General features: G+C 48.4%; 1 protein-coding gene across 4 annotated transcripts; it reads right to left on the reverse strand.

Annotated features, from left to right (window-relative positions):
* Nucleotides 1–2,349: 2,349 nt before the first annotated feature.
* On the reverse strand, nt 2,350–23,409 carry CTPS1 (CTP synthase 1). 4 transcript variants are annotated; one of them, XM_074562819.1, is made up of 19 exons: nt 23,284–23,409; nt 22,783–22,956; nt 22,174–22,344; nt 21,317–21,417; nt 20,014–20,130; nt 18,520–18,603; nt 18,184–18,264; nt 15,508–15,659; nt 14,097–14,229; nt 12,536–12,624; nt 11,528–11,622; nt 10,898–10,960; nt 9,978–10,021; nt 8,954–9,050; nt 8,625–8,680; nt 8,444–8,540; nt 8,027–8,171; nt 5,599–5,689; nt 2,350–4,101 (listed from the first exon to the last, which is right to left on the reverse strand). In XM_074562819.1, the coding sequence occupies exons 2-18, from the start codon at nt 22,946–22,948 to the stop codon at nt 5,605–5,607; spliced, it is 1,776 nt and encodes a 591-aa protein (XP_074418920.1). In that variant the 5' UTR covers nt 22,949–22,956; nt 23,284–23,409; the 3' UTR covers nt 2,350–4,101; nt 5,599–5,604. The 4 variants fall into 4 exon arrangements, with proteins under 4 accessions (XP_074418920.1, XP_074418922.1, XP_074418921.1 ...); XM_074562821.1 differs by having other exon boundaries at nt 22,783–22,960; nt 23,284–23,400; XM_074562820.1 differs by lacking the exon at nt 20,014–20,130.
* Nucleotides 23,410–71,285: the final 47,876 nt, after the last annotated feature.

Raw genomic sequence — 71,285 nt, forward strand, 5'->3', positions numbered from 1 at the left:
TGAGAAGAGCCTGGCCCCATCCTCCTGACACCCACCCTTTCAGTATTTATAAGTTTTGATAAGGTCACCCCTCAGACGTCTTTTTTCCAGACTGAAGAGACCCAAATCCCTCAGCCTTTCCTCATAAGAGAGATGTTCCAGTCCCCTAATCATCTTTGTAGCCCTCTGCTGCACCCTTTCCAGCAGTTCCCTGTCATGACCATGGGCCCCACGTCTGGGCAGCTGTGGGTCAGCCAGGAGCTGCTGTGAGCTGCCGAGGGCAACTCCATCCACAGGGAGGGGGCTGGGGCATGGCCTGGCCCGGCCCCACACCCTGCTCGGGGCACCTGCAGCACCCACGGGGGTGCTCTGCGCCTTCCCCGTGCTCTGCAGGACCGGTCTCCAGTGGCACTACGAGGAGGGGGCGGTGATGCCGAGGTGGGTCTCACCTGGGGTTCGTGTCCTGGCTGGAGCTGCGCCTGGAGCCCCTCGTGACATCTCCTGAGGGCTGGTGGCGAAGGGAAGCAGCTGGCGGCTGGAGAGGGCAGCGGAGAGGCACCCAGTCCCCGGGGAGGGCAGCGAGGAGGGTGCTGCTGGGGAGAAGGGGTCTTGGCTGGTCCTGGAGGTCCAGCACCAGGTGGAGTGGGGCAGGAGGAGCAGCCCAGGTCTCTCCTGCAGCCTCGGGGCTCACTGGGCACCCCAGGACCTCTGTTCGGGTGCCTCTGGCCCAAACTGGTCCCTGGGACTGCGTGGCAGCAGCGTGGTGCTCCCGGCCCGGGCTGATGGGGACCCGCAGCTCCACCGTGCCAGCGCCCAGCCCTGTCCCCCCAGCCAGCGTCTCCTCCAGGGACAGCCGGGGAGAGAGCGCGTGTCCCTGCCCGCACCCCGCGGCAGCAGAGCCCGAGGGGCAGCTGGATCCATCCACCTTTTGGGGTGGAAGGGGCTGAGCTGCTGGGGCACGGTGGTGCCTTCGCCAGGTCCCACAGCGACCATTCTCCTGCCCCCGAGAGACAAGCCCTGCGGGGGTCCGTTTTATTTGTGAAATTTCACTGCGTCTTCCTTTCTTGAACTTTAAATGCCCATTTCTGTTGCAGCCCCAGCTACGGAGCTAAAAATCATAGAATCATTTTGGTTGGAAGAGAACTTTCGGATCATCGAGTCCAACCATTAACCCAGCGCTGCCAAGTCCACCACTGACCCGCGTCCCGCAGCACCGCGTCTGCCCGGCTTTTAAATCCCTCCAGGGATGGCGACTCCGCCACTGCCCCAGGCAGCCTCTTCCAATGCTTGAGAATCCTTTTGGTGAAGAAATTTTTCCTAATACCCATCCTAAACCTGCCCTGGTGCCGTTTCCTCTCATCCCATCACGCGGGAGAAGAGACCGACCCCCCCTGGCTGCCCCCTCCTTTCAGGGAGCTGTAGGGAGCAAGAAGGTCTCCCCTCAGCCTCCTCTTCTCCAGGCTGAACACCCCCAGCTCCCTCAGCCGCTCCAGACCCCTGCAGCAGCCCCAGCTGTGCTGCCCCAGCTCAGGCAGGGTGGACAGGCCACCCTGGGGCTGCCCCCTGCCCGCCCCCCCCCCAACGGGAGCCCAGCTGGGGGGATGGCTTCACCAGCACACCCACCATCAGGCTGGGGGCAGCCACGGCCTCCCTTAGGGCCAGAGGAGCGTGGGGCTGGTACCTGGTGCCCGGGAAAGGCTGCAGGGCTTGTGCCGGGGGGACCTGAGCCCTCCTCCCCCCGGGGCAGCTCCCCGCTCTCCCAGGGGACAGCCTCAGCCCAGGGCGCTCAGCTCTCCCTCGATGGCGGCGCTATTAACGCTACAGCAGAATACGCACGGTCCTCGGGCTCGGGGAGCACCCAGGTCCCGCAGTCAGGAGCCAGCCTGGCCCCCGCACTCCGGAGCAAGGCCAGATGAGGAGTGAGGGGAGAAAGCGCTCCTCCCGCCTCCCCAGAGCCCGAGGCTGCAGCTCAAGGGCAGCGGCCGGCAACCACAGGGTGCCCCGAGCCCAGGTGAAGGTGGCCCTGGAACACTTGTCCCCAGGGCAGCGAGCAGCAGCAGTGACAGCCCAGCACGGCCACGCAGCCCAAAGACACAGCCCTGGGCCACCAGGCAAGCGGCTCTCCCTCCTGTGGAGGAGGAGGGAGCAAACCCCCCAACAGGCAACTTCCAGCACAATTCAATTGAAAATCGTCATTTTTCCTGCCCTGCACGGGCTGCGGGCTCAGGCCGGAGTCCCCGGGTTTCCCCATCCATAATTTGGAAATACGTGTCTAAAAACCACTGCCAATGCAGTGCGATTCTTTAAAATTAGACAATCAGTACTTCAGTCCTCTCTCTCCCTCTGAGCTATGGAAGCAATACAGCAAGCCCTCGGCTAGTTATTCATTTTATTACAAATAAGCATTTAATGACCAAGTCAGTTGCACAGTTTTGGCCAAAACAAAAACATTTCAGGAGAAAGAAAACAAAGTTGTGCTACAGACAAGGATGATCTCACACTGCTAGAGGTCCGGCCGCGGCCCGGCCGGTGTTTGTTCGGAACAGAGCGCATCTCCACGGGGCTGATCGTTTCCCCAGCACCGTTGCAATTGGCACACAGGAAGAATGCTCAAAGCTTTCCGGGCTAAAAGCAGCTTTCCCGGGTATATGTAAAGTAATTGAGGAATAAAGCAAGAGGGGCTGTAGGAAAGATCACTTAAGATGAGACAGGGCAGTGTTTAATTAAGTTTGGCATCAGACACCACAGGAGTTAGGACTCAGCCAGGCTCCAGCCATGCAGCTTTCTCCAAACGTTAACCAACTGAAGAGTTCTGAACATACGACGCTTCGGACAACCGAGACGCTTTCTTCCTTTCTTCTAAATTACCAAAAGACCAAAAACGCAAAAGGCGGGGGGGGGAAATAAAAAAAAAGGATTGGAAAGCTGAGCTCGCCAGCGCAGGACAGCAAACATCTACACCTACACCTACGGCCGGGACTGAGTAATGGAGTAATGGCGTCGGCAAATCCCCACGGCCCTCCCCGTGGAGACAGCTCTTGGTATTGCATCAGGTGCGGGACACGCGGCTCCGCCAGACAGAAAAAGGCAACAGAAGGCTCCACTTGCAACCAACGAAAAGAAGCACCATGAACTGTTCAGTCCAAGGCCGATCCCGACGGGAGCGGTTAAAGGCAGCGTCTGGAAGTAGTTCACTTTCTTCTCTGTACCTCCCCTTGATGCAAGGAGTTGAGATTTCCCAGCCCAAGAAGCAGCACCAGCAAACACTGGCATGGAAAGGGCTGACAGTTCTGCCTCAGTTCAGGCAACGATGGGCTCTCCTGACAGTTTTGGGGGTTTTTTTGTTTTTTTTTTTTTTCCCCCTCCCCACTTTTTTTCTTCCCCCTGCCATGATCCAAGCTCATCACATCCCTGCAGAGTGACGTATCACAGTTAGAGCTGATCATGTTCCAGATTGACTCTATTCCAGGATGATTTTCCTGGTTAAAAGTTCATTGCCGGCAATGAATGCACCAAGACCCCCAGTGCCACAAGTTTTTAAATATTACTGAAAAAAACAAAACAGAAAATTCTCCCCCCCCCCCCAAAAAAAAAAAAAACCAAACCCAAAACACAATGACTGCATAAAGCTGAACAGGCCCATCCTCTGCAGCACAGCACAGCTCAACCACTGAGCGAGCCCCCAAAGTCGAGTGTCACCCCCATCGTTTCACCAATAAGCAATAAAGGCTGCTGCGGGAGCAGAAAGGGGGGAGAAAGCAACTCAACTGCCAGTGCCCAAGATCTAAACTCATGCCAGCGTTACCATGTGCTAGAAAGGAAGCGTGCAACTGGATTCTCCCCAACACATCAAATCCCAAACCCAAATTTGCTTTTTATCTCCAAGACGGTGCTAAATGGAAGAAAGTCTAGAGGCGTGATGAGCTCTCCCCCAGAAATAACCAGAGTCTACACAGAAAATAAACAAAGGGCAGAAGAGCTGAGGAAATAAAGGGACATGATTTCATAACGAAAATAATAAAACCATAACTTAAGAAAGCCCAAAGCTGACAGTGTTCGAGCTATTGCTGTAAGAGTGCCTGGAAAATCTAATGAAGACTCTTCTCTTCAGCGAAGACACATCTGGAGAAAGAGAAAGAAAAGGGGCAGGAGTTACTGACAGTGGAGAGCAAGAGGCTGGGATTGCGCAGCACACTGGAGCCTCTTACACACGTCACCCCGGACAAACACAACACGGGGGACCTGCCAACACTTCCCAGCACAAGAGATGTCTATTAGTTTTATAGGGGCACGGTGGCAACGTTAAGACCAGCGTATCACAGCCCTGAGAGGGCAAGCTCGTTCTAGAAGTCGGTGTTTAAATAAATGCTAGGGAGTGAGCACTGTTCAGCTGAGAGTTAACTACGTGCCCTCCCAGCACCGCCCATGGCTGGTACCAAAGGAAAATCTTCATTACGCTGTGGCTATTAAGAGAGTTGAGCTGAGACATGCACCAGCCGGCCGGCCAGGGGACACACCACGCGTGCCAGTGTCACTTTGCCTACGGCTTCATTTGGGGACAGCCCTTAAGCCTCACAGCACCCAGACTTGTCACATTAAGGAGCACAGCGGATACTGTCAGCGAGCCAAAGTTTCAGGATATCTTCAGGAGGATAAAAATTTACAGAGAGGCTTTTAGTTTGCTGCCGTACCAGCTCTGCAACAACCCAACGCCCAGTGACCCCAGCTGCCTTCAGCGCCGCAAAGGCCCAGTCCCGTAGCCAGGGATGGGCCAGTACTTCTGTGCCAGACTCGGGCTAACCCTCGTTTTCACCCTGCACTTAATTTTGGAAGCGTGTGTTACACGAAGGAAACGGGGAGGGAGGAAGGATCGGACATCCCTGGTCCCCTGGCATTCAGCAATAAACCCCTGCTCTCACTCGACATGTGTGTGCACAAACGCTGCTTAACTTCTCCAAAACCGCCACACAAAACCAGCCAGAGCAGCGGGAAAACGCCCTACATCCCCAATGACCTCCCGCACAAAGGGAGAGCTCACTGAAAAATTAAGTCTACCTTTTTTGCCGGTGGAGTTTGAACGCTAGGGTTTAGCGTCCCTGCCCCCAAACACTGGATTATACACAACCAATTTTGACATCCAAGCAACATCTGCAGCAGCTGCTGCAATTCAGAGCCCAAGTCCACTGGTTTGAGAGAGAAACTTGAAGTTTCGAGAAATGGGGGAGAATGGCTATTTCAAAAATGTTACTTGGCAAAGGAAAGAGAACGCTCCCAAAATACTAAACTTTCTAAATCCAGTACCCCCTTGCTCAGCTTTGCCTCCATTTTCAGGAACGTGTGCTATATTTGTGCTTTGTTTCTTTATTTGAATTTAATCTCAAACTCCTGCATCTGTTTTTATACTTTATTATGTGTCAATTTGCTGAGGAAATACCCGCCCACATCTGTTACACAGACACGAGGTACTGTGCATCCCTCAGCACAGCTGGAACACGTGCGTGAGCACCAGCACTTTTCATAGTGTGCCAGTTTCTACCAAGCGATGCGAAACATTCAGACGCCAGGAGGAAAGACCAGGCAAGAAATTTTTTCCACGAGGTTGAGGTTATTAAAAGTTACCAGGAATCAGTCATGATTTACTGATGGAAACTTCAGCTCCGTTATCTCCAAGTCGGGCGAGCTGCTGCCACTTCTATCGCTGTAGGTGTCCCTGCAGAATTCAGAAAGATTTTGGTTTATGGAGCTTTATTCGACCTAGATTTGCATCAGGAATTAGCGGGGTTTGGTAGTAAGTACTGCTAGCTGAGGCTGAAAAGCCGAGCACACAAAATTCCTTGCATAGCTGTCCCTTTGGAAATAGGGCTGAGTCATCATCAATTTTAAGGTTCATGATTTAAAAATATTACAGATATAATAGGCATTTTATAAGGCAAAGTTATTCTAAATGAAATTCATTAAACAGGGAACAGGAGACTGGTTAACCACCCATAAGCCATTCTAATTCAGCTTCCCAGTAACAGCTGATTGCCTTTAATCCATTAAACAGCTTTTTCAGCTTCACAGCACAATTCAGATCGGAAGGGAGCTCAGGACAGCTACAGCGCAGGGACAGCTATCAGGTCAGACACGGCTGCTCAGGCCTTTATCCAGTCGCATTCTGAAATCCTCCGAGGACAGAGACTGCGCAGCCTTTCTGGGGAACTTGCACCAATGCGTGACTGATCTAATGGTGAACAAGAATTTCCTTATATCCTGTCAGAACCTCTCTTATTTCAACTCATATCCATTGTGTCTCATCCTCCCACCATGCACTTCTGTAAAGATCCTGTTTTCACCTTCTTGCTAATGTTTGTGTAGGTGCTGGCAGGCTGCTCTTAGTCCCCCGTAAAACCCTCCCTTCTCCAGGCTGAACAAGCCCAGCTCCTTTGGCCTCTCCTCACCGGGCAAGTACTCCAACCTCCTGACCGCCTTAGTAGCCCTCAACTAAATTCTCTCCAATTTATTGGTGTTTTACTTGTACTGGGTGACCCCAAACCACACAGAATATTCTAGGTGCGGTCTAACAAATGTCAAAGTGAAGAGAGATAATCGCTTCTCTCCATCTCCCGTCTGTGCTTTTACTCATTCAGCCAAGGATGCTGCTCGTCCTTCCTTTGCTGCCAGCGCACACTGCTGGCTGATGTTCAGTTTGCTGTTTCCCAAGACCCCGTCAGCAGAGCTGATCCCCAGCTGCTCAGTCCCCAGCCTGCGTTACTGCAAGGGATTCCTCGATGCAGGACTCTGCGTTTGTCTTTGCGAAACCTCATCTGGTCCCTGCTGGCCCACTGCTCCAGCCCAGTCCCCCCAAACAGCGATCCCATCCTCAAGTGCGTAGTCCGTTCCCCGCTATTTGGTGGCACCTGCAAACCTCACGAGGGTGCAATGAGGAGACTTACCTGAAAACGTGATAAGAGTTACAAGGGCACAGGAATAAGCGGGAGTACAGGCTGGCCTGTAACTGCCACCAGTATTTTTAGATTATATGCTAACCATGAAACAATTTGTGACCACAATCACAGAAGACTCCAACAGCAGGTAATACTGACTTAAGATGCTGCAGTACAGAGGAAACTTCAGCTCCTCTGGTGTGAGAAGCCATTTCAAACTCAAGTGTACAAAAGCAGGAAATTAAAATATCCCTCAACACTTGGAAGCATTGAAAGGAGGCATCTCCACACAGAAACTCCCTTCAGAGCGGATCAGCCAGAGCACAAGTGACAGCCGTTGTCCAGACAGCAACACGAATTCCTGCAGTGCGGCTGCATTGCAGCTCGACCCAGAAAGGCCAATACTTCCCTTTTTGCATTGATTTAGTTTAATACATTCAGTGTTATTTCTCTTCTGCATTTAGTTTGGGGTTTTTTGTTTAGTGCATGTTAGCACTCCAGCTACACAAGCAAATCCTCTGTGTTCTCTTCTATAAGGAGGAAAATGGGTCACCACCAAAATGATGTTTACTTGTTGCGTATTCCCACATCTGCTGAGCAGAACTGCAGAGCATTAGGGAGCAGGAAGTAAACGTGCCATTAAGTCTACTCAAAACATAAGTTTCTTTGCAAGCTGAGAAAAAAGAAAGCTTAAGTCAGCAGAACAAAAAAACGAAGCTGCAACCACCAGGGCCCATTCCTTAAACCAGCAACACGAACAAGTTTCTTAAGGACCAGCCTGTACCTAGGACTTGTACAAGGATCACGGGGAATACCCCACGAGGTCTCCAATCACCCAAACGGGCAGGCCCAGCTGCAGTTTCCTCAAACACCTCTGACTGCCACAAGACTGCAGTTACGCTCCCTGAATTCGGGACCTCCCTGCAGGGCAGCTCTATGGGACTACAATCAGTCTGAAAATGTAAGACAAGAGGCTTCAAAGAAAGAGTGGAAAGAAGAAGTGCTGCAAACACCCCCTGGTTACCTCGCAGTAACTCTATGCCAGTAGGATTCTCCAGTTTATCCTGTAGCAAGAAGCACTGCCCCAGGAGAGTTCTGACCGGTGTCTTCCTTCAACCTACCTGGGTGAGAGCCTGCAGCCCTTTTGTAGATAATGTGTGAGTCTTCCTGCAGACGCCAAGAGGAGGCCGAAGTATGGGGGAGATGGCTTAATTGGTCTGGAGAGGAATTCAGGATGATACTGAACACCAACGAAGAAAGGATGCTCTAAGAGAAAGAACAGAAAATATTGATGAGAAGTCTCTGAAGCCTGCGGCTGAACTGCAGTTAAAGCACTGATCGCACTGAAGCCTGATGATGGGGAAGAGGTGTCGTTTCTATTCTGCCTTTTGTCCCTAACCGGACAGCCACACGGGATTCTTTTTTTAGTGTAATTCTGAGAGAGCCTGGCCTGGTCACACAAAAACCTCCTCAATTACCCTCCAAACACTTTCCCTTGTAAATACCTACACCCACAAACTAATTGCTTAAGTACTCACCTTCCAACTCAACCACTTCCATTCGCTCTCCCTCCTCATCCTGGCCTACAAACTTCAAACCTTGCTCTTCAAAACACTTTTTCAATTCTGGATTGACCTAGAAGACCAGAAGCAAGAAAACTCATGATCTCTTGTCTTTGGATTGCACAGAAAAGCTCGACACCTACAACAGCATTTTTACCTCAAATCTGTGTCTATGTCTCTCTTCCAAGAAATCATGATCTCCATACAGCTTCCCTGCACCAAAAGGAAGACATTTCTTGGAGCAAATGTCAAACAGTCCACACGAGTTTGGCAAGTTTTAACAAGTTCATATGAATAGCATCCATGAGAATCTGCCACTTCTCGGGGGACCAAATTCATTGATCTCCACTTCACTACCAGAACAAAGCCTGCAAATATTGACCATTCGAGGATGCTCTAACACTCCCAGGTCTCCCTTCCCCATACCCACTATACATGCACATCGTTCCCACGAAACACTTCCAAAAGAGGTAAGAAATGCCTTACTCATGATTGAATTCTTGGTTTGGAAGAGCGTTCTTCTCTTGCCAAGCCTCATGGTTCCGCCCATTTGCCCAGGATTATGTTCTGGCATGTCTATGACCTGCAGAAAGCATTCGGAGAGGGAGGAGAGGATGAGGGAGGAATAACAGCCCGGGGCAGACTCTGAAACGTTAAAGGGGGGAAAAAAACAACATCCATACAGAAAACAAGCAAATCACCCCACGGAACACTGGGGCTTGGCACGGTAGACCCAAAAGAATAGATTACTTCGCAGAGTCATTCTAGTAAAGGCTGTGCAGGACATACGGAATGTTTGCAGGTATTCAGGAAACTTTTGCATAGGAAATGGTCTCAGTCAAAGCCACACACTAATACTGTGCTATTTACTGAACTAAATGTTAAACAAATCAAATTTACAGAAAAAAAAACAAATCAGAATCACTTCTACTTTGATACATAACTTCATAAGCTGGTTTTTTTTGAAACTCTTCCCTTTTGAGTAGCACTTTAAATTATAGCAGAAGCCAATCATTACAGTGGACCCTGGACAAGGCACATGGAGCCTGCAGTATGAGAAACGCAGGTTCAGAATTCCGTCCACAATGTTTCAAGGAATCCATGCCTGTCTATGTTAATTTCTGAGATCATAACCAAATAGTTATGCAGTGGAACTTGGATACCACCAAATCTTTAACACTTACTCTGTGAAATCAGTTAAGCTTTCAAACCGCCCTTTAAGAACGTTTTACCTCTTAGAAAACACCTTGCTTTATGAAAAAGTGTGATTAAAAATGAAAATATAAAAATATTAGTCTTCAACTATATAGTACGCACTGCAATCTTCTAGGAAGCAGCAACTGCCATACATTAACTAGGCAAAGACATTTGCTTTTCACATTAGTAAATGATGGAAGACAGGCTTAAAAGCCACAAGACATAATAATTAAAACTATTAAATGTACTAACAGGCATGTGCGGAGAAGCCTAGCACAGTAAGGATATTAGAAGCAAGTCACAATAAACTCACCACTGGATGAGCGGTTTTGGGGTCAAATTCTGTCGAGTTCGCATCTGCAACGTTAGGTTCATCAATTAGAAACACAAAGTTCCTCACAGCATGACATGCATTTACAGGATCTCCCCCAGGCACAGCTGCGCCTCGTCCCCGCGCTTCTGGCGAGCGGCAACCTCAGGCGTGCCGAGCCACTCGCACAGAGCTGCCAGCTCAGCCCCCGGCAGCAGAAACAGGACTCTGCCAGCTTTGCTTGATTCGAATTTCTGAGGCTGCCTGGAGGTTGCAATCTTAGGGCAACCAGTCTAGTGCAATGAGTGGTGAAAGCGAGGATCATTCAAGAAAAGCACACATTCGACAGCTTAGAATAAATAAATAAAGCCAAGGAGGGGGAAGGGAGCAGAAGTACTCTGAGAAACACGTTTTCCCCTACCTTCGCTACTAGCGAGACTTGGAATCAGGCTGAGAAACTAAATTTAGCACTCTGTAAAGGGAGTTTTGACAACAGGGACCTCGTCAATACAAGCAGTGGAGCCCAGAAAGCAATTCAACCCACTGAAGTAGGTGCAACGGCATGGGCGCTGCATTGCTTTCTGGTCTTTATTCCTACTGGCTATAATGGGAATTTAGGATGTCCAGCACACATAGGCACAGCTCCACTTAGGTGTTTTCTTCAGGAGCTGAACCTCACTCTAAGCCACAGAAAGTTTTCTGTCATTACATGCATGTCTTACTCCATTGATTTTTATTTGAATAGGATAAGGGAATTGTTCTTTTTCCTTTGAATTAGCAAAGGGAATTCTACACACCTAGAAAAAAAAATGAAATCTACCTACCAATGAAAAATTAAAAGTTACAGGTATTTAGAAAGTCATAGGTATTACTCAAGCAATCAAAGAAATGACCAAAACCCAGGAAGGGTTTTGTGCAATTACCTTGCCAACCAAGAACACTGCGCGCAAACTCCACAACTGCTAACTGCATTCCCAAACAAACTCCTGCAGAAGGAAAGGCAGAACACAGATGTCAGGATATGACATGAGCCCACAGGACAACTGAGCCCATATCACAAAGCGCACACACCTTCACAGTGCCATCCCAAGTCAGAGGAAAACCTGCATGAGACAGACCTTTGACTTGGATTTAGGGCTCTGTTCACTCTGCACCAAGTAGTTCTGACAAGTTTTACTCCACACCTCCCCTCCCCATCCACTCTGCCCACACATTTCCAGTCTCTCACCACGTCCGTTTCATTTAAATGCAGTCACATATTTCTTCATGCCAAGACCACCACAGTCTCCTCTGAAACTTCCTCTGAGACTGCTATCCCCTCATTATAGAGATGTCATCACATCCCAGCCAACCCTGACCACTTCAGAGCTAACCACAGATGACAGCTGTGTTACCCAGTTAAGCTGAGCATAGATCATTGTCTTTCTCAGCCAATTCTCTTCAAAATTGTACATTCCAGATACTAATGAGAATCACTAAAGCTCTCACTGCAGGCCAGTTTGGCTGTTATTCTTTTCTTTATTTCTTTTTATGGATGAAAACACGTTTCTCACCTAAGAAGGGTTTTTTCTGTTTTCTTGCCCAGGAAATAGCTTGAATTTTGCCTTCTGTCCCTCGAACACCAAATCCACCAGGAACCAGAACTCCACTGCATGAGGATGAAAAGATTCCATTCACACAGGGCTCACCAGCATGGTTTCCCCCCAAAAACACACCACCTCTCTCCCACAAAATCTTGAGCTTGCAAGACGTCGCTCCTGAAAAGGGCTTTAGAGTGCCCTATGTGGCAAGGCCTGTCTGCAGCACAGTTTCCATATAACTTCACATGAGCCGTCACATAAAATGTCACAGAATTTTCAGGGAAACATTTTATAAAAGCACATTTTACCTTCCCAAGAAATCCCAAATACAATGCAGGTTACAATACTAGAATCGTACACATCGCATGACCCGCATGCTCTGCAACAATCATGTTTGCAAATTTATCACCCAGCCAGGCCCGTGCTGAGGAAGCCGCTGGCTGCAGTGTCAGGTTCTCCAAACCACAGGCACAAGGACAGCAAATTCTGCAGGAGGTTCTTCATTCTCCTGGTACCAGCCAAAGCCTGCTTCCCCGAGGGCTAACAAGCCCCACTTGTTCTTGTTTCCTGGGCTAACTCTTGGCACTCTTCTGCATCCTAACACTTTTTCCCCTTCTCACACTTTCTTCCTGAAGAACTTTTACACCTTCCATCCTCTCTCTTTGGCTTTAATAGCCGTTGCCAGTACCTATCCTTTCCCCTTATTTCCTCTCACCCTGTTTCCCCACTAAGCCTGTGCACATCCTCATCTGCACGATCCTCTTCCCTATTGCTGCCTTTCACAATCTCCCTCACTTATTTAACAACTCTCCACTTTACATCTTATCCTGTTTCATGGAGAGATATTTGGGGCAATGTCAGGGTGTGCTACTACAGTGCTAAGAAAACAGTCTCCAGGGAGGCTCATAATTCCAAAACTGTCAACAGCAGCAAGTTTATCAGACATGCTCCAAAGACACGGCCAGAGTGTAAGTGTCTTACTCAGCACCACACAGCTTCTGCCATGCTTCATGGTATCGGACAGGTTCTTCCTGCAGAGTATCTGGCTCCAAGTCAGCAGAGTCAATATACTGTGAAGAAATCCAAAAAAGGATGATGAGATACTGCCACAAGAGTGTGCAGGGTCCGCATAATTCTCATTAAATGAAAATATCATCATTCCTCCTGGATAGCTCTGGAATTGCTTCCTACTGGATATGCTTCTGTTTTTTCTGGGCTGATTTCCTGTCTGCTAGTCAGCAAAACTGCTTTCCCCCACCATCATACTACAGATTCACAAACAGAACCCATGTTTTTCCTATGTTCCCCTCTCTGCAGCTTTGCTGTGACATACGTGAAGTCCACGAGACCCAAACTCATTAAATGGGAATGAAGTCTTACTGGAGCACAGCAAGATGGGAACACAAGGCTATGCAGAAACAACGACCCACACAGCAAGAAAAAACTGAATCCCTTTCTCATCAAATATGCACCACTTAACCTTCAAGACGGACTGAAGAACAAACGGGATATGGTGACACACAGGCTATTGTAATTAAAGGATGTTATGACCAATGCTACATATGGAAAAAACCTGCAAATTTTCCAGTTTCTCATCTCCAGTATCCTGGTATCTCTGAACTTCGGAATGTTCTGGCAGTTTGCTAACCCTTCGGAACAACCATTTTTGTCTTTTTATTTTTTTTCCCCCAAGCTTGGAATACTGCTAAACAGTTTTTTAACCCAACATAAGATCTCCATGCACAGCGCTCACAGAACCCGTTCCCCTTCTGAACCATACAAATACAGCTGTATCAGGAACTACCCATCGATGCATGAGCAGGGTTTACCCTTCACCAGTCTTACTTGTTTTTCTTCTTTTCTCTCCACTGATTTTGTGAGTTGAAAGGTAACCCAAACGTAGAACAGTGCTGTTGTAAACCAAGCACCTACTTCCATGACTCACTGACATCATGAAACCACTGGACATTTAAAAAGTATACTTAAACGTAAGTAAAATTTCTGACAACTTATAGATATTTCACACAGTCAGAGCATCTAGCTACCACCAAGACCCTTAACAGCCCCTTTGTAGCCAAACCAGCATTAAAACCTTAATAAAGCCTGATGCAGAAACATCATAAAACCTGTGAGTACCACAAGGATAACAGCAACAACCCGAAAAAAAGGATCACGTCCAACAACTGTCAGAGAAGTTAAAGCAAACCGTGCCTTCTTCAAATATATCTAAGGCTCTACCACAGTTCAGCACGCAACACTGAGCACTGAAGAGTTCCCATCAATTATACAGACACCTTGTATATCTTACAGGATGAAAGGCTGGTTTGCTTTGAAGCTGTTTTATGCCTGACAACAGATGTTTTGATGCTATAATCCAAGGACAATTTTAAAGTTCACTGGCTGAATCAACTCTCCCTTACTGTCTATGCGTTTGTGCAAAACTTAATTAAGATGGGTAGCGCTGTAAGTGGAAGGAGTCGGGGGGGGATTTTTTTTTTAATTTCCCCCCCCCCCCCCCCCCCCCCCACGCACTCACCCCTACCTTAATGTCAAGTTTGTGGTTGATAGCCAGTGCAGAATGCTCCAGTGCTTTAATGACAGATGCGTAGGAATCTGAAAACTTGGTGTATTTGCCAACAAGCGCGATGGAACATGTTTCAAGGAGACGGTCATACCTAAACAAAAACAAAACACAAAAGGCTTATTTCATCATTAACAGGAAATGGGGGCAAGAATCACTTACATTCTATTTGGTTTTTCAAGTAACGTAAACAGTTGGGCTCTTGAAAGTCAGAGAGATGATGACTTTGGAGGAGACAACCTTTTATAATAATTAGGACTTTAAACATCAAAGCAAGATTAGAGGAAAGAAAAAAAAAATGTCTGAGAAAGAGAGTTGCAGAAAACCATGTATAAATTAACTCATCTCTCCTTATGCAGAAAAGCCATTTTGAGTAGATCCAAACTGTCTTTTCAGGAAGCTGTATTAGACTCAAAGTCTGCAGTAAACTATTAGGACCAAGGATCAAAGCACAACTCCGCATGTGTTTATACTGTACAGCATCTTCCCACGCTGCTTCTGACTGAGTTCACTTCAGCAGCTAGAAATACAGAAAGGAGTTCTAGAGTCCTACGGTTGTACTGCCCACACTTTCAACCCCCAGCACCCGGCAGCATTCTTGGCTACAGCTAAGAAATTATTTCAAGTTTTTTTCAGAAATGCTAAGTTACCTTCAACCAAGATGGTTATTGAGGGCTTTCCCCATGAAAAGAAAATGTTATTGGCAGTGGTGGCCTGTGTCAGGCATATAAATAAAGGGAAACATCTAGATTTTGAAAATTCATTTCTTGTAAGGACAAACATACTTAAGGCTTCAGAAAGGGCCTGAATGCCGACTGAAAAGACTCAATTCACAATTTCCCCATGAACACAGAGTCCATTCCCCACAAGGAAAAAAAAACAACACCGTGTTCTAGGAGTCTCAGACAGAACAGTTACGAAACAGTTGTTCCACTTGCTTTAAAGCATACTCCAAAGACAGATTTTTATTGACACCCCTGATGACTCCTACATATGCCTACAAAAGGATTTCAACACTTTGTAATATCACTGGGTCTTTTTGTATAAAAAGGGAGGGCAGAGCTGTCCACCTTTTAATTACCTCAAACTTGTTTTGACATAGACAGTACTTGACCAACACAAGACAAGGAACTCAGTAACATTATCTTACAGGATTCTTATGCTGAAGAATTTTTTTTTCCCCAAACAGTTAAACATCTAGGAAGAAAATACATATTTGTAGTAAAAAAAAAAAAAAAAAAAAAGAAAAAAATTGAGCACATTAAGAACACTCGAGGAACATGAAGTAACACTCATCACCTAATAACCAACGACCAAGAAGAGAAACTAATCTGGAGTCTCAACTCAAACTACGCCCAGCAGCCCAGCTCACCTGTCAGCCATTTCCTTCCACTTCATGAGCATCCTCCTGGGCTGCCTCTCAATAGGAAGGTCAAGCCTGTGTCTGAAGTAGTCAACAACTCCCTGCTCCTCTAACAACAGAGGAACCCGGTAGATGGAAGAGACATCATGAACACAGATGACCTGTTCATAAAATATGAATGTCATTAAAACACATCTAAGTGCTTCTGCAATTATTTTTAGACAGATATTCAGAGAGCTTCTATCTCTAGCAGACAACCGTATGACCAGCTAAACTTCCAGGAAATAACATCTGTTGATAACAGCGTATGAATAGCTAAATACTAGTTTCCATATACTTGAAAAGGTCATCCTTCAATACTTCCCAGGTATTACTGCTCGCTGGAGCTCCTTGGGAATGGCTATAACACGATAACCTAGCAGTGAGAAAGTCAGCTGCTATGCAAGTTATGCGAGCACACAGCAAAGTTCAAAGAACACTTCAAAGAGACTTCTGTGATACAGCCTTTTTGTTAATCCCAGCTAAACTGCCCACAAGCCCCGCTTCCCCATTCCCCACCACTGTCATTCTTAACCAGGGCTTCCAGTTTGATTAAAGCCCAGGGAAATCTGTGATCTTAATACAGCGATAAGTTTTACAGGGGGTCCTTCACCTAATTTAGGATTAAACAATTATCACAGAATCCCAGACTGGCAGGGGTGGGAAGGGACCTCTGGAGATCATCCCGTCCAACCCCCTGCCAGAGCAGGGTCACCCACAGCAGGTGGCACAGGAACGCCTCCAGGCAGGTTTGGAATGTCTCCAGAGACGGAGACTCCCCCACCTCTCTGGGCAGCCTGTGCCAGGGCTCCGCCACCCTCTCAGGAAAGAAGTTCCTCCTCACGTTTCGATGGAACTTCGTATGTTCCTATGCTTGTGCCTGTTACCTCTTGTCCTGTCGCTGGGCACCACTGAAAAGAGCCTGGCCCCATCCTCCTGACACCCACCCTTTCAGTATTTACAAGCATTGATAAGATCCCCCCTCAACCACCTTTTTTCCAGACTAAAAAGACCCAAAACCCTCAGCCTTTCCTCATAAGAGAGATGTTCCAGTCCCCTGATCATCATGGTAGCCCTTTGCTGTCCCCTCTCCAGCAGTTCCCTGTCCTTCTTGACCCAGGGAGCCCAGAACTGGACCCAGCACTCCAGCTGTGGCCTCCCCAGGGCAGAGCAGAGGGGGAGGATGACCTCCCTCCACCTGCTGGCCACACTCTTCTTGATGCACCCCAGGATGCCATTGGCCTGCTTGGCCTCAAGGGCACGTTGCTGGCTCAGGGTCGTCCTGTTGTCCACCAGGACTCCCAGGTCTCTTTCCACAGAGCTGCTCTCCAGCAGGTCACCCCCAACCTGTACCGGTGCATGGGGTTATTCCTCCCCAGGTGCAGCATCCTACACTTGCGCTTATTGAATTTCATAAGGTTTCTCTCCACCCAACTCTCCAGCCTGTCCAGGTCAAGCAAAGAATTATGAGTAAAGAGTACTTAGGCCAATGAGGAATATTTATGTCAATGGTTCTAGCTTCTGCAGAAAAGGAAAGATGGCTCTGGACAACTGTCACCTGCCCATCAAGAATGAGACTGTACTTTAAGGATCAAAAATATACTGGCATAACTATTTTTAAATCCTCATTTCTCCCAACTCAAATGAAAGCAGAGTTTAACACTGCACCAGTAAAACCCCCTAGGCTGCAAATTTTCTTCCTTCACAGTCAATAGCATTTACTTCTCAATTCAAGTGCAACTGCAGTCAGAGAAACAACTATGTAAAATTGCATTAAACTTCCTGGAAAGTGCCAACTTACTTTCAATTCCTGGCCAACAAGAGGTAGATGCTGTACTGCTGACACATCAATATTATTGTCAGCTAATTCTGAATGCAATACTTGAAACCACGAGGCTCGCTTTCATCTCACTGGATGAGAAACTAATAAAAATGACTTGACAGAGCCTGGAATTGCGAAGAGATACTGTGTCTTTCACAAAAAGACAAAATGTTTCAAGCTACAGCTGGATTGGCAAGTGCTAGTATTTAGCCTACAGACAGTTTGATAATTTTCCAAGGTCTACCTCAGCCTATGCTATGCAGAGTAGTCTCAGTACAAGAAGAATCATGCTAACATGGAATTTTTGCATATCACATAACATTCAAGTGAAGCAACGCTTCTCTCAAATCCCATTTCAACTTTTCTGTGCAATGTCTCCTCATGCAATCTTGGGCAGAAGAATAATATCAAAAGAGCAGCGTATGAAATACACTCATGTATCCTTTAAACCTAATTTTGGGCAAGTACTCTTTGGCCTCTGAATACTGAAAAACCTCATTCTTCTGTATGCACAGAAGGAATGCGGAAGGAGAACTAAGGTCAAAAACAGCTATTCAGAAAATACCTTGGATTCCATAGAATTCTTTCTCTAAGCCTACGCTAACTACCTTATAAGAAAAGCTGGCTGCTGGCATAAAAAGGACAATTTTTGTAATGGTTACATGTGTAAGGAATGTAGGGAAGACAAAGCAGCAAATGAATTATGCAGCTAACAACAGACACAGCTAAAACACAAAAACACTCTGCTCAGATAAAACTCCACTTAGCATTTGACAAACAGAATAGAATATTTATTGCAAGGAAGTGCAGACAGCAATTTTTACCTGTTCTGGTTCAACATGACAGAACATGGAAATCTTTTCTTTTACTGAGGTATCCAGTGGAGTGGAGCACCTGCAAACAATCTAACAGAACAGCAACATCAAGGTTGTGAAGCAAAACAGAAGTACTCAGACATTCATATAACAAACCTCTATAAAAGCTGTCTTTCTGCAGTCTCTGTGACTTGGGAAAAAAAACCCAACAAACTAACTCTGTTACTTGTACTTGTTTATTACCGATATAGAAGAGCTCTCAACCTAAGCATTATTTAGACTAGGATGTTGTTGTAACGTGCCAGTACTGTATTTTTAATTTCAAAGCCATGCAGCAAACCTTACCAGATCTGGTGAGAGACCAAGACCTCTGAGTTCACGAACACTGTTTTGGGTGGGTTTAGTCTTCTGCTCTCCTGTAGAGCTTGGCTGGTCAGAGAAAAGCAGAAGTTGGTATATCAAATTATGATCGTATGTAGCAATGATTCATCAGGCTAAGTGGGACCCTCCACCCTATTCGTCTTGTAAAAACTTTGACCCAGTTCTCAGACAATTAACATGAACTCTAAATAACCCTGTACGCTATCATTTCAATTTCAAATATTGAAAGAAACTAGAGTTCAAGTCTGTACAAAGTAGGTAAGCATAATAGTGAGGGAGAAAACAGAGATACTAAGGTATTTATTCACTGCTCCCTGCAAATACCTAAAAAATTTCTAATTTTTTTCTCCTGGTCTGGACAGAAAGGTAAAGAAAGAAAGAGAACAAAGATTGATCTGCGCTCCAGTAGCTCTATCAAGTTGCTCTGTCAAACCCATTTCAGAGACAAGGAACACTCATGCTGTCTAGTATTGTTAACACAACTACGTAAGAATTTTCTTCAGCAGTGACTCCTGCAATAGAGGTTTTTGTTTGGTGAAGACTGTAAACTGTCTTCAAAACCAGAGCAGATAATACAGATGAGGTTATATCAGGCATTATATGGCATAAAACACCTTCATATGGATCTGGCATTAATTGGAGTTCACCTCATCCACTTGGCACACAATGACATTTTGTTTTTCTTTGTGATTCCTAATTAACTGATTCTTATCATAGCACCGCTTCATAATACCTTTTCTTAATTGAATCTCTGAACCAAAGGGCAACTGCCACTCAGATTGTTATGGCTTACATAGCAAGCAGATGTGAGAGTCTATGAAATCACTGTTAAAGATCAGAACACACATTAAAAATATTGTCTAAGGAGAAAAAAAACCCAACAGATTATGTTTCAAAACAGAGTATTATGTTTTGAAAGTTATGTTACAAAAATAACCCAACCTATTTAATAAACTACAGCTATCGTAAACTTGGGGGGCACACATAGCAACAGAAATATTAAAGAACTCCGGGAAGAGCTTGGAATATGATCTTATTAATAAGTCCAAATGGCTGTGAAGTCTGTCTATATCACTGAAGTGTATATTACCTTTGCAGAAATAAAAGGCTATGCAAATGAAGGGAAACCGAAAGTTTTAAGCCCTAGAAAGCAAGTTTACCTGCAAAAGCTAGGAGACAATTCCATGAAGAAAAACAGCAGTTAAAGATGCAAAACTGTATTTTCTACAGCTCCCAACTATTTATTACACATTTACACACTTTGAAAAGTTTCTGCTCACTTCTCGCGAACCTTTTTAAATATGTAACCATATATTCTCTGCATTTCTTCCACAAGTTTCTACATATAGAAATATATAAATATAACAGTGCCTATAGATATAGCATTTCAGAAATGCAGATTTAGAAAGCAACTTTTGGATTGAGGAAGCCCCTGACCACAACATTTTAGGTCCTTACCTGGGGAACTAGACTGACATGAATGTTACAAAAATTCTCTCTTTTGGCCTTGAACTGGAACTGGCGGAAAGCTTCAATGAAAGGCATGCTTTCAATATCACCTACCGTCCCACCAAGCTAAGAAAGACAGACATTTAGAATTAAAGTTAGTACCAAAACATCATCTACTGAATTGGTACGCTAAACCATACTAAAACATACATAAAAGGGCGTTAAAACATCTCCCCAGCACCTCCCTATGATTCCCTAAAGAATCATCAACACCAAGATGAAAAGCAGGATTTACCTGCTTGTACTACTTCCACAGAATCCAATATACTCCAACTGTTATTTTAAAAAAGCCACAAGAAAACCAGCTTCTCATATGGGCAGCACCTCTCCAGGGACATTAGCTTTGTCTCTATTCTCTCTTCAGGGAAAAGATTTAGGTGTTAAAATTATCATTTACAAACATTAGGGGGCACTGAGAAGCAAAATTTCTGTTTATATAGAGTGGTTTTGGACACAGGCAGGAACAGAGAAGCAAAATTTCTGTTAAGTTTTAGAAACTATATAGAGTGGTTTTGGACACGTGCAGGAACAGAGACACAAGGCATTCTTTGGAGCAGTGACAGACTCCCGTGCGTTGTCAGACAGTGCCTCCTAGGTACTTCAGGATCCAGGCCTGTAAATCCTGGAACAGAAATTGGCACTCAAGCTGCAGGGAGAGTCCTAAGTCACCATGACCCGGGCACTCTGACAAGCTCCCTTTCTCCTGCATACCCTGCCAGCCAGCTCAGCAGCACCACCTCAGAGCCTTCACCCTACTCTGTCTCCTCTGCCAGCAGGACATCCCATACAACACATGGGAAACCAAACGGGTTCGTCACCACTAACTTATGCCGTTCACTTCTCTAGGTGAACTAGCCACTCCAAAGCTCCCTTTACTGCTAAGGAGGAAAGACAACTGCTTCCAGAGGGTGATTTACCCACCCTCCCTCTACCCACCAAGGAAGAAGAGGGCACAGCATGATTAGCTCAGATTTTGGCCAAAAATTCATTCATTCACATTACGCTAGAGAACAAAGCATCTCAAAAATGTAACTGTCTAAACCCAAAGTCTTTCTCTGTTTGGTTTCACAGACCATTCAAGAGATTAAACTGAATAAGGGAGGCTAGCAAGGGGGATTTTTAACCAACTGAACAACATGCAAAGCTGAACATTTCTGTAAGAAACTTTTACAGTGCAAAATATGCATATAGTTCCATTTACTCCATAGAAGAAGCAAAACCATTTTACTTATTTATTTTAAGAGCTACAAACCTCAATGACACAAACTTGGGGTTCAATGCCATCTTCATCTACAGGAATTCGTGCCTGCCTCATTACCCATTCTTGTATCGCATCTGTGATGTGGGGAACAACTGAAAAAGAAACCCAGGGAAGGGTTAAAGCCACAACCCATGCACTTTTCTCCCTCTAACTCATTACAGAGCAAATTATTGAAAATAACTAGCCAGAGTTCCCCATATGACTTGAGCAATGATTTGTGTCTTTAAAGAAGTATGCATTTTTGAAGTGATTATTCTTGGCTGTGATTTTCAAGAGAAGTGCCTTGGCAAGAAATGTAATCCTGCCTCAATTTAAACACATGTAAGCAATGTTTCCTTTAAGCTGGAAGATTCAAGTACAAACAGTTCTCTCCTCTAAGCAGAGACAGTCACTCGGTTTTAAACTGTCTGCAAAAGTCCTTATCCAAACCAGCTATGGCGGATGCTTAGAAAGGGAACGGACTGATCTGATCCTCAAAGATCCTTTGGGTTTTCTACTGACATGACAGTTATCAAAATAAATAACCATTTTAACCAGCTAACAAATAATCCACAGGGGTATTAGTCTGAAGTCTGTATTGGCTACGTTAGACAGTCGGACCCAAGTCCGGCATACAGTCCAAACAATAGGCAGTATATTGCTGAGTACTGGAAAGCCTTGAGGCTTGAACCTGACTCAGTACGGCACGCGCCACTACACCTGCACTGGTGCATCTCCTACTTCCCCTTTTAAAAAACAAACAAAAAACATCACAAGGATTGTGCATAACAAAGACCTCAAGTTAAGATGCAACCAGGACAGAAATATAGACTACATTTCTAAGCATCATGAATTAAACTTCACGTCACCTTGGACAGTTTTGCCAAGATAGTCTCCCTTCCTCTCCTTGTTGATGACATACTGGTAGATCTTCCCAGTTGTCAAATTGTTGTCTTTGGTGAGTCGGATATCGAGGAAGCGCTCATAGTTACCAAGGTCCAGATCCACTTCCCCTCCATCATCTAGCACAAACACCTCCCCTGCGGCACACGGGAAAAGGTACAAGCGCACATGTCAAGGGGAAACAGTCCACATCAGCAATCTGTTGGTTTTGCCTGTGACAGCTAGAATGTAAGGAAACACCTTCTTTGATTGCTGCATTAAGTTTAGGAGTGGCTAATAAAATGAAAAGTCTGATATAACAAAGGGGACTCCTACATTGAGGACTGAACCCCTCAACGAGGCAGCAATGACAGAAGCCCAGAGAGCACATCTCTGCTGTTTGCTGGTGGCACAATCAGCCCCAGAGCCACTGACAGGCTCAGCCTGCGGGTCCCACACGCAGGACCAGACACAAACTCTTCCCCCATGCAAAGATGATTCCTCCCAAGCAAAGCCAGCCCCGGCACCCATCTGGAAGCCGCCGGTACCCAGCTCAGGGCCACTCGCCGACAGCTCAGCCCCACGGCGCCACTCACCGTGCTCGTACGGGGAGAAGGTGCCAGCATCGATGTTGATGTAGGGGTCGATCTTGATGGAGGTGACATGCAGCCCGCAGGACTTGAGGATGGTGCCGATGCTGCTGGCGATGATCCCCTTGCCGATGCCCGAAATCACCCCACCGGTGACCAGGATATACTTCATCTGCCTCGCTGCCTGACACCGACAGCGCCTCAGCGAGGGCTCTGCCCCGGGCAGGCGGGGACAGACCCGCTGCCTGGAGGAGCCCCAGGCCCCCGCCATTCCTGTCAGCGACCCCCCCCGCCATTATTATCAGCGACCCCCCTGTCAGCAGCCTCCCCCGCCACTCCCTCCTTGCCAGCGACCACCCCCCGCCCCGCCATTCCCTCCCTGTCCGTGAGGGCCGGTGCCCCCTCTCCCCCCACCCAGCAATTCCCGCCCTAGCCGCGGCCCCCACCCGTCCCCTCCGCGTGGTGCCCCCCGCGCCTGCCCGCACGGTGCCGTCCCCCGCCCCTCACCTGTGCCCGCCGGGGCGGCGCGCGGAGGGCGAGGGTCGCGGCGCGCGCGCTGCGCTGCTGCCGGCCGGCTCGGCGGGGCAGCGCATGAGGCCGGCGCGCGGCGGGGCGCAGGCGCCGAGGGGCGGTTGCGCATGCGCAGGGAGGGGGCCCTCCCGCGCTCCCGAGGGGCGTGGCCCCGGTAACCCCCGCCCTCGGCGCCTCGCGCGCGCATGGCAGCGGCGGGGTCCGGGCTCGGCGGGTTCGTTTCCTCCGTCCCTCAGGGACCCTGCTGGGTGCGGGGGGAGCGGCTCCGGGAGGACCCGCAGCCCCGCGTCCTCGGTCATGGCCCGGGGGACCTGGAGGTGGCCGGAGAGGAACGGCAGAGGCCAGGCCGGGGGTGGGAGGGCGGGTTGGCCCTGTCAGGAGGAGGATTCGGCCTCCCTTCGGGCCGCGCCGTCGGAAAACGCGGTTAGTGCTGCTTCGTTTCTCCGTGAAGAGCTCCTCTTGCTTCCTTCTGTTATGCAAGTGGCTCATAAGTGAGAAGAATATGAGTCTCCCGCGCCCTTTTTGAGGAAAGAGCGGTGATGTGCGCTGGCTGTGAGTGTCCGGTGGCACATCCCGGTAAGGCACGGGGAGGATGAGCTGTTCCAGGGCTGGGTCTAGGTGTCCCCGCTTGTCCCATTTCATGAGTGGGGCAGAAGACATCTGCCTGTGGCAACTGCTTTGAGGCTGAAGACAAGCCCTTTCTTTCAGAGGTGTGTGTAAGCTAAATGTCGGCATCCCCGTTTAGACACATAAACCATTTCCTCAGTGCCTGACTGAGGCCCCAGGGGTCAGATATCCAGTGGTGCTTAAGAGATAACTACACTCAGTGGGAGCTATTGTGAACATTAAATGGTGTGGAATAACGGTGACCCAGAAAAGTCACATCACTAATGTCTCAAGTTATGCAAAATTACATCAACTTTTTAGAGAAGTGAGGCAAAAGCAGTGGTGTTTCACCCTTAGTAAGTTTTGCCCTTATAACATCTTGTTCTCAGCTCTCAGGAAAATACAGATTGTGAGTATTTTCCTTTCAGAAATGTGAAATGAGATTAAATGGATCCGCTCTGTTTATTTAACAGGATTTGATTCACAGCGGAACAAATAAACTGGAAAGCATTGCTCAGAGGACTGGCATAGTTCTGGTGAACGTTAATGTATTACTGGGGCTTCCTTATGGTTTAGGTGCCCATTGATGCAGGGAAATGCTTATTATTATATTACATGTATATAATATTAATCATGATTAGAACAGTAATAAAGTGTTATATAATATATTCCTATACTTCTATATTAATATATTTTTTAATTATTACATTGTATTATAATCCCGATTACAGGTATTGTGATTTGTATTTTCTCTGAAAGGTACATTTAACTTTTTTTTTTTCAAGTGAGGGCTTTTCTTAAGAAATTCATTTTGTTCATCATTGGGTTTACATTTTTTTTCTTTTATTGCCTTAAAATTCCACAGAATAGTAGATTTTGCCTAATCATAATATCTGCAAAATGCAAGCCCTGATCTGCTGGCGGAAGGAGGCCTGTCGAACCTGCTTCTGCGGGCCCTCATAAATCCACGCAAAGAGTATAAATGATAATTATCAGATGAAGATGACAAATGCGCATGTACAATTTTAAGCAGGTGACGGAGTTTTATTTGCCCCGTTAGCACAAAATGTCGCACGTTGGCAATGTGTGCCCTCCTTTGGTGCACGGACATTGACGTCGGCTTAGTGTGCTGAGAGAGGGGGTGTCCCACAAAGGGATACCTTGGCAGACGTGTCGCAGGGGTTGATGCGAGGTGGTGGTGTCCGTAAGGTCACCACTTTGTGTGTACCTCACAGTGTTCTCCTTGCCATTTCCAAGGGCTTCTCCACGGTGCTGGAGGTGGTGTGAGTGTTCCGCGTTTTCACTGTGGCTATGCCTTTGCAGCCTCTATGTCTGCATTCACTAATAATGATCACCATTTAAGCCCCATGCAGAACAAATTATCTTAGGCCTTCAGGTGGGAGCTGGATGTCCACTAACCTGAATCACACTGTTGCCCTGCGTTCTGAGATCTTGCTGCCGAAACAGGGCGTTTCGACTATGACTTTGCCATATTTCTTGGCCCTAGTTCCACCTGAGAAGAGGAAGCCCCATCTGCCGAGGCGATACCACGCAGCAGTTCCTGGGTAGTGTGTGATGAGCAGGGCTGCGTTTGCAAGTATGGAAACAAACCTGCGTTTCAAAAGAACAAGCAAGCGCAGATGGAATTACACGTGCCTGACATGGTATTCAGTGCCTACAGCACAGACGTGTTCCCCTGAGCTAGGCGTTTATACTCTTGCAGGCAGTGGAGAGGCGTGCAGCTCTCAGAGGCTGCCCCGAGAGGGGATGGCTGACACCCAAGAAGCGTCTGCTTCTCTAGTAAGGATGAATACAGTTACTGCAGTCAGGACTTTTGTAGCCTCCTCTTAGCATGGGCACTCCTGAAGATGAAAATGTGACCTATTGCAACAAGATTTTGAGAATGGGATATCGATTCAGGCCAGTGACTCTTCTTCACTGTGACTGCTGCAAGAAGCAGCTGAAGATGGCCCTGCACTGGAGTGTTTCTGGCAGTGGTGGGAGAGCCAGGAGCTTGGCTGAGACCCTGTGAAGAGTCTGGCAGCTATGTGGGCTCACTGCCACCCCACCACTGGGCAGCACTGCACAGAAAACCTATTTATTGTCATCGGTATTGCATATCGCCACACACCTCTGGTATTGACGTTTAACATCTGTCTCAGTCATATCATGCAGGGTGGGTTTGAGTTCATACTCTTCTCACCGTTTACTCCAGATGCCCTCCACGTGCCCCGAATGGCAACAGTGTGGGTGAGGACACCCCTGGCACCATCCCCACCCACCCCGACCTATCCCTTGGTGGCAGCAGAGGGCTTTGCAGGAGAAGGCTGGAATCAGCAGGGACAGGCTGGACACTTGCTCCCTGTCCTCTCTGGCCTAAGCCGAAGCAGCTGGCTGTCACCCCAGCACTCTGCCACCTGCCCTGCCTGAGCCAGAGCCTGCTCTCCTCTGTCCCAAAGAGCTTCATATAATACCTGGGGTGAGTCTGACAAAAGCAAACGCCCTTTTCTTTTGCATAAATCCCTACTGCTTTCCGTTATTGCAGTTTATAAAAGTTTCTAGTCTTTTTTTTTTGTCTGTTTTTTTTTTTTTTGCTCTGCCGTGCAGTTTGAGAACTTCACAGAAAACTGCAAAACATTTACCCGAATGAACCTTCCCAGTCAGGAAGGCATTGGCACCTCCCAGCCGTGCACCAGGATGAGCATTGACACAGCACGAGCAGACATGCAGGAGAGGCAGCTACTCCACCCCCTCTGTTCTCCCCTGTGCCGTGCAGGGCACACCAAACGACGTCTGCAGAAAGCAGTAATTCACACAGATCCAGCTGGCACCGACACCGCTACGTACTGCAAACCACGAGGAGAAACCTGAAACGCTATGCAGAGAGTGGAGAACGTATCTGAACACTACCCTTCACCTGGAGGAGCACACGAAGCCTCCTGTTGACATACGGTGTGTCGCACGTGCTGCTGAAGTGCACTGGACATCTCTGCCTCTGAGTACCTGTGGAAACCATCACTGGATGTTTTTTAATACAGAATATTGCAGGCAGCTAAAAATGAAGGCACGAGTGTGATTGCCATCTGCCCTTCTCCAGAGTCACCACTCTCAGTTTTACTCTGTGGCTGCTGAAACAGTGATGCTATGGTTCCTACTGCGATCCAGATGTCCATTAAGAGGATTCTTCAGTGGTGGAGGTGGCAGTTCTCTCTTAGTAGAATCATAGAATCATAGAATTGCTGAGGTTGGAAGGGACCTTTAAGATCATCAAGTCCAACCTTTAACCTGCCCTGACAAAAGCCACTTCTAAACCATGTCCCTAAGTGCCCCATCTACCCTTTTTTTAAACACCTCCAGGGGTGGTGAATCCACCACCTCCCTGGGCAGCCTATTCCAATGTTTAATAACGCTTTCAGTGAAAAAATGTTTCCTAATATCCAATCTAAACCTCCCCTGACGTAACTTGAACCCGTTTCCTCTCGTCCTATCACTTGTCACCAGGGAGAAGAGGTCAGCCCCCATCTCTCTACAACCTCCTTTCAGGTAGTTGTAGAGGGTGAGAAGGTCTCCCCTCAGCCTCCTCTTCTCCAGGCTAAACATCCCCAGCTCCCTCAGTCGTTCCTCATAAGGTTTGTGGAGCTGTGTGCTACCTGAGCTATGGCACTGCTCTTTCTTCTCTAGACAAGACTATAAAAATCCCAGTTTTTCAATTTCTCCTGACCAGTTCCCACTAACATGGATCAAAGCTGCCGCAGTGGTCAGCCAGGCCTTGGAACACACTGGAGAAGCTCTTCGCTGTTTGGTTTCCACTGTGTGCTGACCACTGGATTTCACCTGATGTTTCATTGTCATAAACTTAGCAGGGGTGATGCGGAGTCACTGGCAAGCAGCAAGCAGGCTGTACATAATTTTATTTGGGAAGAAGATCTCTTTTTACAACTGGAGTCTATCCCCACTTCCACATAGCAGGACGTTCACATGAGGCCTTCTGTACGGCTCCTTTAGGTTTCCATGTACAGAATTAATACAAGCTTTGTGTAAAGTGTTCAAATACTTTACTGGTCTACACTTTGGCTCTGAACTTGATCAGCTTTTCACCACAACGCAAAGTAAACACATCTTTTACCCTGAGTAACAAAGGGGTTTGGGCACATCTTACAAAAGATGCAAAATGATGTAGGAATAAGAGCTGTACGAGGAAGGTGCGTAGTGTCCTGCAAGTTCTGTGCCCTCTCCTCTTGCCCAGCGGATGGCTGCCCTCTGTCTTCTCCAGAAATGTCCACTAGATGGTGGAATTGAACAGTAAAAGAGTTTCTGACGTAACAAAGGGACGCGGCCAGGCAGTGGTGACGTGCGTGGGGACCTCAGAGCTGCTCTGGGACCAACTCCTGGGGCACCACATGCGCCCTGCGGGTTAGATGGCATTTGGCAGCGCCCTTCTGGGTCAGGATCTGCGGCGCCGCCCCAGAGTTTGGGACCGAGGAATTGTGATCCTTCCTGCTAGATCTTCACTCCTTCAGGCAGGGTTTCTTCACCTTCAGGCCGCTTCCCATCTACTTTTTCTTCGTGAAGAAGAGTCTTTTTCCTAGGAAGCAAGGAGTGACCCACTGAGGTGCTGTGAGGCTCATCCATGCACAGGAGGAAACATTTTGGTCAGAGGACTGTGACCTAACAAGAGGAGAGCAGTGCACAGGGCTGGCTAGGAAAGGGGAGCACATCGCCAGAAAGGGGGGTGGGTAGGAAGAAGTAGTTTTGCAAATGCAGAAGGCATCGTGTGCGGGGGATTAAAGCTCTCAGCTCTGTATGATGAAGCCTGTGCTGCCTTTGGACAGAGTGCTGGGCTGAGACCAGCTCTCCATCCTCACTCCTGGGAGGTCATGTCGCAGTTCTCTGCCTCAGTTTCTCCTGTGTAAGGTGGAGCCAAGGAGTCTGGCCATTTTGGGACACTCTTTTGATATCTACAATGAAAAGGGCGTGAGAAGTCTGTGTTTTCATTACTGACTCTGCTGGTGACCCGTGAGCCTGTGTCCTCCCTGCCTGGAGTCACAAAGAGATGGGGCTTTAGCCTCACTCATGAGACTGGCCAGCCGTGCATTATCTTGTTTCCCTCATTTCAGTTAGGGTTGCATCTCCTACATAAAGCAAACTGAGATCTGCCAAAGCCAGCTGCTGTTCAAGGGGTGACAGATGCGGATTGAGCTGCTGGTCACCATTTGTCCAGCCTGGTGAGGGTGCAGTCTGCGGGCTCTGATGTTTGCAGCAAGTTGCATGCATATTTCATGCATGGAGAAGTTGCAGAGCCGGAATAAGACATTTTCCTTTGAAAAAATGAACTTTCCTTCTCTGAGGAGTGCTGTGCTGGTGAGAGCTTTGCTGGACACCTTTTTTCTGAGGAGAGAAAATTGACAGACCATCTGAAGCCTAAGGGGTATACTCAGCTCCTCCAGCATTCAGGGTTTCCAGCTCGTGCATTCTAGAGAGGCAAGGCCAGCTGCCACACAGTCTGTTACGGAGGCATGCAAGGACAGAAGGCAAGATTATCAAGAGCTTCTTCTCTACCTGCATGACTGAGCAAAATTTAATACGGCTGCTCCCAGGAGAGCCGGCTGGTCCTTGTACATGAACCATGCGATTTAGGTTTCCTAACATTCTGCAGTGCTGCGACAGTTCTGCTAGTCCTCTGGCCCAGTAAGTTGCCTCTAGTAGTGACCAGGGAAAGCTGGTACGAGGACTTTGTACTGAGCCACTCAAGAAAAGGAATGGTATAGGAAAAAGAGACTTGTTACCCCCAGGCAGCATGCTGGTTGGATTTTGCCCCAAATCATATGCCTTTAATGTTTTTAGCCTGTCGTATTTACATACAGTCATTTACATTTACCTCTGTAATGTTGTGAGCTTGACCATCTGGGGTATTTCTCTTATGCCTCTCAGGCCAGCATCCAAATCCTCACGCACTGACTGTTTTGTATTTTCAAAACTTAAATTTTATCTGCTGTCAGATGACACCGTATTGACCAAGGAGACCAATTGTTGCCTTTCCTCCTAGCTGCAACAGGTAGCAGCTGTAAAATTTTCTCACAGAGCTGCTCCTCAGACAGAGTTGTGGTTATGAACAGAGTTTTGAAGAAGAGGGTTGGTACAGAGAGGTGAAAGGGACATTTGTGGAGGTGACTTCACCCTGGGATGCCAGGGTGTGCTAGCAGGTTCCACAGGCAGACACCAGCCATCCCTGCTACTTGTGCATTTGTCAGGCATGCTTGTCTTGCCATTGTGGTAAAGTACAGGAAAGCTCCTCTTTCCAGGTGTTTGATAAATGGGCAGAATTGGCTGCGATGGGACCTTCTGCATGGGGATGAAAAGGTCATTGCCAGCCACAGAGCACGAGATAATGAAGCAGGACCTCTGTGGAGCAGGGCAGGAACGTTCAGCAAAGCGGTAAGGTGCCAAGAGGCAAAACAGGTTTTGGTCTCATTGTTTGCAACGTACAAGAGTGTGAGCAAGGTTTATTTTAATGTCTGCTGTTTGTGCTCGCCAGGAGTGCCAAGGCCCAGAGGAGGATGTGAGGCGCTGTGCAGGCACACGTTGGGAGGTCACTTCTCTCCCAAACAATTCACATCCTCAACAGAAAATTCAGAGAGAAGAGTAAGTGTGATTCTCTGTCACTTTTTTTCTTGAATTAAAATATACACCAGGCTTATTGTTCCCCCAGTGGCTTTTTGGCTCCCATTATGTCTAAACCTTGATCCAAGAGGGACATTTTCAGGTATCTGCTTGTAGAAAGTGTGTTTGTCCATGTGTGTGTTTATATACAGCATATTCAGTAGTGTACGACAAAGCCAAGGCCAGAAGCTGAGCCCTCTCCTCATGCCGGTCGGCGTGCCATCTGGTCAGGACCGGGCTGCCACACACAAAGGCCATCACTGCCATTAAATTAGGTGGGACTGGTCCACAGGGGACTTGTGGGTCACAGGAAACCACTGCAAGGAAACACCAGAATCCCAGAGGAGGTTTAGGGATGCACTCTTACGCTTGTCCCTAATTCAGGATGCTTTTGTGGATGAACACTGATTCTCCACCACATCCCTGTGGAAGTGTCCCAGCAGCTCACTGACCACAGAATACAGCCCATCTGGAGCTAATTTAAAGCTCTTTTAACATGCTTCATTGTTTATGTACCTGTCTTTAAACCTATACTGACAATATTTGCATTGTAATGATTGAACTCTCTACTTTCATCTCAATATTTGCCTGACAGCAAAGGTGATTTCTGGATAACTGAAGAACATTGAGCCTTCCCATTCCTCTGGGAGTGGTCTCACCTCAGTGCAGGATTCAGCTCTACCCAAGGCATAAGGGAGCTGCCTTTTCCCAACAGTGCAGGGGAAGTTTTAGAGTTGCAAACAGGTGCTGAGGTGCAAGAAATACCTTTTAGAGACTAGCATCAGCCAGGCAGCTCTGGGAGAAAGCTGGGTTCTTCCACAAGTTTGTAGGCTCCTCTTTGAAGATGGTGATCTAGGCATGAAGGCACTCAGGTGTTTTGCTGAAGGTCACGTAAGATTTCTGGCAGAGTTAAGGGGTGAGACCAGATCTCCATGTTTCACTCCACAGCATAAACCTGACAAGATCGTTCTCTCGTGCAGAGAACAGATGACACAGACTCTCACCCAGGTGCCGCTTTCCCTCAGGTTCTTTTGCCTGTAACAAAGGTAGCGTCCTCCTTCCATTTTAGGAGCAGAGCATATGTGACCATCAGCAGGAGAGAGTACGCTATAGCACAGCAGTGTGCGTGAGCTGAGGGGACCTGACCTTGGCTAGAGGACAGTGAAGCACAGCTCAGCACCTGCAGAAGGAGTTCCACTGACAAAGTGCAAAGCAGAGGAACTGGTGTGAAAGGACACCAGCATGAGCAGAGGGTGTGAGAAATCAAATGGGCAAATGCACAGACAGAAGAGTTTTCAGGGCAGCGTGGCTACCTGAGGAAGACTCGGTCACGCAGTGATGCTCTTGTGAGTCTCTTCCTGGCAAGCTGGGCGAGGAGAGAAGGGCATAAAGGCTCCAGAGAGAGAATGAAGAAAATTCAGGTTGACACACACTGAATCCTGAGAGGGGAAGACCCCCGGGGGGACTCTTGGTTGGAATTCTGTAGAGGTGAAGCTGACCTGGCAAGGCAACCTCCCAGAGGCAGCTGAGCTCATGTTCTGCCCAAATCATCTGCAGGTCTGCTGTCCCACACTGGGCGATAGTCGTTCCACGGGCACATCCATGGGGTCAGCGTCAGGTGGCGTATTTTTGGGTAGCGCCCAAAATCAAGGAAATCCAACAAAAGGCTTTGCCTCTAACTGCCAGCCTCTGCGGCTGCAGTAGGTAACAGGAATAGAATATCAGGAGCTGGACGGTTGTTTCAGGAGCTGGATGGCCTTTGAGCCTCTTAATAAAATCCTGAGTCCCTGCAAAACCTGTGGCTGTGTGAATAGCAGGTATACTACAGCACCCATCATGACTGAGCAGAAGCCCCCACGAAGAGCTTGTCACCATCAGTGACATCCCTGTGTCCACCCTGAAGGGCGATAGCAGCCCCACAATGCAGTCATTAAGGGACACCCACAAGTCTGAAATGTCTTTCACTCTCTTACGCTGATTTTTTTTTGTCTCCTACGCTTTGAACCTGACTCTGCAGGTGGCCCCTTCCTCCTTCTCTGCCATTCAGTTTCTAATTTTGAAGAGGCAAAAAAGTTGAGGGATTTCAAATCCTTTTTGAATGCATATGTGCTAGCTTTGTTGGTTGGTAACAAGCGTATCACATAAACAGTGTGGGATCTCTCAAAATGCACTGCATGGAAAGGGACAAATCACTCATAGTTCATACAGTCTTAAAGGCAGCAAAACCCTGCTGTAAGTACTCTTTAAAATCTTATGTGATTGGATTATTCATCTTTATGAAATGCGTGAGAAATACAGTGACTTTCAGTTAATTCAATTGCAGGATAATTTGAACATCTATTTAATTCAATCAAAACTCCCGAAATAAAACCATTTGCATTCCTGAAACAAAACCATTTGCACTCTATTTCCTCCAGACTGATGTAGCTGTAATGGGTTTTTCATTTAGAGGCCACTTCACAGATAATTTTTATACTGTTTTTGCTTAACTGTCAATGAAGAAATACTCACACACTTGCACTACTGATTTCTGCCTAAATTTATAACATTTCCCTGCACAAAGTGAGTCATTATAGAAGAAATCCTCAAGTGCAAAGGATTTTGGTGCGCCTTCCTGCTGAGCCACAGTCAAGCCAATGCTTCCAGCTCATTTTGTTAAACATTCCTGCAGACTCCGCTCCATGCCTGCGGATAAGACAGGCTGTTAAGCACGAGCAGGTTATCAACTCGGATCCTTGCTGAGAAGAGACCAACATTATGAAAGACACGAAAGAATAAAGAGCTCAAAGGGAACGAAGGTGTGAAAAGACAGACAACACTTGCATGCCGAGCTACCCGCACCTCGGCAGGGACGCTGCGAGAACAGCTGCGAGCTACACAACCTGTGATACGCCAGCTGCCCGTGTGGGGGTAACCAGATTCATTTGTTTCAGTCAGGAGGAGCAGAAGAAACTGGGGCAGGAACAGAGGAAAGCTCTGCGCAAGGACACCTGGGTTGTTTTCAGATATAAATGAGTGCCATTCGTCGCCTTTGTTTTAGGAGAAAGGGAACAGCAAGCGGTCCTGCAAATGGCTCAGCCAGGTGGCGGGAGCATCAGGAGTGTAAACTCAGCGATATTCACCCCACGGTGAAACAGTTGGCATTTTTATTTGATCTCTCCCTCTTGATCGCTCTAGCATAAGGCTGAGCATGGTCTTGAGAGTCCAGGAGTGAGCAGGAGATGTGCCGCAGTGGCAGATCAGAGAGCAGGCTTTTGTCCCTGCCGTCACCCCAGGGCTGCCGTCCTGCTGTGTTTGCAGAGAGGCAATCTGGATGGGCCAGAGGAATTTTAATCCTGAATGATTTCCACATTCCTTCCAGCCCGGCAAAGGATTCTGCTGAGGCATCAACTGCCTTGTCCAGCTCAGCCTGTCCTACATCTGATAAGTTAATTGAGGATTTAATTGAGGAATTAATTGAGGCATACTACTGGTTACCACAACATAATCACTCAGCTTCCCAGAGTCACAGCTTTCCAGTCTGTTTGGCCTCAGTCCTGTAAACAACTAAATACCACCAACCTCCTCCGAAATCCCTGGAGTGGTAGATGCTGGAAACTTCAGAGATCAGTATCCTTTTTGCAGGCCGTTGAGTGCTCTTTCCCCCTTGCGGTGCTTGCCTCATGCCTTCACTGTGCTGTGCTGCCTGCAGCTCAAAGGAGAAGGTTCACTTAGGAAGCAGAACTGCTGAAAAGTCTTTTTTTCCATCCGTCTACTAGTTCTGCAGCTGCAGCTGATTGTGCTGTTTATTAGATCTGATTCTGGCGTTTGTCTTAGCATCCCAGGAAGATGTTTAGCTTTTGTTCTCAAAATGATACAATACCCAGAGAGATTTCTATCTTCATTCAGTGCATTTGTGCAAGTTGTAGCTGTAATATGTAATGCAGATGCAAGGCAATAACTGCACTTTGATTAAATTTGAGTTCCTGAGTTATAACATGTAAAACCAAAAACTTGAAGGGATTATCTCTAGACCCTGGGGGCTCATTCTGGTTTTATTCAAATTGGTGTGAATGGGAATAAGGTAATGGGATAATCCTGAGACAAGAGGGGAGAAGCAGGTCTGCACTTTCTTCCCTTTATTAGACTTTTGTGGCCAACTGCAGAATTTTGTTCAAAGCAATTTTTAAATCTTTGTTTTCTTTTTCTTTCCTCGTCCCTAAATTATAAATAGCGCACTCCAAGGAACCTGAAACAAGGAGCAGGCACTTGGAACTTACCAGACCTCTGCCATGGTAACTTGCCTATTTAAGAAGAAAGTTTCTACAAGCTGACACGATGGGTGTTTTCTTAGCATTAACAAGAAGTCCTTGTAGATGGTTCATTATCCAAGTTGCTAACAGGCTTTTTGTACCTAAAGCTGTGTTGTCCTTCTAGCAGCACAAAGGTCTTGCGGCTCCTGCCGTGGGTTCAGACACCGTCCCCAGCTACATGAATTTAAATGATCCAAATCCATCTTGTCTCCCAGAAAGTGATAAATTAAAACCTCAAAAGAATGTTTGTGGGCTCTTGCTCTGAGCCTCAGCTCAGGTTTTGGCCTTGATTTCCAGCGGAGGGACATAGGACTTGGCTTTTAGCTGCTGAGAGTGAGACTAAACTTCTCACCAAGTCTCAAAGCTGAAGCTCTGCATCGCTGTCACCACTGCTGTGGAGACAAATGCAGCATTGTGCATGTGGGCACCGTTCCTGAGTGATGGGGTCCTGAGGCTGCATGCGGCCCCTAAGCATCACTGGAGCTTAATCGCAATACTGCATTTTCGGTCTCTCCATCTCAAGACAAATCAGGGCTTTTCAGGATTATAGGAACCGATAAGCCTGATTCTTCCAGGTTTCTGTGCTCTGGCCCTGACTACATTTTATTGAAATAACACCCTGTTTCCCCCATGACTGTGTGGTGCTGGCACTGCGTATTAACAGGTCTTTCCCAGACCACGCCACAGTGCCCCATCCCTCTGGGTGCCCTGTCTCAATTCCCTAAACTCCCTGCCCTGTCTCCTGTACCACTGTAGTACCACCACGTCCCACCCCGGGCCCTTGAGTCCCCTCGCCGTGCTATGGCCACTTCTCACCTACCATAATTCACCTGCTGAGTAGGTCAGTGGGCTCATGCTGTGGCTGTGCCAAGGCTACACGTGTGATAACGGACTGGCCAGGATGTGCAGGTTGGTTGACCTGCCCAGCAGAATGCAAAGTCTTCAAGTTGGGGTGCTTGTGTTCTAGCCAGCTGCTGGGGTTTGTATTTACATGAAGTTAGGATCTTTGAGACATCTCGCGCTCTGACAAAATCATAGAAATTTCTCGGCAGGTCAGTTGGGACTGACAGACATCCCCTTGAATGGATTTTACTGGACTACCCCCATGGTTCCACATACATCTTTGTACTGTAAAGTTCTTACTCCTGCCTTTCCAAAGGTGGTCTACAAAGGAAAATGCAGCTCTGTGTTCCCTGAGCAGGGAGCATGTTTTCCTGTTCACCGTGGACTACTTGTAGTGGTCCATGAGGTTTTGTCCCAGTGTTCGGTACGGCAGACACAGCTGTTCTCCCTGCTGGTGAGAGAGAGGACGTGCTGGCTGCTGCTCGGTGCAATGGCGGGTCCAGGAGGAGGGGAATCACAAGCAGAAAGGCAACATCAGGATGGGAAAGGTGGTTTCCAGAGAGATGTGTGCCAGTCTCACCTGTACTTGACATGAAGATGACCTTGATTAGCCGTGATATAAGCACTGCTTATTTGTGTTGGATGGTCAGCCAACAATGTAGTTCTGAAGGATCTCAACCCAGCTATCTCCCAGCTCTTTCTGAGCTGTTGAGTACACCAAAACCATATCCTTTGTCCTGTTCACCTCCCATACATCAACATGAAGGAGTTGCTTTGTGGGCTGCCATAGTACTTCTACCAACACTGACAGGTGCGTCAGTTTTCTACAATTCTTGGCTGGCAAAACCATACACCAAGGAAGCATGTGCCTGCTACAAAGCCTCTCAACATCAACAGAGTCATTGTGTCAGCCTTCCAGCAGTAGTTACCTCCTGAATTGTCATCCCAGACACATCACCACAGAAAGAGATACCGTTGTGTCTGATCTCAGCACAGAGCTGCACTAATAATCTCAGTCACCTTGTATCAGACGTGTGTGCCAATTTACAAGTCAATCTAAACATAGGGTGTAGTGAATGATGTCTCTTTCCTCCTGAAATGTAGGCGCTCACTGGATGGGCTATTCCTCTTCTTGGCGGGTAGTGAGCCAGTGGCATACTACGGTCCATCACCCAGGAGGTGTGCAGTCTACCTGCAGTGTGGTGAGAGACTCCATAATTTAGCGGAAAATGACCAGAACTACACAAATGAGAAGTGGAGCCTCGATGGATGGACAGTGAATCTGAATGGAGTCTCTCGCAGGGTCCAAGAAGGAAATTCTCCAAAATGGAATCAGACATCAGGAAAGTTATCCTCAGCAAATACAGAGTGAGATGACAGAGTTGCAGAAAGGTACCGTCCCAACCTTTCTACATGTCTGAATTTTGCGAGAGAAAGACATTTCTTGTTGGCTCTTGCTGTCAATATTTTCCCTCCTTTCTTCACTTACAACTGACAATGTATTTGTAACCCCATTGTAACATGTACTTGTTGCTCTGAAAACATAAAAGCATCACTGTATATCCCTCTGCTCCAGGACTCTGCCCTCTCCAGAGCTGACCCCAGCACTTTCAGAGGGCAGACCCGACACACAAGCTGCTGTGTCCTTTGCTCCTAAGGCTTTATCCTCTGTATTTTCCAGCATTGCCACCCAGGAGCTTTGCTCAGACACACAGATTTGGGGCCTTTCCCCAGTAATATGAATGAAAACTTTTCTGGCTGTCTGAGTAAAGTACAAGACTTTCTGAAAAGTGCAATCCATAGAACAAGGCCATACAGTTAATTTATTTACAAGGAACAAATAGTCCAACTTTTTACATGTATTTGCAGCAATGCAAAGGTTTGAAATGAAGAGTTGAAACCGGGATTATGGGTTCTTGAGAGAAGTTCTGTGCTGAGCTATAAAGTGCTTCCTGCAGTCTGCCTCTGGAGAGCAGGGACATCTGCGAGAGCTGCGGGGGACAGGGAGTGTCTTCTTGTACCGAGCGATGGAGTGGCTGTGGTAGAAAATGGTCTGTTGGACTGGGCTCATGGAGCTGGGAGAGGCAGGGAGCATTGCTGGCACAAACTCTTTTTTCATGTTCACTGGTTGCCGCTTTCCCTCCTCTCCTGTGGTAACCCATGGTTTGCTGTGCGTTAAGCTTACCTTGCCCGGCTTCACCCTATGGGGAGAGCACATCACTGTGTTCTCACTGCTCAATGCACCTCTTCCTCCCTGAGTGCCTAAACGTCACAACTTTACAAGCTGTGGCACACAACCGGGTCCTTGGTTATCTTGCTACATTCATGAGTGGCCAGATAATAACAAGGAAAAACACCCTAAAGCTAGAGAAAGTGCAGAGAAGTGCAACAAAAATGATAAAAGGTCTGGAGTGTCTTCCATCCGAGGAGCCTAGAGCAGAGCAGCACCCATCCTTCTTGAAATGAGGCATTGAAAAGGATAAGAGAGATCTTTAAACTCATGAGCCACCTGGAGAAGATAAGTAGGGAATGACCATCCATTGTTCTTTGTGATACCCAAAGAAAGATCCCATTGAATTATGGCAGCTTCACATCCAACAGAAATGTTATTTCCTTACTATTCTGTACTGAAGTTGGAGAAACTTCTTGTCAGACTGACCTGTTGCAGCTCTTTCACAAGCCTGATCTCCCAAGAAAAACGGACTAACAGTCTTGTAGAAGCAGAGCAAAAGTGACAGAAATGTTTGTGACTTTGTTTACAAGCCCAGTCACTTAACATCGCAATTATGGCCACCATAACTTTTATCTTTCCAAATAATAAACAGATTATCCTTATCAAGGATGTCCCGTCACAACAACCTACACCATCCCCCGGACCGCTGTTCTCTTCCTTTTTTCAGTTATTTGGTGTCAAGAGAATGAAGACATGGGCAAACGGGACAGACCAGATCTGCCCTGTCAGGTTTTAAGGCTCAAGAGCAGCTATGAACCTACTGAAACAGAGAAGCTGGGACCTCAGTATTTCATGCTGTAATGAGCTCGTTTTGTTATCTGTAATGCATTTAATATGTGCACAATATACTAGGTGAAAGGTTGATAAATACTGCTTTCTGAGAGCAATTTAATGACAGTTGGAAAGAAAAAAAATTGTTTGTGTAGTTTTTAAGGTTTGCCCATTCTTATGTCTTTAGAAAATAAATAACAACTCTTGACATAGTATTCTTAAATTAAAGAACTGGTGCTGGCAAGGAAACTCCTAGAGAGCCATCTTTCCATACACAGTAGACAAAAAGTGCCTTCCGCTCTCCAGCAAATGCCAAGTACCAATGAATTCCTAGGAGGGTCAACTCCAAGCAGAGGCAGGGATCTAGATTGCTGTTCACCATGCAGATCTGGCTACAAGGGTCCAGCTGGCCCAGAAGTCAAAAGACCTGGATCTGCCCCATTTTGATAGGTGATGCTGTGTCATTTCCCTTCTCTCTCTTTCCCAGTGGCAAAGTGTTGGGTTTTTTTTAAGCAGCACCTTTGTAAAAGGCCTTGAGATCCATTGACGAAAGGCTGTGCCAGGTGCATTGCTATTCACATAGGCTGTTACTGGCAGCAATATTGGACATGGTCCCTACCTGAGTCATCTAGGGAGGGGTACAGCCCCTCCAGGAGGAACAGAGTTGAAGGTCAAGGGAACGTGTCAACCGAAACAATGACCCTGGGAGATGTTATCAGCAGGTCTCTAGTTCAACCTTCTGCTCAGAGCATGGTCAGCTACAAGATGAACAGAATGTTCACAGGTGCATGTGGCAGAGAGTGGACTGCCAAGGAAGAGACCTGTGATCCCAGTCATGTGCCCAAACAGCAGTGAGAAAGTCTGGATTTAAGGTGCCTCTGAGATGCACAGGAGCTCTCTGCCCATGATCCCTGACAGAGCAGATGCTTCATCACACCCATGTAGTTGTGCTGGGTCTGACCAAAAGTTTGTGTTAAGATCCTCTCTCCCTAGCAACAAACAGAAGATGCCCAGGAAAGTGTATAAAGACACACAACCCCAGAATGCTCCAGCCTCCCACAGTTCATAGTTCAGGAAGGTCCTAAGACTAAACAAAGTATTAGCTTTCTGTGATAGCTATGACTTTATCACCACTTCAGTTGAAAAGTTAAACTAAGCGGATTATTTCCTCTGAAAGGAAGCGAGACGAGTGGTGTCGTGCCAGAGAATCCAGGCCTACACTGTGAATGCTCCAGCCATGGTGAAAGTTTCACAATCCTACTATATAAGACATCAGAGAATCCAACAGTGAGCCACACTGTTTCAGAAGCCAGGTGTTCCTACAGTGGAGTTAGACAGTCAGAGTCCAACATGTAGCTATGGATCCTCAGCAATTTTAGGTGGATACCACATGGTAATTTTCCTGTTGCCCCTTGCAATATCATTTGCCACCAACAAAACAATTTTGTTTTTGTAACTGCAATTCAAGTACCTCCAGAGAGCCATCAGATTGTCCCTTACATCAGGTTGGACTAGTGCAGCCCAGCCTCCTTGGCTTCTCCTTGTCGGTCGTGTGCCCTGATCATCTTGGTCTGCCTTTACCGGCCCCTCTCTGGTTTTCCCACATCCCTCTCGATGTGGGAACCCAACGCCAGGTGCAGTGGTTCAGGTGTGGCTTCAGCGGTGCTGAGGAAGGGGGGCGGTTACTGGGCCATGTTGATGCTAGGGTAGCACCGTGGTTCCCTGATCTGCAATGAGAGCACGCTCCTACAGGGGCACACTGAACCTTGTGCCCACCCAGATCCTTCCCAGTCAGGCTGCTGCTTGGCCAGTTGAGTCCAGCCTGGACCGATGCATCGGATCATTCTGCACCATGTGTAGGACTTCTCCTTAGTGCACTTCTCCTTAGTGACCTCACTCCAAGATCCAGTTTCCAAGGTCCCTATGGATTGGTGTCATCTCATTTGATACAACAAATTAGGCTCCCCCTAATTTTGTATTGTGCGTTTGCTGAGGGTAAGCTCTCTGTCGTTGTCCAGATCTCGAATGCTGTGAACCCCACTATCACCCTGGGGACACGCATTCGTTATTGCCCACCAGCCGGCAGTCGGTCTATTGCTGATGACTGTTAAGTCCAGGGGTCTGGCCAGTTTTCAACCATCTAAGTGTAGGTTTCCCAGCCTGTGCTGTCATAGAAGGCAATGAGATTGCTTGAGCATGATTTGCCTTTGGTAAACCCACTCTGACTCTGGTTGCTTCCTCATCCTTCACAGGTTTGGATGAGGACCCCAAGAGGATGCTCTCCATGACCTGTCAAGGCACTGACGTGAGACTGACTGGCCCATAGTTCCCAGTCCTCATCTTGCCCCAGCTGTAGCACATTCAACAGGAATGTAAAACCCTACCTAACTCTCAGTCCCTAGGTATTTCTTCTGGCTTCAAATGATAAAGTAACATCACTCTGATGAATACAGGCAGAGTATGGCCCCGTTTGCAAAGCTCTTCTGGGCTGGAGATGCTTTTCAAACTAACAGTCCTATTGTTCTTGTCTCTCTCTTCTGCTGAGCAGCTGCTTCAGCTGTACTTGTTCCAAATTGCAGCGTGATGTTAATTTTCTAAGATCTGTCTATCGAGGAGGATTTCATTTCAGTTGGCAAAAGACAATGCACTGAAACAGCTACAGCTCAGACAAAGACGGAAATTAACATTTGTAAAGGGAGAAAGGGACAAAAGAAATGTTGGTGACAAGGAAGAAATTGAAACAAAAATGAAATCATTCTCATTGTCTGACTAGAAAGGGGAAAGATGTGGTTCCAGAGATGAAGAGTCCTGCCATGCCAGCCTGCTGCCTGGGACCCACTCCAGCCGGAAAAGCAGTTTGTCCGCATCCATCTGGGAACAGGGCACGGGTGTGAGACCACCGTCAGTCCTGGAGAAGTGGTTACTTCAGTGGTCCATTGCCATTGCATTTGCCATCAGAGCTGTGCATACCCATTTGTTAGGTGGGTTGTTTTAAAATGTTCCCCCAAGAAGAGGGAAGATCCCCCACTTGACTGCACAAACTCCTGACTGATCCTTAATCTTCACTTGCTCGGGAGAAGGTTACTCCTACCTTGCAGTGCAGTCTAGTGAAAACACACATTCCTCCTCCTTTTCTTTCCAGGAGCTCTCAGAGGGGACTGTGGTTCCTGCTGATGTCCCTGCAGTCATATCCGTGGCAGCCAGCCGTGATGGCATACACGCCAGGCACTCCGTTGACATCCTGGCACGATGGATGCTCGCTTGCAGGTTGGCAGTTGTGGCCTTTGTATTGGTGCATCTGAGACCCTTTGTCTGGAATTCGAAAACAGTCCATTTGGGCAAGTTTCAGCAAAAATGCAGGTGCCAAGCCTGGGAGCATGCGAGTCTCCTGTCTGTGGGCCGACGGGTGGGCTAACACCCTGGGAGCAATGTTGTCCTGATTGTGAAGGCTGTAGACACAAAACACAGTTGCTGCATACCTGCCCTGAAATGGCAAACACTCTTCTGGAAGGATTCAACTGTTTTCTAAGTGCTTAGTTTGTCAACGACACCAAGCTGAGTGGTGCAGTCGATGTGCCAGAGGGATGGGATCTCATCCAGAGGGACCTGGACGAGCTAGAGAGGTGGGCCTGAGCAAACCTTATGAAGTTCAACAAGGCCAAGTGCAAGGTCCTACACTTGGGTCAGGACAACTCTCTCTATCAGTACAGGCTGGGGGATGAGGTAACAGAGAGCAGCCCTGCTGAGATGGACTTGGAGGTCCTGGTGGATGAAAAGCTGGACATGAGCCGACAATGTGTGCTTGCAGCCCAGAAGGCCAATCGCATCCTGGGCTGCATCAAAAGAAGCGTGGCCAGCAGGTCCAGAGAGGTGATTCTGCCCCTCTGCTCTGCTCTGATGAGATCCCACCTGGAGTCCTGTGTCCAGCTCTGGAGCCCTCAGCACAAGAAGGAACATGGACCTGTTGGAGCGGGGCCAGAGGAGGGCCATGAGGATGATCTGAGGGCTGGAGCCCCTCTGCTGTGAGGACAGGCTGAGAGAGTTGGGGGGGTTCAGCCTGGAGAAGAGAAGGCTCCGGGGAGACCTCAGAGCCCCTTCCAGTCCCTAAAGGGGCTCCAGGAAAGCTGGGGAGGGGCTGTTTGCAAGGGCATGGAGCGACAGGACGAGGGGCAATGGTTTAAACTAGAGCAGGGCAGGGTTAGATCAGCCATTGGGAAGAAGTTCTTTCCACTGAGGCTGGTGAGACACTGGCCCAGGTTGCCCAGAGAGGGGGTGGAGGCCCCATCCCTGGAGACATTCAAGGCCAGGCTGGATGAGGCTCTGAGCAACCTGATCTAGTTACAGATGTCCCTGCTGACTGCAGGGGGTTGGACTAGGTGGCCTTTAGAGGTCCCTTCCAACCCAACACACTCTATGATTCTATGCTTGCACAGCTGAATTCTCACCCTCCCAGGGCAGGTACCATCCTGTCTTCACACTCCCAGTGCCTGGCTGGCTCAGCTGGTGCCCTGCCAGTGCTGGGCATGCCCTAGGCTTAGCTTTCTGTAGGATACATTTGCTTGTGAGGAGCTTCCATAAGGTGGTTTGCTCTGTATTTATGCCTCAGAATTCACCTCTGAAGTCCTGCTTTGTGGTGGCTTGGGTCTTGAGTATGATCTCTCTGCAGTGTTAAACATTGCCGTAAGGAGTACGTGCTCCTTGCCCTAACTGCCTCATTCTCCGGGAAATTGGTGTGTGGTGCTCTGAGGAGAACAGGACACCAGCCACCGTCACAGTTGCAGGGGTTCATCCTGATTGCAGCTCGTGCCATAACAATGTCCTGCATAGGGAGCAAGGAAAGGGGTGTCAGGCGGGAGCACTGTGTCCTAGGATTGAGCCCCAGGAGCAGTGATGGTCTGGGACCTGCCCACAGCCACACGGGTTCCCAGGACAGGAGTTTGGGGCACGTGGAGTTGGCTGTGCCTGTCCTGCCATGGATGAGTCACACAAATCCTGGTGAGACTTTTCCCACTCAGAATGTGGTGACCGGTCAGAAGAAGCCAAGTCTTGGTGGCCTGTCCCATTGCAGCCTGCTCTGCTCTCCCGGGTGCCAGGAGCTTGTTGTACTCACAGTCCCGCAGCAGGTATTTCACGTGTTCCAGGAGAAACACTCTGAAATTTGGGGTTTTCATTACTAACTGCCACAAAATTCATTTTTCCAGTCTGGGATGGTTATTCTTTGTCCATCTCAGGTGATAACAAATCATTGCTCTAGTTCAGAGATGATTTAGTAGCAATCTTAAATGTCCGTTCCCAGAGACACGATCAGGATGTCCCTGGCCACTGGTGGTATTTTGGTCAAGGGGAACTGTTCTGGGCCAGGATCCACACTGGACATGAGTGGACTGCTGAGGAGACCATGGTGAAGTGCAATTGCACTGTCTATAGGTCTTATTCCTATGGTCCCCGTCCGGAGGTGACTTGTGGCCCTGCCCTGGAGCTGTTGCACAGCGGGGAACTCCCTTCGCAGTCCCAAAGTCAATAGAAACTTTGGAACCTCCAAAAAAAAAGTCTGTTTTTCAAGATGAAACAATTCTAATCGCAGCTACTACCTGTAACTCAGCGACAGTTTCCCCAGTAGCAGGCGCACGCATTAATGGGGAAAGCTCAGCCAAAGGACAGGCCTGAGGATTTTTGTGTAGCTGGGAATCAGCTTTGCTGGGGAACCGCAGGGACTCATTTACAAGTAATGAATCATGAAACAGCAGGAAGCTAGCGAGCCAAGAAAAAGTGTGAGCTCTGCAATTAACGATGGAGTGCTTAGGTGAATAATGAAGGGATGTGATACCAAGGCAGAAAACAGGTCTCAGAGCAGTCAGAGCTGGGAGTGTTGCAAGGCTAATTTCTATAAGCCACAGTTTTTCCAAATAACTTTTAGTCAAAGAAATTTCTGCTTTCTCTTGAACTGAAACAAATCCCATGTGCATGTGATTATCAGGCAAAACAGCTGACAGCTTTTAACTCATGTTTAAATTTATGAGCGACCCAGATCAGCAAAAACTAGGAAAACATCTCCTTGAAGAGGTCTGCTCTTAACGCCTGCTGCTGAGCCACGGCCAGGCAGCAGATATCAGATAAGGCCAATGGAGCAGGTGAAGGATGGGTTTCCACTACGTAAGAGACACTTGCTCTGGGCTATCAGTTTACAGTGCAGATGAGAGTGGGACGAAGGAAAGCGCGTGTTATTGATTATCCCCTGGCTGTGGGGAGGGGTTGGAGGTTCGGGCGAGAAGACGAGAGGCCCAGGGCAGCACGACATGCGTGTGGCAGAGCCACCACGAACAGGACCCAGAGCTGGTGCGCGGGACGGTGTGTGCTCTTCCCAGCTCTGTTACGGACACGGGGTTTAGATGCTGCCCTGGGAAACGAGAGCTGGTTTTGTATGGAGCTTGGAGATAGAGACAAAACTGCTATTTCAGGCCAACTATCTATTATTAATGTCACCCAAGTCCCCGTAAATCCATCTTCCTCTTTGTCTGGGGCATGGTGCCAGGAGCAGCTGTGTCACAGCAGCTGGCTCCTCTGCAATTCCAGATGCAGTCATGGGGAAGTGAGGAGACTTCTTCAGAAAACATTAATTTCAACTCATAAGTCTATGCTTTGTATCCTTCTCTCCCATTTCATGCAACTCCAGAAATACTGATTAGTCCAAACCAAGCTGATACGTCTCCTGGGCAGGAGACTTATTAAAAGTGTTACCAAAACTGTCTCTGGAAGGAGGCACCAGAAACCGTCACTCTCTGGACAAGGGGATGGAGACCAGCTGGGACCCCACAGCCTCATCGGACCCACTGACGATCCAATGGGTCCTGCAGAGCGCACCCCTGCTGTCAGTCCAGACGTGGCCCAGGGCTTTCCCTGCTGTCCTTCTCCTCCTGGTCTCTGTCCATGAAGTTTGGGTCACCCTGGACCCTCACGTGCCCCGCTCACCCCTTTGCTGGCAGACATGGGAGGAGATGCTCTCCTTTCTCCTGTGCCTCTCAAGTGGAATAATTGGAGCAGAAATAGGAAGAGCAGAGACTGTTTCTTTTTGTGTCCCTGATGCAACATCACCTTTGAGAGACGTCACTTCACATGTGCAGCTCCGATATTTGCCTAGGCACTGTGAATAACTGCAAATGCCAGTTTCCTGGAATAATTGCTTCCAGGCATGGAAAGGAGGGAAGGTACAGCCAGAGGTGCAGCTGAAGACTTGGTGGGAATAAACATTGAAGAGACCTGAGCAGAAACCCTGAGTGGACTCAGCGCTTGTGGCCTTGACTCTACGGGGGAAGCAGAATTCTCACACCAAGTTCATCATATCGGCTCGTGATGGTCTTTCGCTGTCTCTCTGCCCCCCTTTATCCCACCGTGCTCACTCCTGATCCGGTGCCTAGAGCTGATACAGGACAAGTGCTGGGGTGGGAGATGCCTCTCTTCCCTCTTGGGTCACTTCCAAAGCAGCATTTACAGAAGCAGTGATGTCCCACGTCTGGCATACAGAGACCTTCTCATTCCTTTGTGTTTGTTTTCTCACTCTGCATCTTCTCTGACCTCTTTTTGTTTTCTTTGCACCCTTTGCTGGCTTCCCAGGCCCATGAGTGAGCAGTCAAACAGGCGGATGCTCCGGGCTTGTCTCCTGAGGGCTGGGAAAGCCGAGTTAGGCAGAGCAGGGAAGGTAGCGCCTGTGAGTGTAAGTCACCAAAAGCCTGTGCAGATGCTGTCACTGAGAAGTAAAGCAGCCCTCGCTCCCTGTAGCTTAATCCGCTGACCTCAGACCTGTATCACGCCAGCCAGAGGAGTAATTCTTAGTGTTTACATGGGTCAGCAGCTAGACAAGGACTTGACTTAGATTTTCCCAGCGGGTCACACGGCTATTTGCTAATCAGCGGTAGCATAAACACCGCCAGGATCCTTATGGGTCATTTGCTAGGGACAGGCTAAACAAACCGTCACCAGATGAAAAGCAGCATGGGTGAGTGGGTGGGATTTGAAATAACTGTACTGGAGCCCCGAGCCTGTGCCTGGGGGGGGTTCAGGAGTTGTGAAATGGAGAGGTAGTTAGCTGGGAGGCTTGGATCTCAGCCTGACAGAGCACAGGGAATGGACCCCCTGCTAGCGCTCGAGCTTGAGACACCGGGGATGGGGTGAGACCCCTCTTCCCTCTGGCCCATTGTGTCTTGCAGTGCTGTAGGGACATCCGTGATAGCTTCATTGCAACAGCTGGTCTGGTTTTCACCCATCGCGTGTATCTGTTTACCTGGAGATATGAACCCTCCCTAGAAACCCCACCTCTGCTGCCCCGGCAGCGGGCAGCAGTTGTAGAGGTGTGAATTACGCACAGGAGCAGCACAGAGGAGATCTGACCTCGGGCTGGAAGCTGCAGAAGGGAATGTTTGCGGTTCCCAATGTACCGCTTCCTTCCCTCCACGTCCTCAGCCACGGCGCAGCTAAATACGGGAGTCAATGTGGGACAGAGCCACCAGGCTGTGCCGAAAGCATGGCAACTGTTGAGAGGGGGTGACCCGACTGACTCTTGCTATCCTGTTAATGAGCACAGGGAAAGCAAGACGGAGGGCACAGCCTGCGCCGGGAGCACGTAAGGTTTCTTTCTAAAGGATCTGGAAAGGTGAGAACACCAGCAAAGTTTGGGTTGTCCATTCCAGCATCACGTAAGTGAGACTTTTATGAAATCAGAGTTTTCAAACTGCTATTCGCACTTAACTGATCAGCAGAATAAAGAGCTCTGTCTCCGTTACCTCGCTCTGTCAGCGCATCCAGCAGCTGCTCCGCTTGGAGCCAGGCACGCATGCCTCTGTTTGTTTCTTCCCGTGGGATTCCTGGGGAGAAGTACTCACGGACCAAAGTGGGGAGGGTTGGACACAAACTGTCCACAGCAAGAGCTGTGTAACAGCATAAGTACGATCTGTTTTCTCCATGCAGCTGGCATGCAAGTTTCCAAGGAGATTTAAGAATACTGAAATCTCAACTGCACAAAAAAAATAATTTTTGAACTACAGTCTGGAGCAACAGCATCTATATTTTAGACCAGGAATTTATTTTTAACAATCCAGCCTCCAAAAGCAGTGGCATGATTTTTCCACAGTTTTTGCAGACGCTTTGCCATCAAATTAAGTCTGGCTTTTTTCCAAAACAAAAATGCTCACCAAGCTGTGGCAATTACAACTCGTCGCCCAAGGCAGAAGTTGATAGCCACTGCTCTCTCCAGCTCATGGGGGTTAATCCGCACTAGCGGGGTACGTGCTGATTCACTGCCAGCGCAGACAAGTGGGGCTGGTGGGTGCTGCAGGGCTCCGTGCTGATAACGTGAGGCCAGATAGGTCAGTGATGGAGGGATCAGCAACCATCAGGGTCTTGTAGGGTTTCTGGCTCGCCCCTGCTCCCTCTCCTGCCATGCAGGAGAAAAGAGGATGGAAGGGTGGAGAGGACGAGGGGTAACAGGCAGAAGCTGGAACATAGGAAGTTCTGATCAAATATGAGAAAAAATTTCTTTATGGTGAGGGTGACAGCACTGGAACGGGAGTGGAGTCCCTTCTCTGGAGACTTTCAGACCTGCCTGGTTGCAGCCCTGAGTGATGTGCTCTGGGCGATCCTGCTTTAGCAGGGGAGTTGGACTGGATGATCTCTAGAGGTCCCTTCCAACTCTGAAATTCTGTGATTCCATGATTCCATAAAGGTGGGGAGAAGATTTCTTGCAGCCGGGAGGTAAAAAGGAAAGGGGATGAGCCCTCCAGCGTGACTCGCTGGGTGGAAGAGAAATCTGTGGGTCCTGCCTGGAGCAAAGAGGGGACAGAGCACCAGTGCAAGCACCCGAGGTGTCAGCCTTTCCCACGGGCATCCCGCTCCGACCAGGAGGGAACCAGACTTGCCCTCCAGCGAGGCGGGGCAGACAGGACAGCACAGCTCTGTCGCGCTCTCCTCACCCAGGAGCTGAGGCCTGAGGGCTGTCCTGCAGGCAGGGGCAGGGCAACGGGTGGGTGACGGAGGAATCTGCCTTCCCACTGCCACTCCCCGCTGTCCGCCCAGAGAGGAAGGAATTCAGGGTTCAAAAGTCCAGAGGGAAAGGGAGTAAAAATGAAAAGCGCAGTGAAGAAAGGGCTCTCTGGTGAAGGGTAAGTCCTGCCTTCCTTCTCCCACCTCTCATTTTTCGTGTAAGGAGCAAGATGCTGTTGCCGTTAGCCCTGGGGCAATGTGCAGCGTGCCAGAAAGCAAGCAGCAGAACCGTACGTGAAATTGTCCTGGAGGAGAGGGATGGCAGACAAGGCATTGCATTATGATGCCACCTGCCATCACTTCAGGATGACGGAGATGGCAAGCGGACATGCCCAAACAGCAGTCAACCTGCCCACGGGCTGAGCCGACGGGGCTGGGTGGGAGACAAAGGGCTCCTGCCCTGACCCCCGCAAGCTCTGACGACACCTGTGCTGTGTTTCTCACCAACAGCCGACCAAGTGGGCTGGGAAGAAAACCAGCTTCTGATTTCCAAAGCAAGCACCTTTGATCTGGAAAAGTGAAGGGGACGCCGCCAGCTTCCCAGGATGTCATTTGCATGGAGACACTGTGATGGCGCTCGGCAAGGAGCGAGCCTCTTGCAGGACTCAGCCTCCATTAGTCCCCAGGTTAGATGCCACAGAGGCTGACCTGATAAAGCGGGAGATAATGACAGCACAAGCCAAACATAGCATGGGAGATGCTGAAGGGCTGACGTGTTTCTACAGGAATAGCTGTCACACAGGAGGACCTTTCTGGTGCCACAAGGTGACCCACTTTACCGGCGTCTGCTGAAACGGGAGGAGAGGATGGCTGTGTGTGCACGCCTGCACGTGTATGCGAGAGGGGTGCAGAGAGGAAGCAGACGACCGGGATTCACTCTCTGCGGTGGTTTATCTGGGTGGTATAAGCATGGGGTTCCTTTTTCCCCCATGGAAGCAGGGTTGTGCTGCACTTGCCCATGGGGTTGTCACCTTCTGGGTCGTATTGCCTCCTCAAGGGGACTGCTTGGAGCTGCCTGTCTGTCGTGAGCTTGCCCCTCACCAAAATAGACCGGGGAGTCACTGCCACCCCAGTCGTTTAATATGATGCTATTATGGATGTAGGAACCAAAACTGTGTCCAGTGACTGACCAGTTCTGCTCTCCACTGTGATCCAGAGGAGCCAAGAAGGATTTCACGTGGTCAGCAATGTAATTATTGTAAGAAAGAATTTCTCTTCTTCCCTCTGCAAGCTGCTTCATACCTTTAGTACCCAAGGATTTAGGGCTTATGTTTGTATATTGCTGTCAAATAAAGTTGTGAACCATGTTCAGGATATGTTACATCTTGATTTTATCTTTTTCTTTCTGCAAAAGTCCTGGGACTGGTCGTGGTGAGCAGTGGTGGCTCTTTTAATTCTCTCTTGCGTGCTGACCCCTTTCTGGCCCGTCCCTTTTTTTGGCTGCATTTCATGGCTCAGTGTTTCACAACTGAGAGCAAACACAGAAGCAAAATGCCCCAAAAGTTCAGGTTTTTGGACGTGATCCCTAAGAACTTTCTCAGAATATCTGTCCTATGAAAGAAACACAGATGAATGAAAAACTCTTAGGTGAAAGATGCTGTGGCTTAAAACAGGCTTGTGAGCTCTGGACACCGCTGGCAGCGAGGTGGGAAAAGCAGTCCCTGTTACCTGCAGCATTGGTTACACTTTTAAATGGCTGCAGCGTGGGTTTTTTAAAATCATACCTGTTTTGATTCCAGTCAATTTGCCAGCGTGGGGCTGAGGAATTGGTGGCGTTGTTCTGCCGCGAGGTTGGGAGTGAAAAGCCATTTAAATCAAGCAAGTATCAAAGGACAGAGAGCACTGAGCACCCTGCGCAATGCCATGAACCAGCTGTCCCAGGCCCGCGGCCCAGCCCGCTCCCTCCCCGTCTGCCAGGACCCTGCGATCTGGAGCGCAGGCGGAACTCAGGTTTCCAGGGCTGAATCTGCAAGGGCAACACTGACCTAATTAGTCTCTGAAACAAATGGGAGAGAAAGACTTGCCGCCGTATGTTACAGTAAGAAATCCTCTCCCTCTCCTTTCGCTCTCCTGGCCCCGGGGATTCATCCCGGGCAGGTGCTTCTTTGATTGCAGCAGGTTTTGAATCCTCTTCCCTCTCCTCGTGGGGATGCCACATGCTGTCTTCTGACCTCGTTAGCTTCTCCTCCTGTTCCACTTCCCCGCTCTGCACTTCCAGCCCCACCGATGTGCTAATTACTACAAAGCAATCTGCAAGAACGCGCTCCTCCGAGCAGGGTGAGGGGAGCGGGGAGGGGAGGCAGGGATGCTGCTGGAGCATCGTGGGGGATGGAGCAAACCGGGTGAGCAGGGAGCTTGGTTAAGCAATCTGATGTCTGAGCTCGCACCAGGCTCTTCCCCTGCATGGGTCGGTGCCAAGCATGGCACACAAGTGTGCAAGAGGCGAGGTGCTCCCACGCAGTGGGTCTGCAGAGCGGGCTATGCTGCCTGCCCACAGGGCCAGCTATCGTGGGGTCCCCACACCACGCAGTGGCTTGCGTGGTCGCGGGACCTGGTGTGCCTCAGCTGCACCCAGGGCATTGATGCGGTGTGCAGAAATAATGTGAATCTCCAGGGCTGATCTTCACCGATGAACCATCTTCGCTCAGCTCCTGATTCCCCTTGGACTGGTTCGTGCTGGCAGACAAGGCAGGTCTACACATCTGTCCATAGGCAGGCCTCCTGTGAGGTCCCTTTGCCCGTGCTCTGGACAGGGTGGACACCAGCCGGCTCTGTAGGAGAGCTGTGGAGCCACGGGCAGTGCGTTGCTGCTCCCCAGTCGTGCTGTGATGGAAAGGCAGGGTGTTTGCTCCAAGACCGCATCCCTCGCAAGCGCAGTTGATTGATTGACTTCAAGTTTGCAGCTGACCTGTGCTCAACCAGGCAGAGCTGGTGTGTTCTCGGAGCATGGGCAGAGGTCCACACAAAGATTCTCTCCTCCAGGACTGGTTGAAAATGAAGAAACTGGAGGGGGCTGCAGTTTGGGTTAATATTTTCTGGAATGACAAGATGTTCCTCCTCTTCTTTAATCAGTGAGAGGCCATTGAAAATGTAGAGAGGAAAAAACAGTAATTAAAGGAAGAACTAGATCTTGCCACCTCTGCCTTGCTGCAAATCTAAAGCCAACCCATTAAGGCTGGTGGAACCGTATTTATATTGAGCTGGTGTGAGTGAAATTGATGTTATCTTCACTAAAATAAAAGCAAGACAAAGGAGAGAAAAGCCAGTCCCTCTAACTATGGCTGATGGGTGAATCCAGGGAGAGGGACAGTAGGGTGACTCTCAGGAAGGGCATCTTCGTTGTGAAGTGTGTTTGGGAGGCGATAAGGTGCCACCTCACCCAAGTGCAAGGCCATGCTGTCATTGAGGATGGTGCCCTTGGCGTCTGTCTGACCATTCCTGCACACTCCCCTGACTTGTACGATGCTCCTCTCTTCTTCCTGATTTCAAGTATCATCAGGATCCGCGTTATAAGCACAGCATTAAGTGCCTGAAGAAAAAATGCAAGATTTAGTTTGGGGCTCACGTTTTACCGGTGCTCCTTGGGTTTAATACTCATGTCATGTTTTGAGTACAGAAGCTCTTAGATTAATCCAACCTCCCCTGCGGTTCCTCTCTGAATTCATCTAATGGTGCATTTTGATGCAGAGACTCATCAGACCAGGGGGCCTGTGTTTGCCCTTCAGGAGTGAACCACCTTCTGGTAGTGTTTGAAGAAGGTGTCCTTTCTCTCTGCTGCTATTCGGTATCCTTGTCTTTCAAAACTTTCCATTGTTCTCTTTCTTCCCTTTTTGCTTCTATTTTAATTACTTGGTTAATGGCCCCCCCTGCCAGCCTCTGCCCTTCTTAAGACTTTTTTGCATTTCACGTTATGTGAAAAGCAAAGGTTGCTCTATCTGCTTGCGTATACTCACATTCACTTCTCACCCCATTTATTTCGGATCTTGCTTTCTCTCTGTTCATTTTACATGCTCTTCCGTAACCTCAGAATTGTGAGCCACATCCAACAGTGATAGAAACCAAGTATGATTCACTGTTGTACAGTTGCTGGAAACCTGGCGCTGTGTACTGGTTCTCAAGACTTGCTTTTCTTGCATCATTTATATTCTGCAAAATAGTTTATCATTTGTGTCAGCCTGCTTGCCTGGGATCTAAGCCTAAGACTACTGGCAGCAATTCACAGTGGAGGCTTAAAAGGGCTTAAGTGACTGTTATACCCTTGACTCTTTTTGCTCCTCCCAAGAGCCATTCGGCTACATCTTCTCCCAGAGACCAGCTCAGAGGTCACCGAGGACATTGAGTCTCTTCAGCATGGTGTTTTCCAGCCATTCTTAGCAACATCAGTACACAAAGGCAACGAAGAAAATCCTACAGGTTGCAGTACTGGAGTAGCGCAGGAGGCCAAATTGCACATCACATCTCTCTGGTGACAGGTCATCATAAAGAAAAGCCTACCTGAGTCACCAAAAACATCCTCATGTGCTTCCAGGGCACGGGACGTCATCGCTGTGTCTTTGGATCCGTTGCCTACCCATTTGCTCAGACGGGGCATGCTCTCTCCTGTGGCCGTGCAGGCTGCTTCCAGCCTGGCTTATGGCACAGGCAGTGCTGCCTTTTGTTCCAGCCTGGGATTGCTCCATGTTCCTGAATATGCCCCTGGTGGAGGTGCTCTGGCTGGGCTGCTAAATTCAGTGTTATCAGTATTTTCCTCTGTAAACCTACAGACCACTTCTAGGGGTATTGTCCAGGATGCTTCCAATGACGTGCCTGCATCGTGGAGCCTCTTCCTGGACAAGAAGCTCAAGCACTTCAAAAAGCCTTGAAGCTGTGTCCACAGAGCAGAGCTGTCAGAAAGGTGTGCTGGAAGCACCTCTGCAGATGCAGCAGTGGAAATGTACAGGCTATTCAAACCTTGGAGAACATCTCCACATCCTTGTCCGACAGCATCTTCATCTCTGAGCTGCGGTCTCTTCGTCTCTCAGCCGTGTCCTCTTCGCCTCAGGGCATTTCTCTCCTCCCAGTCACTGGGACTCCCCTACCACTGCAGCAGGAGATAGGTTTGCTCCTAACCTGAGGGGTCTCTGACCAAGCGCTTGGTGCTTCTGTCAGTCTTTGGTCCTTTCTCTAGAGGCTGGAGCTGCTGAGAAGGGCAAGGAGGCAGGGCTGTGAGTCTGAACCAGCCCTGGTGTCCAGCTGGCAGCTGCTTTGCAGGCGAGCCAAGGCCTCTACTGGGTGCCTCAGACACCCTAGGGATGACTGCTGAATTGGAACCGATCTCAGAGACACTGGCTCCACCTTCATTTTAGTCCACTGCTTCCCTGATGCTTGAAGAACCCCTATTAACCCTTTCAGGTTGAGAGTGTCTGAAATCCTGCAGGTCCGCTATCCATGGCCACCCACGCCGATCTGAGACCATGGGCGGCAGTGGCTGCCCACCTCCGTGCTGGCTTTGCCACCCGAAGCTGCTGGGAAGGTGCACGGAGACCCATGTGCAGTGGTGCTGGTGCACCAGCCCCAGCTCTAAGACATCCCTGCAGCCTGAGTCATCCCCCAAAGCAAAGCCAGGTAGAAACACCTTCTGGAGGGGGCACTGGGAGCAAAATGCACTTACGTGGAAGGTGTAAAAATGTCTCACTGTCTCGTGATGTTTGAGGAGGAGGTCCTGCTGCAACACTGATATTTTTGGCATGGTATAGACTACTTCTTTCCTACCAACTCGTAATGACTCAATTTTGAAGTCCACGCTGTGCTGTTCCTTTGTGGGGCTTACAACGGCCCTGGCAGAGAAAGGGGATTGTGAGAGCTGCCCGAGGTGTTTTTCATGCTCTCCACTCTGAAGGCAGCGGCACAACGTGGGATTGCATCCCCGCCAGTCATCACCGGTCCACCCTGCAGCAGGGTTGGTGCCTGTCTCTCTTCTTACAGGGTCTGGAAAGGACCCAAACTCCAAACTGGGTGATCACTAGTTAGGTGGGACAAATGCCACCTACACCTTAGTGTTGCTCCCACCAAAATGCTTATCTAATAGGCAGCTCTGGAGTTGTTTCATAGACATTTTGGTATTGGGATCCACATGACTAGGAGGTGAGTCAGCTCTTCCTCCCCAGTCTGTTTGCAAAGGGCACATCTACGGCGTGATCGAATTGTGCGTTGAGAAGTTGATGATAAACCCTCCAGGCCTCTGCGGGACATGATGCTCCTAAATGCTTCTAAAGCACATCCACATGTCAGAGCGAGGGCAGGAGGCTCATGAATGGGTATCTGAGTAAGTGAACTGTCAAGACCGGGTGGTAAATACCTTCAGGGGGACATCTGCATGCTCTGCAATGGAAAGGTCCACATGGAGATGCTCTGTGCCACCTGCCAGGTCTCACTGCAGAAAGCCAGCACCTCAGTGGGCTTGTTTGAGGAGACTTGGCCACTTGTGACAAACAGAAACGAGCCCTTTCATTTCTAAGATGCTACCTTCCCCTTGGGAGGACAAAGTCAACTGTGGTGCTATGTCAGAGCCAGCAGCCTCTGTAGATGCTGGAGGACTCTTCTGCTTTAAGGGCTTCAGATGCAAACCTCTGATGCTGATCCCCAGTTAAGAACTCCAGCCCTTCTTGCGGGTCTGAAAGTGTCCACAGGACATCACTGCAAGACAGAGAGCCAAGGCCATGGCACAGTAGATGTCTGAGCCTTTGTGAGCATGTAAAATGCCCTGAATGCAGCACAAGGTGCTGCCAGCCAGAGCTCAACCGTCACGAAATGGCAGAGCTTGGTGAGCACAGCGGCCTCCACTCTCAGGCGGCTGCTCCCTGCAGATGTAGTCGCATATCTGTCCACGCTGACAACATGGAAACCCACTGAAAACCACACCTACAGACATCAGCAGGCATGGGGCTCACATGGAGTGCCTCATTGCACTGAGCGCTCTGCATGTCCCTCGTGGGATGGGCCAACAGTTTCTCAGTCTGGCCCAGATTCCCTCTCCCAGCTGTGGAGCAAGCCCAGCAGAGTGTTTGCTTCACTATCAGCCTGACCTTTGTGAAAATGTTCCCATCAATGCACACACAAACACACAAAGAAGCTTCATGTCCTCTTTCCCACACTGGCCAAAACAGTCATCACAGGACAGGTGTACTGGTTTTGCTGATCTGGAGTTAATTTTCTTTAATAATAGCTCATATAGTGCTGTGTTTTGGATTTGTGACCAAACCAGTGTTGGTAACACACCCATGTTTCAGTTATGGCTGAGCCGGGCTTGCACAGCGCCAAGGTCGTCTCTGCTCCTCACCCCCTGTCGGTGACGGGCTGGGGGGGCACAGTCGGGACAGCTGACCCCAGCTGCCCAAAGGGACATTCCAGACCACCTGATGCCATGCTCAGCAAGAGAAACTGGGGGAAGAAGGAGGAAGGGGGAACGATCGGGGTGATGGCGTTTGTCTTCCCCAGTCACCATTAGGCGGGACAGAGCCCGGTTTTCCTGGGGATCATAGGATCATAGAATCACCCAGGTTGGGAGGGACCTTTCAGATCATCGAGTCCAACCATCAACCTAACTCTGACAAAAATCATCACTAAACCATATCTCTAAGCACTACGTCTACCCGGCTTTTAAATACCCCCAGGGATGTGAGAGCCCTTCCCTGGGCAGCCTGTTCCAATGCTGAATAACCCTTTCAGTGTACAAACTTTTCCTAATATCCATCCTAAACCTCCGCTGGCGCAACTCGAGGCCATTTCCTCCTGCCCTATCGCCTGTTCCTTGGGAAAAGAGCCTGACCCCCCCTGGCTCCCCCCTCCTTTCAGGGAGCTGTAGAGAGCGAGAAGGTCTCCCCTCAGCCTCCTCTTCTCCAGGCTGAACACCCCCAGCTCCCTCAGCCGCTCCTCACCAGACTTGTGCTCCAGACCCCTCACCAGCTCCGTTGCCCTTCTCTGGACACGCTCCAGCCCCTCAATGTCTTTTTTGTGGTGAGGGGCCCAAAACTGGACACAGCACTAGAGGTGGGGCCTCACCAGCTCCCAGCACAGGGGGATGATCACGTCCCTAGTCCTACACACCACACTGTTCCTGACACAGGCCAGGATGCTGTTGGCCTTCTTGGCCACCTGGGCACACTGCTGGCTCATATTCAGCCGGCTGTTGACCAACACCCCCAGGTCCTTTCCTGCCGGGCAGCTCTCCAGACACTCCTCCCCAAGGCGGCCAGACGCCTACCCATTCCTTGTGCCTGCACCTTTTGCTTTACCATTAAACTATCTGGATCTCAACCCACCAGTTTTTAAACTTTTACCCTTCCAATGCTCTGCCCCATCCTGCTGGGGGGGTGGGCAAGCGGCTGGCAAGGGCTCAGCTGCCCAGCGGGACAACCCACAATGGAGCTGATTTTCTGCTCCCTCGACAGGGCCCTGGACACACTCACTCCCCGTGTAGTGCTTGCGGGGTGCTGACAACACCCCCCCATGTGCACATTGCCCCTTGTAGGGCAAAAACCTCGTAGGTTCTTCTTTTCAAATATCCACTTAATCTTCCTTTTATTTTCCAGCCCTCCTGTTTCAAGGCGTGGATAAGTACCTCCATGGTTTCCCTGAGACAGTGCTGGAGACAGGCACTCCCGAACTGGAGCCTGTCCCTGCCTTTTTGTCATTTGTCCCAGACCTGTGTGCAAGACAGAAAAGGAGTGACAACTGTGCTGCTGGTAACTGGGGAGGTCACAATGCTGTTTTTCCCCCATCTATTGTAAGATTTCCTTGGGCTTCTCTGCCAAAGACCTGGGCTTTCAAAAATCCCTGAATGAGAAATTCACGGCAGATCCTTTTATAAATGGACAATGGGTTTCAGTTAAAAGCAGGAGGCTGAACCAATTTGCTGAAGGGAAAACAATGGGAACTAAAGTGTGCAGAGTACATGCTAACGTTTTGAAAAGCACCTAAAAGATGCAGAAGCCTTATTTGAAACATGTCACTGTTCAAACACTCAGATACTCCAGCACAAGGAGGTGAGTGATTCCCCCTTGGCATCACCACGCTCAGTGGGACTCAATTCCCAGGACAACTGCTGTCTCTAACACTCATCTTCTTTGCCACCGCATCCATGCTAGCACATTTCCAGCAGTGGAAGAGCCATGATTTACAGCAACAAAAAAAATCAAGCCTTGAGCAAGTGAGAGCATTGCTGGAGTCAGGGCTGGAGCCCTGGTGGTGGCCAGGGGCACCCAGGGGAAGGATTTGGCAGCAAGCGATTGACTACCTAGAAATCTCTTGCCACTTCTCCGTTTTGCACTGGGGCTCGGTGTGCAGCGCTGCCAGATGGTAGAATTAAGTGTCTGCCCTCCCCTTGGACCGTCTTTGCTGCTGTTTGGCTTCCAGACAAGTTAAACTGTTCTGGGGTTTTTTTGCGGCACTTCTGCTACTTCAAGATTGCAAACTTTAATGGCTTTCAATTCAGGACCATTGGCCTAGAAGCCAGTACAACTGCCAGCTTTCCTTTGGAGGACCTGTGGCTCTGTGTGACTTCTCCAGCTAGTCACAGGGACTGTTACTGCTGGCATGTGCTGGAGCAGACGCAGGCTCTTGGACGCCCCATCGCATGCCCTCTCGCCGGGGACCGGGCTCCAGTGCTAGGCAGAGATGTGTGCACCCGGTTGTGTTGTCCTGCAGTGGAAGAAGCACAGGGTCCCTCTGCAAAAAAGGAGGTGGTGGGGAACAGGGAGGCGCAAGTGGCTAAGGGGCCACAGAGGGCGGAGGAGCACGGTAACAGTGCCTTGAACGCTCTTCCTTCCTGGGGGTTTGGCTGCCCGGGATAGCTTGGGAAGAGCACAGATGGTGACCTTGAAGAAAGCTGTTGGGAAGAAAGCTAGAGGCTTCAGTGATGGCTGAACCCCTTCCCTCAGGAGCTGCCATCAAGCTGGGGCTCTCACACTTGTCCCCAGCCTGAACCACAGCACCACATCTGAGTCACAGCCATGCCCGCACCTGGCCATGGACCCCCTGAGCCAAACCCTGACCTGAGAACTGACTTCTTGACTTGACCTTGGATCTGCATCATCACCATGAGCTTGCCTGACCACCTCTGCTGATCTCAGCTGACCCCATCTACTGTCCTCACGCTTGCCCTTGCTCAGGTCAGGGTGGGGGGCTGAGTCCCAGGTGACCCTCACCTAGTGGCCAGTGGCCACATGGCCATGCCCAGCGTTGCTGCGTGAGTAACTGGATGGTGCTGATGTCTCAGTTCCATTGCACTTGGACCCAGAACTTAGCACCCCAGCCACATGATACCTCACCCCTTGCTGGGATGTCCCTTTAAGAAAATATCTCTTTCACTTTCTGTTCCAGCTTTCACTTCAAGTCCTCTGCACTCCCATGCCATGGACATGCAGATCTATCACTTCAGAAAATGGACAAATTATATATTTTGGTACCTGAGTCACTGTTTTGAAATCAAGGACATGTGGCTTCACTGCTACTGGTGAGTCACCAGCCAAGCAGGTCCCACCAGAGGGGACGTTATTTTTCACTTGGGTTTTGCAGTTGGAAAGGCTCCGGACAGCCAGGAAGACACCTTGGATGAGAACAGTTTCCTTAAGAAGCATCTGCGGCTTGTTTTCATCAGGCAGGTTTCGCCACCAACTAGAAGAAGGGGATGGAGGTGGGGAAGTGCCGACGTTGCTCCCGACAAGTCTTCCTGCAGCTCGGTGGTTTTCCCATCGGTCGCACAGAGGTGGGGCTGCCTGGGAGCAGCGGGAGCCGAGTCCGGGGGTGGCAGGGAGAGCTGGTGGCCACGGGAGCGCTTGGGTCCGCACGTACCCTCCCTGCCTCTCTGTGGCCATCAGGACAGCGAAGCATCTGTACAAAAATCTCACTCAAGAAACAGCCTGCATTTCTTCAAAGAAGGTGGTGGCTTCACGCTCCAGAGCAGCATGGATCTCAGTAATGCCACTGCGTGGAGAACCGACTCAAAGACTCTGCATTTGTCCAGCCATCACTTGACACGCTACCTCAGGTCGGACAGTGAGAGGGACATGGATGCCTTTCTCAGCAGGCTTATGCAGTTAAATGTCTTCCTGCCTGACATATAGAGGAGCAGCGTCTTGTGCTCAGCAATGTATTAATTATTTTTTTCATTGAGAAAATGATGATTTCATTAGAAAGGCTATGTTTTCACCTGTAACCAATGATTCCTCAAGCTGTAGAAATACCAAAATATTTGAAATTGTCTGTTATTGCGTAGTTGAAAGAAAAAATTACCCATCATCTGCTGCTCACTTGAAAGATAACAATGAAAGGCACGAGGTGTGTTGGAAAATTTAGGATGTCAACTACAGGAAAATGTCTTCAGCTTTGAAAATGTCACATTATTTGCAACTTGTGATGCGAACATTGCCTTTAGAGAAGCTCTATCTAGTAATTTGGAAAATGTGAATGAATATTGGCTTTAGCTCACACGTTGCACAGATGCTGGAAAACACAAAAAAGTTGCCATTTGATTTTGAATGTTTTGCAACGTCATTTTTTTCATCTGCGTTTCTAAAATTACCAAGCTTTTCAGACTTCCAGAATTTAATTTTACAGATTTCATTTTTCAAATTTTAACATATGGAAATGTCCACAGAAGATAGCTTTTTCTAGATTCTGATGTTGAAAGGCTCTTAAATTGGTTTCTCGTTATTACACACCATTTCTTTATATTCGCTGAGGCTTGCCCAGTCGTCGTTTTGCTTTTTTAAAGGATAACAAAAACGAGGATGATGGAGTTTGGTTTTCAGGGAGCAATATATTTTTTCTTGTGTATGTTCCACTTCAAACTCCTGGTCTTCCCATTTCTTTTTACGTGGGGAACTTCTTGTGTCCATTCTTATCTCAATGAGGGGTGGAAATGTCACTCCCTTTTCAGGAATGCACACCCGCTGGGCCGTGGTTCAGCCAACACCGAGATACAAAGCAGACATGAACCCACCTAAGTGTGGAGTTTTATGAACTAGCTGAAAAATAAAGGTCTCCTGAAATGTAACAAAACTGACAATAAGAGGCATTTAAAGGAATACACCAAAGGCTGTCATAACTGAATTGTGTTAGTCCAGTGGCAATGTATAGTTGAGGGAAAACCGTGTACTGCATTAGGGATTTTTTCTCCTCCTCAATATCTCGTGGAGAGAAGAGGCAGCATTTACCCTCCTTTTGGTTGTCTCTTATCCCAAGGGATATCAAAAGATACATTGATTTTTTGAGCAAATAATTCACTCCTGACACTTTCCTGACCCAGAAGAGAAAATATCACTTCTAAAGAGCTCAAGGCATATTTACAATCGCTGGTTGGTTCAGGCAGGGAGAAGATGCCGGGGCTGCCCCGGCAAGGGGAATTACTTGCCCAGCCATCCTTTGCAGGGTCACAGAGACATCGAGGTAGACCTGGCTTGTAGTTGCTCCTCTCTGCCCCTGCTTGGCACCAGGGTTTATCCAAGAAAACACTCAACTTTATTTCCACAGCACTTCTGTGACTGGCAGAGGGAGTCTCTGCTGCACAATACCTGCAGAAACTGCTGTCGAAGCGGCAATATACTGCTGACAAAACTGATCCCATCCTTTAATGGCCTTCGTAGGTATCAAAGGATGCTCTGTTAACAGACAAAAATCTTTCTCTTGGGCCCAGAAGCAATGAAAGAAATGGCAGAACAGTGTACCCCAAGAGGAGGTCATGCTGAATAGTCATTGTGCTCAATGACTCGTTAATCACTTCCAGCTCTTCCAGAGGATCTTGGTCCTCCCTCACTTATCTCCAGTCTCCCCGGTGTGATTTCTCTGACCTTGAGCGTCATTGTTCCTCCTCTATAGAGGTGCAATTTAAAGACATCGTCTTTGCCACGGCCCTTTGCAGCCAGCCATGGTTGCTCCCCAGCTTTAAGCTCCAAGGTGCCTGAGTCACCTTTGAAGGTGCAAGGCAAGCATCAGTGCCCCGGGTCGTTTTGGAAATGCTTCTCCCGAAGTTTGTGCAGATTGCAACATGCACTGTCCTGCTGTAAAAGCCTGAATTCCACCCATCAACTGAACAGAAATAGCTTTGGGGTGTGAACATCAGGAGGAGGAGAGAGCATCTAGGTAGGGCAAAGGATCTTAGAGCATCAGGGAAAAGCAGCACAGAAACTAAAGGGGTTCAAGCCTGCCGTCCTCAGTGCTCAGCTCCATCTCTTATCCCCGTGTCTCTTATCTAGCAGGCTACAGGTTTTCTATAGAACCTACTAAGGGCTGCACATAACCATCAGGATGTCTGGGTTGCACGTGGACATCTAACCATGGTGGTGGTGGTGCAGTTACTGCTGCTCAGCAGCCGCACTCAGAAACACCGTGTGGTCTATCAGCAAGAACCCGCCACAGGAGGACATAAGCTGGAGCAGCCAGTGACACCTCCAATTACAATCTTCAAAATGAAGAAATGCATCGAGCTGACAGGAATAATCCACACCTTCTCTCCCAGGCAGGTGAGGCTCTGCATGAACTCATGGCCTTCCCTCCCTCTGAAGCACATGGGGCGTCGCCGCGCTCCTCGCATCTGTCCTGAGCTCCGTGCACTGCATCCCGTCGGGCTGAGGCTGAGGTCCGTCATCGCTGGGTCAGTGTGTCTGTCGTTCCGAAAGCCAGCACCAAGTTCAAATGCTGCAGCTGGGAGGTTAATCAGCCACTGCAGAGGGAGTACTAAGGAAAAAACACATGTCCCTTTCAATTATGTTTGCTCAAATCCACTGCAATGAGCGGAGGGCTGTACCACTCAATTATTCCCAGCAATCAAATTAAATTTATGCTCATCATTAAAGAGTCACCGTTTGCCCACGGCTGCCTCGTCAGGAGCTCTGATCACCACTGTGTTATCATTGGGGGGTGGTGAATGAATTCTTGTGCATGCTTTACCCTCAGTCAATCTTTGAGGACATCATTTGCTTGCTTCTTAAAGCCGTTCTTGTCATAGGATTTGGGAAATACCCCCCAGTTTGATGTATTTTAAAAATGACTTAGCGCATAATGTGATTTGTAGTCTAGAGGAGAAAAATCAAAGCACTGCAACCTGTTTCCTCCTTTTAAAGCCAAAACCAGCAACTTCACGTAAGCAGGAAGGTCAGAGGCAATTCTTCATGTGTTGCTGCACGTGTGGTCAGGGCTGAGATTTCAGCACCTCCCGGTTCCTGAGCTGGGCAAAATGTCAGGCTGAAACTTTACGTAAGAAAAGACAGACTCGGCAACACAAATTGTTTATGGGTTTTCTTATTTTTGCTAAGTTCATGTTCATATTTTAAAAATGATAACCCTGATGTCCCAAGGAGATGACTTCATGCAGTAGTATCTCTGCCTCTTGTCTTTCTTCATAAAGTAACATTGGAAGCTGTCGGCAAATATCAATCACATTACATAGAGAAGTTAAGGTCCAAAATGTATGAAACTCTCGCACATTTGATGAAAATTAGTATCTGGAAGAGGAGAGTACCCACCACCATTCCTCCAGTAAAGGTAACAGATCAAACAGACATTCATTAACACATGAAATTACTGCAACAACAATTGTCCGTTTCCTTCTGTTTTCACGTTAAATTCATCCAGAAATTATAGTAAATACTTTAAAAGTTGCAAAATACCTACTATTCATGGGAAACACCAATTTAACTATCAGCCAACAGATTGTAAGACTAAAGAGATAGAGACGGTAACTCGGTACCTGACAGGAGCTTATGGAAAACACCCTTCGTCGCTGAAGGAGGCGGCGAATGCTGTTTAACATCGTCATTGCCAGGATGGCACCAAACTGTGGTGGAGCAGCTGCGATCCTGGGCTGCTGTTCGGAGGGACGTGGGCAGGCTGGAGGGATTGGCCAAGAGGAGGTCGTGGAATCAGCCACATGGAGTTCAGCAAGAAACACAAATTCCTGGAGCAGAGTGACCCCTTGCACAGGTGCCGGCTGGGGGCTGAGTGACTGGGAAGCAGCTCTGCAGAGATTCTATGATTCTGTGGTTCTGGCCAGCAAGCTGAACGTGGGCCAGCTGTGTGCCCACGCTGTGTTGAAGGCCAACCACAGACTGGGCCGTATAAACAAGAGTGTGGCCAGCAAGGCAAGGGAAGGTTATTCTCCTCTTTAGGACTTGTGTGACCATATCTGGAGTATTGTCACCATGTCAGGGTCTTCCAGTGTAAGAAAGGAGAGAGTTCACAGTGTGGGAGCCACCAAAATGAAAGAACAGGAGGCAACAGGCACAGACTGCAGCAGAGGAAATCCCATGTGGACATAAGGGAAGAATTTTTCTCCACAAGAGTGTCTGAGCCCAGAGGTGGTGGAATCTCCATCCTTGGAGGTTTTCAAAACTTGGCTAGACAAGATATTAAGCAACCTACTCCAACTTCAAAGCCAGCCCTACTTGGAGCAGAAGGTTGCACTAGATAACTTCCAAAGGTCCCTGCCAGCCTAAGTCTTTTATGGTTGGTTTTATGTTCATCCCATGATTCTCTCGAGCATGACATTTGACCACAAATCCCTCTTGTTAGGCACCCAGTCTCCCAGGACATTTAATATAGCTCTGTAAATTGGTGCAGTTGAAAGGGGATGATGGCCTCATGTGGGACCCATCCCCTGAGACCTTCCGATGCTGGTGCTCAGGGTGTTCTCAGACAACAGCCTCTATCCTCTGGGAGGATCTGGGCCCTGGCTGATTCCATCTCCCAGGGAGCGTGCGTCCCTGCGGCACCACAGACTGTTTTGGATCAGGAGTGCTGGTGGTTTCCATGGCCCAAACCACCCTCCAGCCAGGGGGCAGGCAGCTACTTGCTCTGCCTCTGCAACGCCCGGGACATTGCAGTGCCAGTTCAGAGATCCGTCCACCATTTTATTAATGAATTAGCAAATGCTCATCATTAACCGTTATTAATCTAATTGTACATGGCAAAGTCTTGTTCTCTGTTGAGGCCAAGTACATGATTGGTGGACCCTGTACAAAGCCTTCCTAGAGCATGAAAGTGCCAAACTGCAACGGCTGAGCGTGGCTCTCATCTATCCTAGTTTGACAGGACACCCAGGATCTCATGTCAGCGTGCCTCACATGGTAACTGCAAGTGAATCTGGATGTGTTGAACTCCTGCATTTCCTCAGTGTCATGGGAAGCACCTTTAATTGCTGCCTTATGTGAGGCTGTAAGCTTTCTGCAGCTCACGCTGTGGGGACGTGTGTGCGGCAGAGGGAAAGCCAATATTGACAGTGCAACTGCCTGGCTTTGGGGGGTAGCACGTCTGGGTGATAAATGGAGTGGAACAGGAGGATTTATGCATTTATGCATTAATGTTATTCCTATTGTATGGCTGGAAAGGATTATCTTCTCTGTGTCTGGACTAGTCTAATGCTGGCCTGATCCTGTTAACCGGCTACCACAGATGTTTAGACAAACACACCCATAATCTCAAAATGAAAAAAGAAAGAAAATCAAATAGGTTTTCAAAGAAGACTTGAGCAACACCGAAGACAAGCACAGGAAAGCAGGCCAGTATGTTCTGTTTGGATTTCTTTTTAATGTATTTTTGTTTTCTCTTTATACAAAGCGGTTCTGTTCACACAGACAGTTCACCTACCACTTTTTAATATACGTTAGGTCACCCGGCATGCAGAGGGAAAAATCTTTAGCACATTAAAATTAGAGCTGAAATTCTGCCTTGCCTGGGAGAATGGGCCAACATTTGGTGCAAAGTCCTGGCCCGCCACATCTGGCAGAATGGCAGGACTGGACTTGAGATCTGAGCTAGACCGTGGGCTAACAGCAGGGCTTGCAGGGCTGGGAGCTGAGTGCATGACCCCCCCTGCCTTCCCCGCCTTCTTTACTCGCATTCAGAAAAGGTCTAAACTGCACCAAGTTTTCCTGAGCTCTGCTAACCTCTGAAATTTTTCCGCCTGCCCCCTTCCTTCTCGCTGGAAGAGCCCAGCTGCCCCGTCACTGATGTGAGCATGGAGCAGAGTACGTTTCCAGAATAGGAGCCACGAATCTGCTCACTTTGGGAATTTACCTCTAAGTACTAAGAGGAAAAGAAAGAGGTGCGGAGAGAAGGTTAAAAAATGACACCACATTCTTCCAAGGCTAGGAAACATAATGTGACCCATTGATACTCCGCCCCAACCAGAAAGAGAATAGGAGAGGATGTTTTTCATAGACGTCCACAAGGTCTGGAGACATCTCATGTGACGTGGGTCAGAAAACTGATGGAGCCAAATCAGTGAAATCTCATTTCCAGCGTAGATGGGGCCATTTGGCTGGAGTCAGCATGGCACAGTGCACTTCAGCTAAGTCTGTACAAGCAAAAAAAAATAAAATTGCTTTCTTCAGAACAGGTTTCTAGCTGCATAGCCTGGACCAAAATCTGGCTAAATTGGACCATCGGCATTTCCTGGCATGTCCCTGTTAGCCCTTTGCTGTTACAAAGTCATTTAAATAGATACATGTGCATATAATCATAATTTACTCTGGGGTTTATCAATACTAGATTTGGTTATTGCTGAATTCTGATGGCAAAATTGCAGTCATATTTAAGAATTTAATTTTAGTGACCTTGGCAAACCAGTTATGTTTAATCAAGAAAATAGAAACTATATGCTACTGAGGAAAAAGGTGACTGAAAAGCACTGGTATGGAGCCCTGTTGTGCTGGACGTTGCACAGGCACGTGGACAAGGAACGTCTGCCTGAAAAGTTCTTAGTAAGATAGCAAAGAAATGGCCATTTGTCAGTCAAAAAAGGTGAGTATAAGGGAAGTTCGAGGGGTCTGCCCATGACCACAGAGAAAGACTGTGCAGCACCTGGACCAGAGTGTGGTCTAGAGGACATGTCAGTGTCCTCCTTGTGCCATTGATACTCAAAATTAAAATATGTTATAGACGTGGGTTGTTAAGCTAATGGAAAACAAACTCATGGTCAGTACCACTTAGTGGCTGATGCGGGAATCAACTAGTCTTGCTGGGTGAGCAGGTCTTCCTGGCCTTGTGTTTAATTGTCCCCTACTTCCACATGATGTCACTTGGGATCAGTCTGAACTTGTACAGACCACATGGCTCTGGACTGGAGAATGGAGATCTGTCTCTGACTCTGTGGACCTTCTCTGTGGGCCTGGACGGAGAGCTGTTCTCCATCAAACTCTTCCCCTGACATCAGCAGTGCAGGTGGACAGACAAGATTTCCATGCAGCCCAGCAGTATGATACTCATCAGGGCTTTGTGTCCCATCCCATTGGGATGAGATTTTGTGGAAGCTGGGGGGAAAACCATTACAGTAGCTGAGCTGCGCAGGTGCTGGAATCAGAATGGTATGACAAAGACATATGGCGGTATCCAGCCCAACCTACCATTTGGAACAGGACAACCCCTACACTAGATCAGGTTTCCTATGGCTTTGCTGAGCTGAACCTAAAAAACCTCCAAGAATGGAGATCTCCTGTGTCTCCCATGACTTGACCCAGGACTATACCATCCCCCTGGGGAGGAAAGTTTTCCTAATGGCCATCCTGAACCTCCTGAGCCTGAATCTGTGGCTCCTGTCCCAGTTACTTTGCCTAATGCTATTGAGAAGAGTTTGGCTCCAATGCCTTTGTAATTCCCTTTCAAGTAATGGTAGGTTGCTACCGTATCACCTCTTCACCAGATGAACCCAGTCCAGCTCCCTCAGCCTCTCCTTGTTGATTGCATGCCTCAGGTTCCTGAACATCTTGGCTGCTCTTTACTGTCCCCTCTTTGGTTTCCTTACATCCCTCTTGATGTAGGAGTCCAATACCAGAAGCAGTGTTTCAGGTGTGGCCTCTGTTGACCCACTCCAAGGATCCAGTTTCTAACCAAGATCCTCATAGATTGATGTCCTGCCATTTTGCACATCAACCATCCCCCGCCCCCTAATTTTGTATTATGTGTGCATTTGCTAAGTGTGAGCTGTGTCTCATTGTCCAGATGTTGAATGATGGGAACCCCAATATCACCCTGGGGTGAGCATTTATTACCAGTCCCGAAGTAGACATCAGTCCATCACTTGCTGCCATTTGAGCTGATTTTCAACCACCAAAGGGCCTGGTCGCCCAGCCTGTTCTGCCTCAGCTACCAAATGAAAATGCTGTGAGAGATCATCTTGTGTCATCCTCTCCACCAGAATCACAAACGCACTTATACCTAAAAATGTGCTCTGACATTGCAATCACTCCATAGGTTTCCCGTGAACATCATTTCAGCTCCTGAAACTGGATTTGGGATGCTTTTCACTGTAAATAACTAGTATCATCCTCCTATTTTCTGAAGTAAATCTACCCACTGATTTTTCTTCAGATGCACCCAATCACTTTTCTTTCCCTGAAACCCATTCTTGGGATTCAACTTAATATTTTTAGCATGCAGTATTTGTAATTTGACTGAATGTTGTCAACCTGGTACATGTGAACCCAGCTTTAGTCACAGTAAAAGGAGATGCACAGCTCACTTTTTGCTTCCTTAGTAAGCCAACAGAAAATCCTCAGAATGTTTTTTTTCACTTTATGTGTTTTCTCATGAAAATACATATTCATAGTAGTTTGCTATAGGAACTTAACATGGGTAAATATATTTACATAAACATTCAGATGAGAATATTTGCACGAGTAATTAGGACGTGTTTTTCACAAGTGTTTATTTGGAAGAAGGTGTTTTTCTACCAAATATTCATGAATAAAAGAGGTCACGAACGCAAACAAGACAATTCATGGGGATTAGTCTGCAAGAAGATTTCCCTGTGTGTCTGTAATATTTCCACTCACCTCTGGTTGCTACATAGCCAGTCGTCTGCAAAACCTGATGAGCTCTGACAAGGCCTTTCCAAGTATCCCGGATCATCTGGAGCACTGATGGAGGCATTACTCTAGGTTCCCTAAAGCACTGAGCTTCAGACGGTAATTAACAATAATAAGAAATAAGAATATTAATTATAATAAAATAATCCTTGCCCCGCGTGAGACCCTGAGTCTGGGCTGACACCTGTTCTTTATCCTCAAGATGCCATTCCCAGCTAATGCTGCCTGAGCCCATTAAATTGAATCCAAAAACCAGGGTGCAATTGCGTTTCTTATGAACCCAGCAGACTGCCTGCAAAGACATTGCTGAAGTCTTCTCTTCCGCTTAAGAGCATGCCTTGATTCCAGAGCTTTCTGACTTGCCTCTCCCACTCCATGTAGGAGCGCGGCTCAGCCTCCATGGCTTGGCGCTGTGCTGATGGAGCCGGGTGCTCATGGTGGTGGGGATGATTCAAGGGTGGTCATGGTATTGCACGCTCTCACCCAAGAGGGTCTCCTATGCAGTGCCTGTGTCAGCTGGGTTCTGCTGTGCTGATTCCACCCTCTTCCAGATGAAAGAGGTCATTTTCACATGCGTTTTCTTCTTCCTTCATGGTGATAAGGAAAAGCATGAAAGGCTCCTTGTTCAGGATTTAACAGTCTGATGAGCCTTCTACTACTGCGAGATTTTGGATCGTGTAGGTTGGATTTTCAGAGGAGATCAAAGACAGACATATGCCAGGTATCTGTGGGAGCTGTGTTCCACTGTCCTCTGGGATCTTTCAAAAACCCAAAGTAAATCCAGAATTACCAAATATTGGTGCTGTAGGTTTGACCCCTTGAGACTTTATGAGGCCATCATTGATTTCCTCCTGAGCTTCTCCCCCAAGAGCCACGCTCCATCTGCCATTCCTGCCTCCCAGGCTAGTGCAGGATCTCCTGAGCATGAAGAAGGGGAACTCCAGCCTTCATCTGGAGGTGCTGCATATTGGCACAACCACAGCAGGTTACTCCAACAATTATAAAGAGCTCTTAGCAATGATGTGAGGACCTTGAGCATTCAAAGAAGATTCAGCATGGGTCCTGCAACTGGAAGATATGAAGAAGGAACGGGAGAGCCTGACCTGAGGATAAACTGAGGACTGATCAGGTCCTCAGGTATTCCAGCACTGTCCTCCACCGAGCAAAGTGGTTTGGATGAGGACTGGGGAAGAGGATCTAACTGTGGTGGCTGAAGGAGACGTTGGAATTGGGATCTGTGGGACTACAGTTTCCTGGCAGCAGTAGGGGAAAAGCACAAATGGGAGAGACCATCACAATGTTGGCTTTTCAAGAGGGGAATATCAGCTATTTTCGACTCTGATGGTATTCATGGAAGTCTTGAAAGACACTGACTCCAAAAGGAAAGTGTCCAGGTAAGGTTTTCTAGAGTGATCCAAGACCCAGGAAAGCTGTCTTACAGTGGTGTTACAACTGCTCAACCAAATTGTTTTAATAAAGAAATGAGAAAGATACATCTCATAACAAATGTAGATGGATAAATGGCAAATTGATTTCTCCTGGGTCGTTAATCTAGTAGTAAAATGCCTAACAGGATCCACTGAATGGGAGCTGCAGCAAGGCAAATTCAACCTGGAAATAATTGTTAAAACAACTAACCCCTGGTCAATTTATCACGTCTGAGCTCAGTCTCATGACACGGCTCTCAAAGCTGTTTTGTCATCTCTTTCCAAAATATCTGGTTGGATTCAAAGGGAACAAAGGCTTTCTACAGGAACAGCTGTTTGAATTCACTGCTTCTGCTATGCAGGTGCTCAGATGGACACAGAAAAGCTTTGCTGGTGCAGGCAAAAGCATCCCTACAGCAATATCATTCACAGACTTTGGCCTTTATAATGGCCTTTGCTAATTCTAGGGCAAAATAAGACACTGTGAGAAAGGCTAGTTAATGCTAACATAGATGCTCTAACAAGAATAATAAGGAATTATTCCCAAAGCACCACAGCCTTGGTGCACCAGAGAAGCTCCTGGTGGGGCTGTGGCCCTGCTGTTCCCTCCCTGTCCCCCCTGTCCCTGGCACACAGGGGTCAGTGAGTGCTGCAGACCCCTCTGCTGTGCCACCTCCACGTGCCGCCGCTCTCCTGAGTCACCTGGGGCAGCTCGTCGTGGTAGAAATCACAGGCGATCAACTCCAATGCCAACCTCAAATGGAAGCAAACCTCAGCCAGCACGGCACGGCTGGTGGCCAGGGGAGAGGGAGGCAGCCTGGCGTGACCCGTGTCTGCTGTCACCCCCACTGCCCCTTCCCAAGGAGCTCGGCTGGTGTACCAGAAGGTCCTTCTGAGAGGCAAAGTCCTCACGCTGTTCCTGAAGCCCATGGTCAGGGATTAACAGGAGTTACTGAAGTTTGCTTGACTTGGCGCCTGTTTCCAAAGTAAATCTGGTTGGCACAACAGGAAATTGCAACTTTGGGGCCATTACTGGTTTTAGGAATTGCCAATATCCTCTGCTGGTGCCATCAGCAGCTCAGAGCTTGTCCGAAAGCAGCTCCAGCAGAACGATCTGAGCTCAGGCAGCGTGAACTGGAGATCTGTGCCCTACTTAGCTCGTGTATATATTTGTCAGTAAGTGGGACACTCAATAACCTGAGATCTGACAGCCTTCAGATCCTGTATGGAGAGATGTCAATCATTCTGTCTTACATTAAACACCTTCCCAGGCATC

Source organism: Larus michahellis, chromosome 19 (genome assembly GCF_964199755.1).
Source record: "Larus michahellis chromosome 19, bLarMic1.1, whole genome shotgun sequence".
NCBI classification, from domain to species: Eukaryota; Metazoa; Chordata; class Aves; order Charadriiformes; family Laridae; genus Larus; species Larus michahellis.

Bases quoted from the DNA above. Each gene is read 5' to 3' on its own strand.
- CTPS1 (XM_074562819.1), bottom strand. From the start codon at position 22,948: ATGAAGTATATCCTGGTCACCGGTGGGGTGATTTCGGGCATCGGCAAG. The intron at 8,172-8,443 runs GTGAGTACTTAA...TCTTTCTCTTAG, and splicing joins GGAAGTGGTTGAGTTGGAAG to AGCATCCTTTCTTCGTTGGT. The intron at 5,690-8,026 runs GTAGGTTGAAGG...TGAATTCTGCAG, and splicing joins GGCTGCAGGCTCTCACCCAG to GGACACCTACAGCGATAGAA.